The 71,378-nt window shown below is 40.5% G+C and overlaps 1 protein-coding gene and 1 long non-coding RNA gene across 2 annotated transcripts; one reads left to right on the top strand and one right to left on the bottom strand.

The window, feature by feature from the left end:
* The first annotated feature begins 14,201 nt into the window (after positions 1-14,201).
* Positions 14,202-56,243, top strand: gypc (glycophorin C (Gerbich blood group)). The gene is made up of 4 exons (XM_084083605.1): positions 14,202-14,210; positions 45,339-45,371; positions 50,266-50,307; positions 53,048-56,243. Exons 3-4 carry the CDS (start codon positions 50,274-50,276, stop codon positions 53,242-53,244), a joined length of 231 nt encoding a protein of 76 aa, XP_083939731.1. The 5' UTR covers positions 14,202-14,210; positions 45,339-45,371; positions 50,266-50,273; the 3' UTR covers positions 53,245-56,243.
* On the bottom strand, positions 26,898-28,295 carry LOC311064692. Its single transcript, XR_014602741.1, has 4 exons — positions 28,171-28,295; positions 27,781-27,827; positions 27,634-27,683; positions 26,898-27,315 (listed from the first exon to the last, which is right to left on the bottom strand). It is a non-coding gene; the product is annotated as an uncharacterized lncRNA (long non-coding RNA).
* Positions 56,244-71,378: the final 15,135 nt, after the last annotated feature.

The following is a 71,378-nucleotide window of genomic DNA, read 5'->3' as shown; positions in this document are numbered from 1 at the left end:
AGCAGTATGGACTTAAAAAAACACATTCATGTTTTTTTTAAGTGAGTCATGTTGTGATGACCACACACCGCCCACTTCACACTGGGTGTGATTTTTCAAATATATCAAATATTGTGAGCTTGTAGATCTGCTATTTTCCAATATCAAAGATATCAAAGATCTGCTATATTTCAAATATCTGATGCTCACGTGGCCTATAGTCTCTTCTTTTTGGGCTTGTTTTAATAGACCTAGTTGCTTATTTCTCGTGCAAAATCTGGCAACGTTGGAGTGTGCTGTGGTGGAAAAAGTACTCAAATTCTTTACTTAAGTAAAAGTACCAATACTGCAATATAAAAATACTCTGTTACAAGTAAAAGGCCAGAATTCAAAATTTACTTGAGTAAAAGTACAAAAGTATTGGCATCAAAATGTACTTAAAGTGCCAAAAGTAAAAGTACTAAATATTTGAAAATAGCAGATCTCCAAGCTCACAACGCGTCGCTATGCGACGCGTTGTGAGCTTGTAGATCGGCTATTTTCAAATAGCCTATAGGTATAAAATAGGGCTAAAGTGGTTAATGTATGTTTCATTATATCATAATTTACATCTGAAAAGTAACTAGGAACTAAAGTTTTCAAATAATTGTAGTGGAGTAAAAGTACAATATTTGCCTCTGAGATGTAGTGGAGTAGAAGTCAAAGTATTGGAAATTGGAAATACACAAGTAAAGTACAAATACCTCAAAATTGTACTTAAGTAAATGTACTTATTTTCTTTCCACCACTGGTGGGGTGGGGGGAGGGGGTAACAGTTAACTGTCCACTGAGCTCTCTGTGTTCCCTCTGGGCTGGGCGGCTCGCTGACAATAGGAGCAGGTGATGAATGGATTTGTTGGGTGCGATAAGGTGACGGCGTGTTGATAACGGCGCCGGGAAAAAAAAAACACGACAGTGCAGTAATGATATTTTCCATGATGGCCGCTCTGCTCTGCGCACACTAAACCGCTGCTTCCTGGTGGTTCTCAAAGTCTGGTTCAGGGGCCCACAAGCGGTCCAAATGGAACCTTTAATGGAGTGTGAAAATGTGCACACTCGCTAAAATTAGCACTGAGGGTTTTACAGTGGGCGATTGAGGTTCCAGTATCGTTTGGGTCAGTAATCTACAATGTCAAATTCAATGACATTTTTCATTCATTCAAGATTTATTTATTCTCGAAATTACACTGAGTAATTAAACTCATTTGCAGTGTCGTTGAGTAATACAATACAGTGCAAATTCAACAACATCACAGTTTAAAAATACATTACATCTGGGAATTGGAAAAGAAAAAGACATACAGTACATGTGAGATATAAAAAGTTACAAAAATAAATCAAGACAGCATTTTTCAGAGTTCTAAAAACAATTACGCATTGTGGTGACCTGTTTGGTCACCAGAGTTCTAAAACGACTGAAGGGTACTAGAGTGGTTAATTTCAATGTAGTCTGCAGGTCATTCCATGTGGTAGGACCAAGGGGCAAGTCTTGGATATTTACGATGAGCCCAACACGGAAGCTTATGAATGGCCAGAGTGGCGCTGTTTTACCCTGCGCCGACCTGCGGTGTCAGAAATAATTTATTTTATTTTTAAGTGAATGGGTTTTTTGACAAACTTTAGACTAGATTTTCTTACTGTAATAAAAATTGGCATAAATTCTATATGCTTCCAGTCGCTAGTTTAAAGTCTCCTTTCAATCATCAGGATATGCGTTTTGCTAAATTATGGTCCCATTTATTTTAAAATTGACGATAAAGTAGGCTATTCTCTAGGAGGGGTGGGATGATTTGATTGACAAGCTACACAACCAATAGCATTCATTCCCCGCCCCCGCTCTTGATTGACAAGCTACCCAACCAATAATGGTCTGGTCTCATTCTGCAGGATATGACGTGATATTGAAAGATGGCGGACCTACAGTCTTGGAACAATCGGCTTCATTTTCGGTCTGTAGAAAGCAGCGGAGTGGCTTTGTCCATCTCATTTATACAGTCTATGGTTCAATGTCAACTGCAAGTGTATGCAAATAGAACCAAATGGATCACTTATCTATCGGCTAAAGGTCCATTTGGTTCCATTTGTGTACACTCAGAGTCACAGACCCAGTACAGAGCCTTGTCCAGTGAAGGCACAGTCTTAATTGTATCAGCTGACCATTGTGGGAGCATGGGGACTCTTTTTACCCTCTATCACTAACGTTGGGTGAAATTCACCCGAAGACCTGCCTGTAGAAAAACACAGGGATGGGGGGCAGGGAAACAAACCTACCTAAATGTAACGTCATGGAACGTTTCTGGAGAAACGTTCATTGACTACGTTTTCCTCTGGCGATAAGGTTGTTCTGGGGGGGGGGCTTAAGTCAAAACAAAAATTCTCTCCAGTGAAATCTGCCATTTATTGTAAAAGGGCCCTGTTTGTTTGTTTGTTTGCTCGTATCTTTTTACCCTCTAATTCGGTGCATCTCTCTATACGCTCATGTCCGCTGTAGTTAGTGCAAGACGAGAACAAGGCCTCCCTTTTTCTCTTTTTTGCTCTCAGGCCCTATAGGCAGCGAGCGAGCGGAGCGGGAAGCACGAGACACCGCGACCATCTGTCCCCAATCAGCCTCGGCCATGATGCCTGAAGCCAGTCATCTGATCCTGTCACACCATTTCACAGCCATTAACCCATTGAGACCGGGAACGCATCTGTGTGTCATTTTTTAGATTTCTTTGGCTATTCAAAAATAGAAGATATACAAGCTCATAGCGCGGCACCGAGTGCCGCGCTATGAGCTTGTATATCTGCTATTTTTTGAGAAATCGTGGAAATGTGTGCAAATCTTTGAATATATATATTTTAAAGCAAACATTTGTAACTCAAATCTTTGCTTCTGGGGGATTCTACAAATGTCTTCTACAGTTTTTTTGAAAAAACGTATGTTTCTATATCAGTGATTCTGAAACGTTTTCATGTCAAGGACCACCCAAAATGACATGTATATGACCGTGGACCCCCATCTCAAAATATGTTGTTCCAGGAACCCCCCAGAAGCAAAGATTTTAGTTAAAAATGTTCGCTTTAAAAGCATATTTATTCAAAGATTTGCACACATTTTCAAGATTTTTCAAAAATAGCAGATCTACAAGCTTGCGCTGTGAGCTTGTATATCTGCTATTTGTCAATAGCCAAAGTATAAAATAATGGTTAAAGTGGTTTCCACAGATGTGTTCCCGGTCTTAAAGGGTTAACAAGCTGGCTCCGGCTCTGCTCTGCTCTGCTCCGGCCCTGCGTTTCTTCCGCTGCTGTGGGCCGGACCGGGTCAGCCCCGCGGCCCCTGCATGCATGCTGCACTTTTGCAATGAAAAAAATATATATATGGCAATAAGAATGATGTCAGAGGGAGATGTGAACTGAAGAAAGCAGTGATGGAAGAATAAGTATACTCAGATGTTTTACTTAACCACTTAACACCAGCAAAGTAATTGTGAAGGAGAAGGCTTTCGTAGAAAATAGTAGACTGACAAGCTCACAACGCGGAGCTTGACGATCTGCTAGTAGTTAAGTAAAAGTAGCATTGCCTCAATGTAAAAAAAAAAACACTGTTTGTGCTTGTGCTTTATAATAATTTTCTTTACTTGTTTTTATTTGTTCATGTTTAGAGTGTCTTTTTCTTAGGTTTTTGTTGAATTCATTGTTCCTGAGTTAAATTGTCCCAATTTAAATCAAATCCATACTGGCATTTATATCTGAAAGAATAAAACAGAGAGAGCGGGGAAGAAAAGAGGAGACTCATGTACATTTAGTAGGGTACTGGATAGCTGCTGCTGCTGTTGTTTTGTCCGACAGGGTGGAACAAAGACGAGAGGGTAGTCCTCCCTGCACTTCTCAGATATGAATTATAGCTTGTCAGTCAAAGCATGCCATTTTATGGCACCTTTCCCTTTGCCGCTGACATCAATCATATCCGTGTCACACGGTGCAAAGTGAACAATACGCGTCGATTCTACCTTTCTTTATGAACTCCTTTTCCTCGCTCCATCGTTTCGCTAAATGAAGTTTTCCGTTTCGGCAACTTTGGGCAAATCTACCGCAGACTATCTGCGTTACAACTTCAGTAGGCATACAGTAGGCCCTTGGTTCTCAAAGTGGGGTCCGGGGACCCCCAGGGGTACTTGAGGGGGTTCCAGGGGGTACCCAGCAAAATGTGTAAATATAGCATCAGAATAATTTTAACCTTTTATACTTTGGGCTATTCAAAAATAGCAGATATACAAGCTCATAGCGCGGCACCGAGTGCCGCGCTATGAGCTTGTAGATCTGCTATTTTTGAAAAATCTTGAACATTTGTGCAAATCTTTGAATATATGTTTGTTTTAAAGCGAACATTTGTAACTCAAATCTTTGCTTCTGGGGGTCCCTGGAACAAAATATTTTTAGATGGGGGTCCGCGGCCAAATACATATAATTTTGGGGGTCCTTGACATGAAAAAGTTTGAGAACCACTGCAGTAGGCTACTTGGCGTCAGTTTCAGTTTCGACCCGGCATCCACATAAACAAGTTGTGGGAGGACGGAGGAGTCTGTAGTGAGTGTGAGTGTGACTGTTGCCAGCCACAAATGCACATAGCTGCCAGCTGTTATTCTAATCTATACCAATGAAACGGGAGATTTACACCGAGATATGTAAATATAAACCAAATAACACATACACTGTAATCACTCTGTCAAAAGCCGGACAATTATGCGTCCGGCCAGAGGGTGCGCCGCCCATGACGGAGGACGGTTGGGTAAAAAAAACTGTTTTGGCCAAAACCTGGACGAACGGCCATCCTATAGTTTAACCCATTATGACCTGGAACGCATCTCTGTCACTTTTTCATTTGAGCTAAAAAAAAACATTATTTTACCCTTTTGGCTATTAAAAAATAGCAGATCTACAAGCTCATAGCGCGGCACCGAGTGCCGCGCTATGAGCTTGTAGATCTGCTATTTTTTGAGAAAACGTGCGCAAATGTGTGCAAAAAAGGAATATATATTGTTTTAAAGGGAACATTTGTAACTCAAATCTTTGCTTCTGGGGGGTCCCTGGAACAAAATATTTTGAAATGGGGGTCCGTGGCCAAATACAAGAGCCACTGGCAGCAACATAGGTTTTTTTTCAAAAAACTGTTTTAGGATTTAGAAAACATTTTGTAGAATCGGAACCTCAAGCCTTAATTGGTTAAACTTGAGTAAATGTACTTAGTTACTCTCCATCGCTGGCGGTCAGCCGGCGGCCCATGATGCACTTGTGCAAAAAGAAACATGGGGGAAAAAGGGCGAGGCGTTGGGGGAGATGTTCAGAAAGTCATGTCCTCCAGTGATTCACACACAGACATGTGGCTGGTAGAGATATGAGGCCAGTACCTCTGTTCCACTGCTCCCAGCCTCCTGCATCTGGACACTGTGGGGGCAGGCAGCGTTGCCATGTCAGCCTGCTCATTATAAGCGACTTTGGGCATGTTTTTTTCTGTAAAGTTGTTTGTAAATATTGGCGGTTGCGGTTGTTTTGGGCTTGTTTCTAAAGTGTAGTTGCTTATTTGGGCTTGTTTCTAATGTGTAGTTGCTTATTTGGACTTGTTTCTAAAGTGTAGTTGTTTATTTGGGGCTTGTTTCTAAAGTGTAGTTGCTTATTTGGGCCTGTTTCTAAAGTGTAGTTGTTTATTTGGGCTTGTTTCTAAAGTGTAGTTGTTTATTTGGGCTTGTTTCTAAAGTGTAGTTGTTTATTTGGGCTTGTTTCTAAAGTGTAGTTGTTTATTTGGGCTTGTTTCTAATGTGTAGTTGCTTATTTGGGCTTGTTTCTAAAGTGTAGTTGTTTATTTGGGGCTTGTTTCTAAAGTGTAGTTGTTTATTTGGTCTTGTTTCTAAAGTGTAGTTGTTTATTTGGGCTTGTTTCTAAAGTGTAGTTGTTTATTTGGTCTTGTTTCTAAAGTGTAGTTGTTTATTTGGGCTTGTTTCTAAAGTGTAGTTGTTTATTTGGGCTTGTTTCTAAAGTGTAGTTGCTTATTTGGGCTTGTTTCTAAAGTGTAGTTGTTTATTTGGGCTTGTTTCTAAAGTGTCGTTGTTTATTTGGGCTTGTTTCTAAAGTGTAGTTGCTTATTTGGGCTTGTTTCTAAAGTGTAGTTGTTTATTTGGGCTTGTTTCTAAAGTGTAGTTGTTTATTTGGGCTTGTTTCTAAAGTGTAGTTGCTTATTTGGGCTTGTTTCTAAAGTGTAGTTGTTTATTTGGGCTTGTTTCTAAAGTGTAGTTGCTTATTTGGGCTTGTTTCTAAAGTGTAGTTGCTTATTTTGGCTTGTTTCTAAAGTGTAGTTGCTTATTTTGGCTTGTTTCTAAAGTGTAGTTGCTTATTTTGGCTTGTTTCTAAAGTGTAGTTGCATATTTGGGCTTGTTTCTAAAGTGTAGTTGCTTATTTGGGCTTGTTTTTAAAGTGTAGTTGCTTATTTTGGCTTGTTTCTAAAGTGTAGTTGCTTATTTGGGCTTGTTTCTAAAGTGTAGTTGTTGTTTTGGGCTTGTTTCTAAAGTGTAGTTGTTTATTTGGGCTTGTTTCTAAAGTGTAGTTGTTGTTTTGGGCTTGTTTCTAAAGTGTAGTTGTTTATTTGGGCTTGTTTCTAAAGTGTAGTTGTTGTTTTGGGCTTGTTTCTAAAGTGTAGTTGTTTATTTGGGCTTGTTTCTAAAGTGTAGTTGTTTATTTGGGCTTGTTTCTAAAGTGTAGTTGTTTATATGGGCTTGTTTCTAAAGTGTAGTTGTTTATTTGGGATTGTTTCTAAAGTGTAGTTGTTTATTTGGGATTGTTTCTAAAGTGTAGTTGTTTATTTGGGATTGTTTATAAAGTGTAGTTGTTTATATGGGCTTGTTTCTAAAGTGTAGTTGTTTATATGGGCTTGTTTCTAAAGTGTAGTTGTTTATTTGGGATTGTTTCTAAAGTGTAGTTGTTTATTTGGGCTTGTTTCTAAAGTGTAGTTGTTTATTTGGGCTTGTTTCTAAAGTGTAGTTGTTTATTTGGGCTTGTTTCTAAAGTGTAGTTGTTTATTTGGGCTTGTTTCTAAAGTGTAGTTGTTTATTTGGGCTTGTTTCTAAAGTGTAGTTGTTTATTTGGGATTGTTTCTAAAGTGTAGTTGTTTATTTGGGATTGTTTCTAAAGTGTAGTTGTTTATTTGGGCTTGTTTCTAAAGTGTAGTTGTTTATTTGGGCTTGTTTCTAAAGTGTAGTTGTTTATTTGGGATTGTTTCTAAAGTGTAGTTGTTTATTTGGGCTTGTTTCTAAAGTGTAGTTGTTTATTTGGGCTTGTTTCTAAAGTGTAGTTGTTTATTTGGGCTTGTTTCTAAAGTGTAGTTGTTTATTTGGGCTTGTTTCTAAAGTGTAGTTGTTTATTTGGTATACAGACATATGAGGTTTCCACCCGACAGAGACGTCTTAATACTTTTCATTGGTTGGAATATTTATAAAAAATCCACCGGCACACTTGACCACTTTCAAAATGTTTTAAAAGCTCTGACAATTTTGTACAATTTACAAGCCGATCGGCTATTTTTGCTACTTTTTACAAGACTCTCTTTTATGACTTGATGATTTAAAAATCCTCTTAAGTTGATTCTACATGTCTCCTAAACAGTTTTCTGAAAAACGTATGTTTCTATATCAGTGGTGCTCAATCTTTTTCATGTCAAGGACCCCCAAAATTATATTTATTTGGCCGCGGACCCCCATCAAAATATGTTGTTCCAGGGACCCCCAGAAGCAAAGATTTGAGTTAAAAATGTTCGCTTAAAAAATATATATTCAAAGACACACATTTTCACGATTTTTCAAAAATAGCTGATCTACAAGCTCGTAGCGCGGCACTCGGTGCCGCGCTATGAGCATGTAGATCTGCTGTTTTTGAATAGCCCAAAGTGTAAAATAATGCTTTTTTAGCTCAAATCTAAAAATGACAAAGTTCCAGGTCTTAGCAGACCTTGTATTGAACTGTACTTCCCTGTGCTCGTCTTTGCAAACTGTTAATAAAGAATTCAAACAACGGCAAAGTAGGCGTTACTTTACGAAGAAAAAAAAAAAAGAAGGAAAAAAAACATACAAAGTAGAAATATGGAGAGGTTTCTGCCCGGCGACAGCGATGATAATGTACAGTTTGTACGCGTGTGAGCAGGGCCGTCGTCCACATACAGCACACACACACAGCGCTATGAGCTGGTTGTGAACTACTAAGGACTGTGTGTGAGTCTTAACCAGTCTGACAACACATTCCCCCTGAGGATATCCTGCCCTGGAGAGGAAGTCTATAACGCAAGTAGCCTGATACTATTGTTCAGCTTTCATTAGCTAACAACCCCGCGGAGCGCACACACACACACACACACACACACACACACACACACACACACACACACACACACAGCCGAACAACCCTGTAGATAACAGCCAACAGAACCCGGGCGAGCTGAGATAAAGTTGAGGATGATGTCAGGATTACATAGCGCCGCTGTCCGCACGCCTCCTTAATCCATTAAGACCGGGAACAACGGCATCCGTGTCACTTTTTTTTAAAGATTTCTTTGGGCTATTCAAAAAATAGCAGATCTACAAGCTCATAGCGCGGCACCGAGTGCCGCGCTATGAGCTTGTAGATCTGCTATTTTTTTGGAAAAACAATCGTGAAACTGTGTGCGAATCTTTGAATATGTATATTATTTTAAAGCGAACATTTGTAACTCAAATCTTTGCTTCTGGGGGATTCTATAAATGTATTTTTTTTAAACTTATGTTGCTATAATATCAGTAGTTCTCAAACTTGTCAATATCATTGTCAATGACCCCCAAAAGTATATGTATTTGTCCCCCCGTCTCAAAATATTTTGTTCCAGGGACCCCCCCAGAAGCAAAGATTTGAGTTAAAAATGTGTGTATATAAATATAAAAAGTCCTTGCGGTCTTGTTTCCATTGAATACAAGGACCTCAATGGAAACAAGACCGCAAGGACTTCTTTGGACGGACCTTTTAGACAAAGTGTTTTAACTGTACTTGTGCTGTTTTTCATTTTTGCCTGAAATATTCAATCAATCAATCAATCAATCAATTCAAAGATTTGCACAATTTTTCACGATTTTTCTAAAATGGCAGATCTACAAGCTCGTAGCGCGGCACTCGGTGCCACGCGCTCTGAGCTTGTAGATCTGCTATTTTTGAATAGCCCAAATAAATGTTAAAATGACACAGATGCGTTCCCGGTCTTAAAGGGTTAAATAATGGCCCTCCGATTTCTCTCTCTATCATCTTGTTTGCGCTTAGATTCATCTCTGCGATGCCTCGAGCGTTTTCTCTCCTCCGAAACGCAGGGCACGGGGGGGTTTAACGGCTCATTATTGCTTTGAAAGACCCCCTGACTCGCTGTGTTATTCACCTATAATGCGAAACCAAAGCTTCCATCATCGCGAATGATATAGAAAAGATTCAACAACCGCGACCTCTTTGCTCTCAAATTATTTCTCCTCTTGTCTGATTTCATAACGTGATTAATGAGACCCTTGGCTTTTTTTCCCTTTTGAACGCGCTCGACGGTTTCGTGCGTATCCGGTTAATTGAACCGAGCTCAAATAAATCCGCTGAGATTTGCCCCCTTCTATACGCTGTAATTTTCACAATATCTTATTTTCTGTCTAGTTTGTGGGGGTGGGGGGGGGGTTGTTTGATTGTGGTGAATAATGGCTTTTACATTAGATAAATTATGAGTTAGAGCCACCCCTGCAAACAGTCTTCAGTGTTTTGGTTTGGTTTTGGTTATAGCCTTCTATTTATTTCTCTAAATCAGTGGTTCTCAAACTTTTTCCTGTCAAGGACCCCCAAATTGACACTTACTAGCCCACGGACCCCCATTTGTAAAGTTATGCCAGGGACCCCCATAAGAGAAGATTTTTCGGCTCTAGCAGTGATTCTCAACCATTTTAATTTCAAGGACTCCCAGTTTGACATGCATTAGGGCTACGGACCCCCATTTAATGGCATTTATTTCTCTGGGACCCCACTTTGATAGTGTACAAATGGAACCAAATGGACCCGTTAGGGTCCATTTGGTTCCATTTGTACGCTATCAGAGTTACAGACCCATAAGGGTCCATTTGGTTCCTAACTATCCATCATTTAGCTGGGGACCCCCTGGAACTCCCTCAAGGACCCCTGGGGGTCCCCGGACCCCACTTTGAGAACCAATGCTCTAAATCATGTTTTGTTTAGATTCAGTGGCATGTCTTGGCAGCCATCCATCTTTTAAAGGTAGGATTGATTTATTATTAGACATGCCAGTGGAATGGGAGGCCATAACAACATGTAAACATGCTATGTTTATTATAGAACAATTCTATAGGCTCGAGCACGCTGGTGTTCTTGTAGCCAAGACATAAAGACAGTATATCTTTATGTCTTGGCTACAGTTAATTGCCATCAACATCCACAGAAAATTATTTCATTAAAACATAACAATTACAACTAAACAATTAGCAAAGCTATCAAACCTTTCCTGCTTTTTAATTTCCCCAGACCAAATAGTATTAGAACCAGTGGCGTGCACAGACATTTTGAGGGGCAGGTGCTCAAGTAAATTATACTTTTTTTTTGTTTACTTGGTCTGCTCTTTTTTCCCTCTACACCTATACCTCTTTGCCAAAAATAGCCGATCTACAAGCCCACAACGCCTCGCAGCGCGAGGCGTTGTGGGCTTGTAGATCTGCTATTTTTGGCTAAAGTTCTCCTCAGAAAAGGGATGCTAGGTTTCGAGTGGTTATGGTAAAAAGAAAAATCATATCACATAAAGATTTGGCGGACCCCCTGTAGTAACTCTGAGGACCCCCTGTAGAAGACCCCTGCAGTGCCCTTTTTTCAAAAGGGCACTTCTGGTCAAGAGGGCAAAGGGCAGGTGCTCTAGCACCACCTAGAGTATATCTGTGCACGTCCCTGATTAGAACGATACAAATGTAGAACAAATCCTTCCTGGTGTATTTCCCAGCATTCCCTCTGTGTTCCTGAATCATGGTGTTCTTCTGAGTTCACTAAATAACTACAGTATGTGGCCTTATAGGTTATATGCAATTTCCCAGATGTCGCCTCACCTCTCTCAATATTTCATAATCCATCTATCTTACACTATATTACTACTTCCTAGAATATAAGATATGTCTCACTTTTCTTCCCCCCAAGTTCACCTTGACTAGGAAACTCCATATTTTGTTATTTGGTTTTATTCAACCCTGAACAACTGTGTTATCATTGTATTTCTATAATAATGTTTACATTAGAGTGTGTGCCTGTGTCGTCATGCACAACGCCACCAGGGGTCACTAAGTGCTGCGTATTGAAAACAAACACGAGGGTTTACAGGAAACAGATGTAGGCCTAACCTCCAATTCCTCTCTTTTCAAGCCTAAAAAAACATCACTGATGTATTGAGTATGGTAAGGCTGCAATTATCAATCATCTTTAGCGTGATTATTTTAGCTAATAACTTTTTTGATTAATCGAATGAGCGTGTTTTTTTATATTTTAGTATGTAGTATTTATTTTTATATATTAACGATTCGATCAACTGCTTAAGCGTTATTTTAGAATTGGTCGCACAATGGTGTTGTGCAAAATAAATTCGAAAATTGCCGATCTCGCAACACTTTGCGCTGCGACACTTTGTGAGCTCGTAGATCGGCTATTTTTTGGCGAAGAGGGGAAAAAGAGCAGACCAAGTACAGATCAAAAGGTCAAGTATACATGGCCATATGACATTGAGGGTTTAAGTGCTTAAATGTCGGAAAAATACAAACAAACACAACTTACACAACAGCGATTGACAGTGCTGTCAAACAAGTCTATGACGCTATCTATGAAATGTGTGTATATATATATTTTGTTAACGTTTAATCTGCAACACAATTTTATACAATATCTAGTGGGGGGGTCCCTGCTTCATCTGGGGGTCCTATGCCAGAAAAACATTGAAGACCCCTAATCTATGGTAATGCCTCTTAACCCAGAGACCTGAAGCCGATTCTACATGTCTCCTAAATCCCAACAGTATTCTGAAAAACGTATGTTTCTATATCAGTGGTGCTCTATAGTTTTTTATGTCAAGGACCCCCAAAATGATATGTATTTGGCCGCGGACCCCCATCAAAATATCTTGTTCCAGGGACCCCCAGAAGCAAAGATTTGAGTTAAAAATGTTCGCTTTAAAAATATATATATTCAAAGATTTGCACACATTTTCACGATTTTTCAAAAATAGCCCAAAGTGTAAAATAATGCTTTTTAGCTCAAATCTAAAAATGACACAGTTCCAGGTCTTAATGAGTTAATAATTGTCCAACCGTTTTCCTTCGTATCACAATGAAGGTCACTTGGCTCGGCTGCCAGGATCTGGATCTTGGGCGTGGGGGGATTTGGGGACCGCCATCGTTCTGACAGCTGACAGTTGTGGGAGTGTTAATAAGTGAAAGCTACAAGCCAGGAAGAAAGAGAATTTGTTTTGCCTAATCAGAGCTGGGACACTGCGCGGAGCTAATGTTTTATTAACCTTTGAGACCGGGAACGCATTTGTGTGTCATTTTTTAGATTTCTTTGGGCTATTCAAAAATAGCAGATATACAAGCTCATAGCGCGGCACCGAGTGCCGCACTATGAGCTTGTAGATCTGCTATTTTTTTGAGAAATTGTGAAAATGTGTGCAAATCTTTGAATATTCTTTAAAGCAAACATATGTAACTAAAAACTTTGCTTCTGTGGGGTCCCTGGAACAACATATTTTGAGATGGGGGGTCCGTCGCCAAATACAAAAGTTTGAGAACCACTGATTGTAGTCACATACGTTTAAAAAAAATAACTGTTGGGATTTAGAAGAAAGTTTGTAGAATCCCCTGAAGCAAAATATTTTTTTTACGATTCTTAAAAAAAATAGCAGATCTACAAGCTCATAGCGCGGCACTCGGTGCCGCGCTATGTAGATCTGCTATTTTTGAATAGCTCAAAGAAATCTAAAATGACACTCACAGATGTGTTCCAGGTCTTAATGGGTTAAGTCATCCTTGTGGCGGCGTCTTAAATTATTAGATTTATCATATGCCAATCTCTGTGTTTTTTTTTCTTCTTTTTTTTTCTCCCCAGTAATTACCCTCGCCAGTATTCTGCAGCGGTCTGATGATAATGGCGTGTCATACGGGAAGTGTTTTGATTTTGTACCAGAGCGAGCCGAGGGAGGCGAGCTCGGGGAGGAGGCCGTGCAAAGCATTTTGAGAGAGAGAGAGAGAGAGAGGGGGAGAGAGAGAGTTAATCCGTTAAGATCGGGAACGCATCTGTGTCATTTTAACATTTCTTTGGCTATTCAAAAAGAGAAATGTTTTGAAAAATCGTGGAGAATTTGTGGCAAATCTTTGAATATATATGTTTTAAAGCGAACTCCGATCTGTGCTTCTGGGGGTCCCTGGAACAACATATTTTGAGATGGGGGGGTCCGTGGGCAAATACATATCATTTTGGGGGGGTCCTTGACATGGAAAAGTTGGCGCACCACTGATATAGCAACATAAACTGTTAGGATTTTGAAAACATTTTTTTTAAATGTTCGCTATAAAATATATATTCAAAGACTTGCACAAATGTTCAAGATTTTTCAAAAAATAGCAGATCTACAAGCTCATAGCGCGGCACTCGGTGCCGCGCTATGAGCTTGTAGATCTGCTATTTTTTAATAGCCCAAAGAAATCTTAAAGGAGGAGTTCACCCAAAAAAATATTTATTTTCTATCAATTGCACACCCCATGAAGCCTTGAATACATGGATTTATTTTGTTGTTTTTTTCGCATTCCTAAGCCAATAATTTGATGCCCGGGTGTATTTCCGGAAGGAGACACAAAGAATCTACTTTGTGTCTCCTACCGGATACATTAGCCGGTAGGAGACAGGAATCAAATTATTAGCTTAGGAATGCGACAAAAACACAAATAAATCCATGGATTCAAGGCTTCATGGGGTCTGCAATTGATAGAAAATAAGTCATTTTTTGGGTGAACTACTCCTTTAAAATGACACAGATGTGTTCCTGGATTGAATGGGTTAACAGCTTAGCACATTCAGACGGGGGAACAAAGCCTGGGAAGAATGCATGCATGGAGGGAGAAGTAGATAAAGTGAAAAAGGTGAAGGACTGCCAAATATTTGAGAGGCAGTGTAATGGTGCCGTATATTCATGGTCCATTTGCGGATAAACAAAAGGGCTCTGCTTGAGGTGTGGGACACTTTCAAGGGGCTAGCATCCGGCTTGTAAATTGAGGCTATAGAAGAAGTGTGACGGTTCATATGAATGGCCTGTATAGTCTCACTGTTACACCGCTGTTTCACCCCTGCTGGTTGCAGAAACAATTAGGCTCTATTCAAGCGGATGGGTTTTTGAACGATGGGTTTCCGAACTTTACACTTGATTTTATTACCTTAATAAACATTGTCATGAATATTATATGCTTCCAGTCGTTGGTTTAAAGTCTTCTTTCAATCACCATGATATGTATTTTGGTAAATTATGGTCCCATTTATATTAAAATTCATGATTAAGTAGACTATGTTTCTACGGCCTCTACTGGTTCTACCGAGTGAAGACCCGCCCTCGATGCGGTTGCAGCCAATAGCATTAATCTCTGTCAGCATTTCTAAACCGGATATAGAAAGATGGCGGATTTGAAATGGCTGATAAATAGGCTTCATTTATACGGTCTGTAGAAACCAGGGGCATGACGTGACACTGTCCATATACCTCGTCTCCTCACACTCCTCATTCCTTTCATCTACCCTCCACTTCACCTGCGGGCGCAGTGGTGGACAGTTTGGCTATTCAAAAATTGCAGATTTACAAGCTTAAAGTGCAGCACAGATTGCCGCGCTGTGAGCTTGTAGATCTGCTATTTTTGTTTTCATAATGAAAACTTTGAATATATATATATATATATATATTTATTTATTTTTTTCAAATTACATATCTTTTTTTGAAACAGAACTCAAATCATTGCTTCTGGGGGTCCCTGGCACAACACATTTTGAGATGGGGGGGGGGGGGGGGTATCGCCGGACAAATACATATAATTTTGGGATTTTTTTTTGTTCCAGGGACCTCCACAGAAGCAAAGATTTGAGTTAAAAATGTTGTTTCAAAAAAATATATTGTATTCAAAGATTTGCACAAATTCTCCACGATTTAAAAAGAAAATAGCAGATCTACAAGCTCATAGTGCGGCACTCGGTGCCGCGTTATGAGCTTGTAGATCTGCTATTTTTTGAATAACCCAAAGAAATCCGTAAAATTATACAGATTTCCCGAGTTCCCGGTCTTAAAGGGTTAAGTGCATTCTTTGAGTATATCATTTTTTTGTTGTGCCCTATACGCAGAAAGGATAATTTAAACACACATATATTATAGCTTAATTATTGGCAACAAGATTGTTAGGACTCCAGATATCGGTGCCGTGGAATGAGAGGCCGTTCCAAAAAAATGGTGATTTGTCCATGATGTCACCCAGCCCTAATGTCTAAGGTCTGTCAGGCCAACACTCTGGTTCCCAAACAAGATATGATGAAAACTGCTGGCTGGATTGTTTTCGGCGACCCTGTGAACTTTTCCTCTGGTGCCACCCTTCCCTTAGGTCCACATTTCCACACAAGATATCGTCTCTGTCAGGGTGGAACAACCTCATATGTCCACAACGCTTACTTATCAGCAGTGGTGGGAAAAGTACTCAAATGTTTTACTTAAGTATAAGTATCAATACTGCATACTGTAGAAATACTCTGTTACAAGTAAAAGTCCGGAATTCAAAATTGACTTGAGTACAAGTATAAAAGTATTGGTATCAAAATGTACTTAAAGTACTAAAAGTAGAAAGTAGTCATTATGCAGAATGTCCCATTTCACAGGTTTTCACATGTATAAAATGTATAAAAATCTTTAGAAAATATTAGATCTACAAGCTCACAGTGTGTCGCTATGCAACACTTGTAGAGCTTGTAGATATATTCAAAGTAGCAGAATGTCCCATTCCACAGGTTTTCTTAATGTATAAAAATCTTTAGAAAATAGCAGATCTACAAGCTCACAATGCGTCGCTATGCGACGCATTGTGAGCTTGTAGATCGGCTATTTTCAAATTACCGAAATGTATATAGGGATGAAGTGGGTAATGTATGTTTTGTAATAATAATTCAAATCTATAAAGTAACTAGTAACTAAAGCTTTCAAATAATAGTAGTGGAGTAAAAGTACAATATTTGCCTCTGAGATGTAGTGGAGTAGAAGTAAAACTAATGAAAACTGGAAATACTCCAGTGAAGTAAAAAAAGAAAATACCTCAACATTGTACTTAAGTACAGTAATCAGGGTTGAGCTGTAGGGGGTACGGGGGGGTACGGCGTACCCTTAGTTCTGACACTGTGGGAGCTGGGGGCGCGCGTGCACGCACCGTCAGCGGCGGTCTTTAACGCCTTAAAGTTTAAAAACAATAGCCTCTCAAGGTTCGCGCCGTCAGTGGCGAGCCGTTCTCAATAGCGTCTACCTGGCTGCTTTGCATAACATTAGGCTACTCGAGAAAAGACACGGACTTGAATTGAATGTGTTACATTCCTCTCACAATGACAGACAACATCTCTGCACTGCAAGGTGTGAAGGGGATCGCTTAGCAGAGGACCCAGTTCTCTGAGACAAGACAAAGACAAGTTGTCTGATTATTTTAAGTAGGCCTACTTATGTGTGGGTGAGTCTATGTAAAGGGCTTTTATATAAAATTAAAAGGAAAATAAAATAATTAATTTGAAACAAAAATAAAAACAACAAATTAACAATGCAACAATACAACAAAAATAATAATACATATGATTACATTAATAATCACATGTTGAATACAGTATTTCAACTAGCACTGAGCTGAGTGGCTATGTGCGCGCGCGTGACGTCATAAAATACAGTACCCTTAGTTCAAAAATCCACAGCTCACCACTGACAGTAATTGAGTAAATATACTTTGCACCACTGCTTTTCAGGATTCAAATTCAAAAGTATAGCAATAGTAGCAGATCTACAAGCTCAAAACACGTGGCTTTGCACCGCGTTTCAAGCTTGCAGATTTGCTACTTTTGCTGATTTTTAGTACGATCAAGTAGGGCATTCATTTACCAAAAAAACAAAAAAGTTTAAATATGGAGATAAGAGGTTTCTGCCTGGCAACAACGATACGTGGAAACTTGCAGAGCATGTTCATGTTCCCCAGAGGAATGAAATCCGACCGTTTGACCCCCTGGCCTTTCCTCTAGCACCATCACCCTCGGATCAAAATATCAACTTTCCACACAATATACTCTGTCATAATCTAATAGACAGATTGCGTGGATGATTGACACTGATGTTGTTGATCCCCTGTCTTTCCTTTGGTACAGGGTGTCTTTAACAGGGGGTCCGGGACCCCTAAGGCATTGGTTCTCAAAGTGGGGTCCGGGGACCCCCAGGGGTCTTTGGGGGGGGGTTCCAGGGGGTCCCCAGCTAAATTCCAAAAATGTTTAAACCAATAATACGTTGGCTATACTCAAAAAATAGCAGATGTATACAAGCTCACACCGCACTGTGAGCTTGTACATCTGTTATGTTTGAACATTTCTGAAAAATCTTGAAAGTATTGTGAAACATTTGGAATATTTTAACACAAATCTTCTCTTCTGGGGGTCTCTGGCACAATATTTTCAGATGGGGGTTTGGGGCCAAATATGTCTTCCTTTTCAGTTTCTTGCTTTAGAATTCTGATATTTACGAAAGAGTGTGTGTGTGTGTGTGTGTGTGTGTGTGTGTGTGTGTGTGTGTGTGTGTGTGTGTGTGTGTGTGTGTGTGTGTGTGTGTGTGTGTGTGTGTGTGTGTGTGTGTGTGTGTGTGTGTGTGTGTGTGTGCGCGTGCGTGCATGGTGACATTGTTTTAGACATTGTGTGTGCATTTATTAACAGGCACACATGTGCAAACGGTTTGAAAGGCTATATGATAAAGGATGCTGTTCGTTAATGCCTCGTGTCAATCATGTTTGTACGAGAGCAGACTGGGAACAACATACAATCAGGGCAGGAATAATGTAAGTGACAGCGGCCACCATGTCTGTCTAAATTGACATGAAAATATAATCATGTAGTTATAGAGCTATAGGCAGCCAGAGCATGGCAACCAGCTGATCCAGTCAGTCCGCTTTGCAAAGTGCGCGTTGCAAACCATCAATACCCAATGCGTCTGTCGGGGGGGAAATAGTGATTGTACGACATACGGTTCAACGTTTAGCATTTGTCGTGCATGCATGGTGCCCCGTATGGTCAGAAGGGAAAGCACTTCAATTATGATCTTAACCCATTATCACCTGAGGCCGATTCTAATGTCTTCTAAAACAGATTTCTGAAAAACATTATGTTGCTATGTCAGTGGTGTTCAAACTTTCTCATGGCAAGGACCCCCAACATTATATGTATTTGGTCGCAGACCCCCATCTCAACATATGTTGTTCCAGGGACCCCCAGAAGCAAAGATTTGAGTAAAAAATGTTCCCTTTAAGAATATATATATTCAAATATTTGCACAAATGTTTGAGATTTTTCAAAAATAGCAGATCTACAAGCTCATAGCGCGGCACTCGGTGCCGCGCTATGAGCTTGTAGATCTGCTATTTTTGAATAGCCAAAGTATAAAATAATGGTTAAAGTGGTTACACAGATGCGTTCCCGGTTTGAATGGGTTAAATTAATTATGGAAAGGCCTTTCAATAAAAGTACATTTTAAGAAGTGATTTAGAAGAAGACAGTGATTCAGGCAGGTTGTTCCAGAGTCCATGACAGCAAAGGCACGGTCACTGTCTTTGTCTTCAGACTGGACTATACACACAGCCTCATGAGTGGGTTTATAACTCCAAAAAGTAATTAGGGGCCCAGGCCATGAAGGGCCTTAAAAAAGCCATCAGTAAAATGAATGACAAGACAGGCAGCCAGTGTAGCAAAGTTACAGGAGTAAAATGATGTTCTGTTCTCTGGTCGTAGTTAAAAGCATAGTATATCCGTATGTATCTCCGTATTTCATTACTTCACCACTATACAGAGTAAGAGTGTCACACAAAAGTATTGAACATAGCAGATCTACAAGCCCACAAGCGGTGTGAGCTTATACAGTAGATCGGCTATTTATTTTTAACCCATTGAGACCTGAGGCGATTCTTAAAAATCTAAATCCTACGTTTTTTGAAAAAAAAAAAAATGTTTTCAACATTTTTCAAAAATAGCAGATCTATAAATCTGCTATTTTTGAATAGCCAGAGAAATCTAAAGTGACACAGATGCGTTCCAGGTGTTAATGGGTTAAAATGTAAAAGGAAAAAATAACGCCCGGACCGTTGGCCTAGCGATCCGGGCGGGCACTTAGGCTCTAAGTGCATCGCGGGTTCGAGTCCCGTTCCCGACGATCTTTGCTGCATGCATGTCTCTCCCCATCTCTCTCTCTCTCTCTCTCTCTCTCTCTCTCTCTGTTTCCTGTCCATCTCCACTATATACACTATAAATAAAGGCAGAAAAGACCCCAAAAAATATAATTTAAACGTTTAAATGTTTTTAAATATAATTTAACTCTGTGAGTGTTACTGTTAAACACTGACGGTTTGCTGAGTGGAAGCCATGTTAGGGGAGGTTCTGAGAGGAATGAATTGTAGAGCAGCTGGTAGCACAGATTGGATCATTAACCAGTAGACCATCTCTGGCTGGCTGTTTGCTGTCATATCTCCTGCATGTGTGTCTGTGTGGCGTGTGCCCAGACCAAGAGGACAGCACTGAAGAGCACTTCATTAAAACATTCTCAACTGGTGTCCGTATTTTGGCCATGTCATTATAGTCAACAGCTTTTTAATCTAGAATTATGCAGCGTCATTCCAAATGAAGCCTTTGGCGCAGTTTATTTGAGCGGGGACCAGCATGCTGCTCCGTGCAAAAAAGACCAAAACAAAAACAACAATGAAAGAAAAACTCAATGTTTTGACCACTGTTTGGACCACTCAATGTTTTGACCACTGTTTGGACCACTCAATGTTTTGACCACTGTTTGGACCACTCAATGTTTTGACCACTCACAGTTAACCCATTCAATCAGAGGATGCATCTGTGGCTTTTTAGGACAGCTCAAGCGAAGCGAGCTGTCCTCTATGGAGAGAGATGAAAGGCAACTGAGGTATGTGGGATGTAACCTCTGCAGGCTTATAAAGAGAGGAGGTGGCTTAGGCGAAAAAGGGGCGTAACGGGGCGTGATTTGGTCAGGGACTCTCTGTTTGTGGGAAAAAGTGGGCCGGCTTGCTAAAAAAGGGTCTGGTTGCCACCGATTGGTTGCTGCAACTTGGATTCATGCAGGGAGACGCCCCCTCTTTGCTCCAAACACCGATTGGTTGCTGCAACTTGGATTCATGCAGGGAGACGCCCCCTCTTTGCTCCGAAAAATTTGGAACGGCTGCCTGTTGTCACAGGCACTCAGGCACTGCAGAGAAGTAGACACAGTGGTGGAAAAAGTACTCAAATTCTTTACTTAAGTAAAAGTACCAATACTGCAATATAAAAATACTCCGTTACAAGTAAAAGTCCAGAATTAAAAATGTACTTGAGTAAAAGTACAAAAGTATTGGCATCAAAATGTACTTAAAGTACCAAAAGTAAAAGTACTAAATATTTGAAAATAGCCGATCTACAAATATTTGAAAATAGCCGATCTACAAGCTCACAAGGCGTCGCGATGCGACGCGTTGTGAGCTTGTAGATCTGCTATTTTCAAATAGCCTATAGGTATGAAATAGGGCTAAAGTGGTTAATGTATATTTCATTATATCATAGTTTATATCTGAAAAGTAACTAGTAACTAAAGTTTTCAACTAAATGTAGAGTAAAAGTGCAATATTTGCCTCTGAGATGTAGTGGAGTAGAAGTAAAAGTATTGTAAATTGGAAATACTCAAGTAAAGTACAAATACCTCAAAACTGTACTCAAGTACAGTACTTTAGTAAATGTACTTAGTTACTTTCCACCACTGAGTAGACATGTAGACTATAGACTATGGAGGCATCAGAATTTTGTATTAAATTATAGAATGCACCAAAACATTAATAAGTGTTGACTTGAATCTATTTAAGCCACAATAAAGCCCCGCTTTTATTTTTGATTTTTATTTGGGGTTTATTTAGCATAGTTTTAGATGATTTTCTGTGCACATTTCTTCATTTAAGCATCGCGAGCTGCGAACGGCCTTTTTGCATGTAGTTGAAGCGCAAGGGGCGGCGGGGGGGAGAGAGTCGCAGATAGACAGCTGGAGAGTTGAATAACCTCCTCTTCAAATAACCAGATTTATTTACCAAAGTAGCCTATGTAGGCGACCTACATGTTTATGTTTTAGCTTAGACACGGGTCCGTGACAACGACTCAAAGACTTTTATTTTGTACTTTCTTGAACCACAAGCATATCGCTGCACCAGTAGGCTACATGAGAGAGAAAAAGGGGGGGGGACCACTTGATACACAAAAACAAAGCTGGCAATGTATTGCTAATATCCAGGGATGCTTTGTTAGGCTACAGAGTGCAAAGCACTACATTTAGCCAGTGAGAATTGCAGTGTACATAAAGTGCGCTCGGAAAGGTTTATTTTAGGAGCGCTTTGTGATGCACCGTGCAGTCAAATCCGCGGTGTCAATAAATTCCACTGCCCGCTCTTTGATGAGTCCTCCATCCTCCATGAATCGAATACAAACTGCAACTAGTTCCCGTTTGGAAAGCGGGAAATCTTTATACGCGAGTAGGCCTATTGCAAAATATTGTCCAATGTCCACTGAGTTCAGCCTTTATTTTACCAAGCAGGACTGATGCTGCAGCCTGAAGCAGCTTGCCCTGAAAGTGGTTTAGGCGACCGTTCGTTTAGGCGTCCTCGCGTCGCTGAGTTTGCTCTGGACAAACTTTTTTTTTTACGCTGGTGCCATTGCTGCCTCTCTGCTGTCTCAAGAATCAAACATGAAGAGAACGAGGCCACTCAGGCCAGGACATGTGTGTGGTGTTTATATTGTGCGCTTATGTCAATAAACCGGTTCTGTGAATGAGGGACACAGACAGACACATTTCACACTCGAGTGTGAAATGGGATTCTGAGAATACACATTGGCTCAATTGCTCAAAAGACCCAACATCCTCCAGACACGCAGGACGTAGAGAGAGAATGGATGTGTATTACGTTATTTGTCAGCCTTAAGTATAGGGGCGATATTCATAGTAAATACACAAAAAGCTGTCTGGCGGAGTTAAGGCACAGTGGCCCTCATTTATCAACGCGGTGTAGCCCGAATAATGAACGTACGGCGATATCACCGCACCTTTCGGCATTTATCAATATATCCTGACGTGGGCTTCATCCTACTTTACGCTGAGATCTCACGTCTGGTCGAGACCAATTGTTGACGTTGGCTGCGCCCGTTTATTCCATTCTAGACCTGCGGAGCAGACGGTCTGACAGGCATCTGGACACATATATCCACTCCAAAATGTATATCTACACTAATAAATAATCCCTGTGAAAATATAACATTTTATAAAGTAATTTAAACAAACTGCTTTAACAGTCATTCGGTTAGGCTTGCAGATCTGCATGGCTGCGTTGGCTATTTGAAAATAGCAGATCTACAAGCTCACAACAGGTCCCATCACTACGCGTTGTGAGCTTGTAGATCTGCTATTTTCAGCGCAGCAGCGATTCTGCGAGATAATTTTCGGGAGCCCCGAGTCCCCGACATTCTTTTCATGGACAGTGAGGTCCAGAGAGAGAGAGAGAGAGAGAGAGAGAGAGAGAGAGAGAGAGAGATAACCACGATAACGCAATGGTGATTATGAACCACGTACCCAAACCCGTTAAAGGCTGCTTTTCCCAAGCTGAACTATACTATTGTTCAATGAAAAGCATTGTAATCCGATTAGTGGCCATTTTTTCATAATGTATTCGAGTGCAATACACCTACCAACCGATAGGGTCACTCTGTTAAAAGCATATGGCCACCGATCAGATTAAAATGCTTTTTATTGAACAATACGGATGATACAGGTACTTTTGAGAGCCCATATATACATGTAACCTCCGTCGCCATGGGATAAGCACTTTATCTTTGAAATATGAACGTTTATGTAGATGTACGGGTCATAAATGGAGAAAGTGCAAACACTAGGTTGAAGTTCATCCATGACGGTCGTGACAGTCGACCGTCGTGTATCCGTGGCTATTACTCCCTCTAACATTTCCCATGTTTTTAGCAGTGGTGGAAAAAGTACTCAAATTCTTTACTTAAGTAAAAGTACCAATACTGCAATATAGAAATACTCTTGCTACAAGTAAAAGTCCAGAATTCAAAATTTACTTGAGTAAAAGTACAAAAGTATTGGCATCAAAATGCACTTAAAGTACCAAAAGTAAAAGTACTAAATATTTGAAAATAGCAGATCTTCAAGCTCACAACGGGTCGCGATGCGACGCGTTGTGAGCTTGTAGACCGGCTAGGTATAAAATAGGGTTAAAGTGGTTAATGTATGTTTCATTATATCATAATTTATATCTGAAAAGTAACTAGTAACTAAAGTTTTCAAATACATGTAGTGGAGTAAAAGTACAATAGTTGCCTCTGAGATGTAGTGGAGTAGTAGTAAAAGTATTGGAAATTGGAAATACTCAAGTAAAGTACAGATACCTCAAAATTGTACTTATAAGTACAGTACTTGAGTAAATGTACTTAGTTACTTTCCACCACTGGTTTTTAGTGTATTGAAATAATGTCATGCATATTTGTCCAGTGCATAGCCTACTGCAGGCCTTGTTGACTAGATTTAGAATAGATTTTTAAGCTCTTGCTCCTGAAATGATCGATTATTTTTTAAGGGGAAACGCCATCATTTAACATGCAAGTCAATGGGTGAGAAGGACATTGCCAGGCACAAGTGTAGGTAATTAATGTATTTGTGCAAGATGACCCTGCTACTGTATATAAAATGTGTATATTACTCGTTCATCATGGTTCATGTTCAAATAGCTCAATCCAAAATATAATGCTGTAGGCCTAAGTGTTAGGCTGTATTTACGCACCTGCTTAATTGTAATTAATGCTTAAATATAGTTATGACCGGTATTTTTTATCAGATGTCTGATACATTTGATTCATTCCGGACATTGGGACCAGCAGGTTACAATCCTATATCGTAACCCCTGGTATTGACCACATTGCTTAGCAGAGTTCAGTGATGCAAATGCATGTCAAGTTGATCAACAGATTGTATTATTCTCCAATGCAATAACAGTACTGAAATGAAGGCTATAAGGGCAATAATGGGAGCCCTTTCTTTTTTAAAGTAACTTCAAAGTTACTTTTCACAGTAACGCATTACTTTTTGGTGTAAGTAACTAGTAAAGTAACTGAGTTACTTTTACATGACAAGTAACTAGTAATGGTAACTAGTCACTGGTTTTCAGTAACTAGCACACCACTAGCACAACACTACAACGGTGTCTAACCGAGAGTTATACTTCTCCAGTACAACGGTGTCTAACCGAGAGTTATACTTCTCCAGTACAACGGTGTCTAACCGAGAGTTATACTTCTCCAGTACAACGGTGTCTAACCGAGAGTTATACTTCTCCAGTACAACGGTGTCTAACTGAGAGTCCATGCAGATCACAGTTGACAAATATTATATATTATCGGAGCTATTATTAATGTTATCGGTTTTATCGTGATGACGTCATAATTCCTGATATCGAACCGATAATTATCGGGCCGATACTTATCGTGCACTAATAATTTTATCGCAAATTATTGTCTCCGCCAGGCCGAAGGCATGGCGAGAGAGTATGTTTTACCCCCTGTCCGTCCGTGTGTCTGTGTGTGTGTGTGTCCGTGTGTCTGTGAACAGCTAATCTCTGGCACCGTTGGCTTGATCGCAGTGAAACTGTGCACACACACTCCCTGGATGCCAGAGCAGAACCTCTGCCCCAAATTTTTCACATGGGCCTTTTATAGCGCCACCAGGAGGCTGATTTGTGCAAAAGACATTTTTGGACAGTACTCCTACAGATTTTATCCAAACATCACGCAAATCGGTGCACAGTATCTCTATAGTCATGTGATCAACACAGATCTGCCTGCTTTTCCATATTCCATCCTGATTGGCTAAGGTTGGCTTCCAAAGTTTGCAGGATTGGTCCATTTTGAACTAAATGCCTCAAATCATGAACGCAGCTTGTGATTTATGTGAAATTTAACACGCATGTTCCCACTAGGCCGAGGAAGAAATGCCATTTGAAAATGTTCAAATCAGCCTCATGGTGGCGCTATAAAAGGCAGATTTGTGTTTTTAACTATCTGCACCGATCTGCGTGAAACTTTGCACACATACTCCCTAGAGGCCAAGGAAAAATATCTGCCCTGCATTTTTCATATTAGCCTTTTATAGCGCCACCAGGAGGCCGACTTATGTAAAACTTTTTTTTTTTTAGATTAAGCCTTCACATTTTTTCCAAATTTCACGCAAATCGGTACACATGATCTCTATAGTCATGTGATCAAGATGCATCTGTTTGATATTTCATATTCCATCGTGATTGGCTAACATTGACATCTAAAGTTTGCAGGAGTGGCCCGCTTTGAACAAAATGCCGCAAATCATGAACACAGCGTCCAATTGTGGTGGAACTTTGCACGCACATTTGCACTACGTTGAAGAACAAACGCCACCCTTTTAACATTGCCCTATTATAGCGCCACCAGGAGGCAGATGTTTCTTTTTTATATTACTTTTAATTTTGTCCAAACATGCACTGGGTGAAAAGCAATGATTTTGGGAGGGTATCCCTCAGGCATACCCCTGATACTTAAGGGAGTATGTGTGTGTATGCTGCCCTCATTCATTAATGTACCACCTCCCACATACCTCCCACATATTCAGGTGTATGTACCATTTCTGAGACCTTCATTTGCATGTCTGCCAGCAAGGACCTCACACACCCACCCCTCCCACCCCTCTCACCCTTCCACCCCAACCACTTCTGAGCATGTGCAGAAAACTACATTTGATTGGAAGCTGTGGCTTATAACCCCACCCACCCACCCCACATTCTGCATGCTAATTCTTGTATAAACCCCCTAGTTTATACCCCCCCCCCCCCCCCCCCCTCAGTGGGAAGGGTGGTTTAAAGCCCCCCCCCCCCCAGGGGCTGTGGCTTGCCCCCCCCCCCCCCACCCCCAATGGGAGGGGTGGTTTATAGTTCCCCCCCACCACCTGCACTAATTTATATATATATATATATATATATATATATATATATATATATATATATATATATATATATATATATATATATATATATATATATATATATCCACACACACAAACAATATAGAAAAACACATAGGCAGAACTCATGTAATTATGTTTATTGATCAAGAAAAATAAATGTATACAAAACAATGGAACAGGAGCACACAGATAAGGTAAACTGTTTCAAAGAAAAGTATTTTGTTCCAGGGACCCAGAAGCAAAGATTTGAGTTAAAAATGTTCACTCTAAAAAATATATATTCAAATATTCTGAATCAGAATCAGGTTTATTGTCACATCACAGGTTTAATTAAAAAAAGTGGGTGAAATTTGTGTCTATATACTCACACTAGTACCTGGGATAAGATATGTGCATGAACATAGCAGCAATGTATACTGTGCATGATATACTTATGGACGTTAGTGACATATAGTCAGCAAGTAGTGACATGAAGAAGAGCAAAGAAAAATAGCGGGAAAAGGAAAACAAAGTCACTTGTAGGCTACTCATGTAATCCACGGTGGCTGGGTCCAAGGAAGAGCTAAATCCAAGTCATGTGTCCCTGGTATAATCCACAGGAAGAAATACAGAAAATAAAGAAATATATTTTGTTCCAGGGACCCCAGAAGCAAAGATTTGAGTTAAAATGTTTGCACTAAAAACATAGTCCTCAAGCTCTTTGTCGTCAAGCATTGGGTCCTGGAGAACACAGCGTTTGGTACAAGGTCCTGGAGATGATCTTGTGAACTTCTTCCTGCTGGAGGGCTGAAGATCCAAAATGGAAGTCCATCTTTGGAGTTGCTCTGTGTCCTTTTTGGAGATGATCTCCTGAACTTTGGACTGCTGGAGGGCTGAAGATCCAAAATGGCAGTCCTTGAAGCCTTGAAGAAAAACAGAAGAAGAAAAAAAGAATTACAATTAAACCACAAAACCACTGAAACCGGAACACAACAATGTTAATACAATTACCACACTCTACCACACTACTGTGTGTGTGTGTGTGTGTGTGTGTGTGTGTGTGTGTGTGTGTGTGTGTGTGTGTGTGTGTGTGTGTGTGTGTGTGTGTGTGTGTGTGTGTGTGTGTGTGTGTGTGTGTGTGTGTGTGTGTGTGTGTGTGTATTGCCTGCTGACTGTCTGCTGAATCTTCTGCTGAAAACCAAGCCATTGTCCTGCAAATTGCAATTTATTCTGGAGATTACCTGTTAAAACTCCGAAAGGTCCTCACACATGTACCGCTGGGTGCCAACAACTGTAAAATAATATAACAGCAATTACAACTCAGAAAACTTCAACTGAAACAGGAGTGCACAAAAAAAAGTTAAATGAAGAGTGTGGGTGTGTAGTACCTTATAAAACTTCCTCGTCAACAGTGGGGAAATCAATGGAATTCTCCCTGCAAATATCATTTTAGGGGTTAGTGGGATGAAGCAATGCTTTGCCATTGTATTCAATATAGCCACAGTAAAGACAAACTACAAAGCAATCCAACTTTAGTTACTAAAATGTATAAAGTCTGTGTATTTTACTATACTGCATTATGCTGACAAATTAAATCATGGCATATGAATTGACTAGCTACTTGACTAGGCCACATGTTTTAAAACAATCTGAACTCATACAGGTAAAGGAACACTAGCCTACAACTGATCAAACAGACTGTAGAGAACTGATCAAAGTAAATACAATAAACAGTATAACCTACTAATGATTTACAATTAGATAAAATAGCAGCTTACCATTTACAAAGCTAGTCCAAAAACACCAACAGGCCAGCAGTACATGGTTGAGAAGAATGAATTCACCCAACCGCCCAAACAGTTCAAATGTTTGAAAACTCTGTTTGGACACATCTGATTGGATAGACACAAATGTTCCCCTCCCCACCATTTGAATGTGCATGTTAAATGTTGGCAGTCAGAGAGAGAGAGAGAGAGAGAGAGAGAGAGAGAGAGAAAGATTGGAAATAAACTATTTACTTAGTTTAGTTAGTTTTAACAAGTTAAACGTTACTATGTAGAGGTACTAATGCTTTGCACTAAACAACAAGCACAAAAAAAGAACTGACATTTTATACTTAAGTAAAAGTATCAATAGTGTAATGTAGAAATGCTCTTACTTGTTACAAGAAAAGTCCATTACATTTTGTTCTTTTGAGCACTACTGGGCCTAGACTAGAAAACAAACTAAATAGTTTATTAACCACATGACTGGTGGTAACCTGTATTTTTGGCAGTGATGGCAGAAGTACTCAGTTATTTTACTTAAATAAAAGTAGCAATACCACAATATAAAAATACAAACAAAATATAAACATAATAAAACAAGTAAAAGGCCTGTGTTCAAAATGTTACTTGAGTAAAAGTTTAAAAAAAGTATTGGCATCAAAATATACTTAAAGTACCAAAAGTGAAAGTATTAAAATGTTTGAAAATGGCAGATCTACAAGCTTGTAGATTGGCTATTTTCAAATAGCCTATGTATAAAATAGGGCTAAAGTGGTTAATATGGTGATAGAGGTGGAGCTCCTATTGTCTGAGAGACCTGAGACAATAGGGCCACTGAACCCATCAACACCTTTCATGCAAATGTTGTGCCTGCATGTAAATCTCTACCCCCCAAAATACACACGAAAACACACATAAAGTAAGCCTTGTTTGTGATATAATTTTAACCATTTAATGACCCTTAAACGTACTTGGTAAAAGTACAAAAGTATTGGTATCAAAATGTGTTCAAGTACTAAAATGTTTGAAAATAGCCGATCTACAAGCTCACAACACGACGCGTTGTGAGCTTGTAGATCGGCTATTTTCAAATAGCCTAGGTATAAAATAAGGCTAAAGTGGTTAATGTATGTTTTATAATGTAATCATTTATATCTGCAAAGTAACTAGTAGCTAAAGTTTTCAAATAATTGTAGTGGAGTAAAAGTACAATATTTGCCCCAAGACTGCACTCTGATCTCTCTGTGTGTGTGTGTGTGTGTGTGTGTGTGTGTGTGTGTGTGTGTGTGTGTGTGTGTGTGTGTGTGTGTGTGTGTGTGTGTGTGTGTGTGTGTGTGTGTGTGTTTGTGTCATGCTTTATTAGTATGTCCTTTCTGTAAACTAACACTGCTCACCTATGCAAGACCTAAGAACACATTTTTTTTTTTTAAATATTTGTATTAGCTTTTCCTTGAATGTCACAATGCAACTTTGGTACACTGTTTCTCTCTCTCTCTCTCTCTCTCTCTCTCTCTCTCTCTCTCTCTCTCTCTCTCTCTCTCTCTCTCTCTCTCTCTCTCTCTCTCTCTCTCTCTCTCTCTCTCTCTCTCTCTCTCTCTCTCTCTCTCTCTCTCTCTCTCTCTCTCTCTCTCTCTCTCTCTCTCTCTCTCTCTGAGCCCCCCCCCCACTCTGAACCCCACACCTCCCATTGTTTGAACAAACCTCTAATTTACATATGTAAGGGAGATTCCTAGCAGAGAAAAGAGAGACGCATATCCAGGTATCTTAAAGGCATTTTTAGGTAAACAGTCCTCTCCCGCATTCATTGAAATACTTCCACCAATCATTTATGTTTGGTGGGTGTATGCCTTGCCCACGTATCCAGGTATATCACCTTTTTCACCCAGTGATGCAAATCAGTACACATGATCTCTATAGTCAAGTGATCAAGATGGATCTGTCAAATTTTTTATATCCATCCTGATTGGCGAATTCCGAAAATTGCTGGCCCACATAACCTACCTGACCTGGCGGAGACCTGTGCTCCGAGGAGCACTTTTTCTGGTTTTTATATTTTTCTCTGTTGTTGGTGACAACTCTAGTGCGACGCCACGACGGCACGACGGTGTCATGAATGCGTCTTCACAATATTGTGCGTCAGCGACGCAGGACGCAGGCCTATGAGCATCTCTGCTCAGTGCGGCTGCAGAGTTCATGTGCAACATCGCATGGCTGTGGCTTTACAGTTTTCCTTCGCCGTGTCTGTAGGTCACCCCCAGGGACCCCAAGGGTCTCCAGGGACCCTAAGGGGGGGGACGACCGCGGACCTCCTTTTTTTTTTTTTTTTTTTTTTTCATCCCATGCATTTGTACCCCCAAAACTATTTTCTTTTTTTGGGGGTGGGGGGGTCCTGCGCTGTCCATCATGACATCTATGTCATTCTTTCTTGTTTTCAGATTTCTACAAGCCCACATCGCTATTTTTGAAAAATCGTGAAAATGTTAAGAAAATCTTTGAATATAATTTATTTTTAAAGGGCACGTTTTTGACTCAAATCTTTGCTTCTTGGGGGAGGGGGGAGGTCCCTATCACAAAATATTTTGAGATGGGGGTCCGCGGCCAAATACATATAATTTTGGGGGTCCTTGACATGAAAAAGTTTGAGAACCACTGGTATAGAAACATATGTTTAAAAAAAAAAAAAAAAGGACGATTTTGAAGACATTGGTAGAATCCCCCAGAAGCAAAGATTTGAGAAAAAAAAAATAGCGGATCTACAAGCTCGTAGCGCGGTACCGAATGCCGCGCTATCTTACTTAAGTACAGTACTTGAGTATATGTACTTAGTTACTTTACACCACTGTAACTATTTTTTGGGGCATGTCCTGTCTCACATGCATATACTCTACGTACACACTACACAGTGGTGCATGCAGTGCAGAGACAGATCACGACCAAGTTCATTAGCTTAAATACCGCTTCCTAATGACTTCATTACATGCTTCCTCCGTACCGTTCTTAGTCGTTTTTAGCAATCCACGCATGCAGGGCTGTTGCTCGGGGACAACGGGCTGCTGCTGCGGAGAGAGAGAGAGCAGCGGGCAGGAAACGGGCAAAGCAAACTAAACTGGTCTTTGGGGGGGGGGGGGGGGTGTAAGGCATTGGCGGTCATGCATGCATGTTGCATGAGTGTGTGTGCCAATGGGCCGGGCGCCAGCCAGCGCGGTGATGTTGATATGTGTTACATCAGCGCTGATACAGGTTGATCATCGTCATCTCCTGAGAGGTTAACCCTTTAAGACCGGGAACGCATCTGTGTCTTTTTTAAGATTTCTTTGGCTATTTTAGGGGAAAAAATCGTGGAAAATGTGTGCAAATCTTTGAATATATATATATATATATATATATATATATATACATTTTAACTCAAATCTTTGCCTCTGGGGGGGTCCCTAGAACAAAATATTTTGAGATGAGGGTCCACGGCCAAATACATATGATTTCGGAGCTATAAAACTCAAAAAAGTTTGAGTTTTATAGCAACATAAGTTTTGTCAAAAAAATGATTTAGAAGACATTTGTAGAATCCCCCGAAGCAAAGATTTGAGTTAAAAATGTTGCTTGGCTTCAAAAACATATATATTCAAAGATTTGCACACATTTTCACGATTTTTCAAAAATAGCAGATATACAAGCGCATAGCGCGGCACCGAGTGCCGCGCTATGCGCTTGTATATCTGCTATTTTTGAATAGCCAAAGACATCTTAAAATGACACAGATGCGTTCCCGGTCTTAAAGGGTTAATGAAACTAAATGATCGCCTGAGGGATGCCGAATGGCCTCAGATTTTAATAAAGTCCTCCCTCTCTCTCTCTCTCTCTCCCTCTGTCTCTGTCTCTCTCTCTCCACTCACTCACACACTTGCACACACTATATCTGAAAATGGGCCTGCCAGGCATAACTAATCAACCCGTTTTTAATGAGCTCCGCTCCTTGTGCTATTTCAGACACTGATGATCAGGGGGGGGGGGGGGGGGGGGGTCGCTCAATATTGCAATCTTCCTCAATAGCAATATATGCTTTGATGAAATGCAAGTGAGTCCCGTCAAAGTCATAATGCTTTGCCAGGGTAATTTGGCAGTATGATAACATTGCCATGAATAATGATAATAATGACATTTTTTTTTAAGGGGGGGGGGGTCTTGCGGATTGCCCGCGAGCAGACCGCTGCCACGGCGTCATTCCCAATGACGCCTTTTTGGCTCATCTTTGTTTTGAAGTGGGGAGCTATGCCCATGCACTAAATATTGGCCAGTAGAGTCCTACAATAATTCTCCAACTGTTTGGAGCGGATCGAGTGTCCACTTCTGCTTCACATCTGCTGAAGCTACAGATGAAGCCAGTGTCCATTAACCCATTAAGACCTGGGACTTTGTCATTTTTAGATTTTAGCTAAAAAAGCATTATTTTACACTTTGGGCTATTCAAACAAATAGCAGATATACAAGCTCATAGCGCGGCACCGAGTGCCGCGCTACGAGCTTGTAGATCTGCTATTTTTGAAAAATCGTGAAAATGTGTGCAAATCTTTGAATATATATATATTTTCAAAGCGAACATTTCAAATCTTTGCTTCTGGGGGGTCCCTGGAACAACATATTTTGATGGGGGTCCGCGGTCAAATACATATCATTCTGGGGGTCCTTGACATGAAAAAGATTGAGCACCACTGATATAGAAACATAAGTTTTTCAGAAAACTGTTGAGATTTAGGAGACATGCAGAATCGGCTTCAGGTCTCAATGGGTTAAAAGAAATGTCATTCAAAATGCACGCTGATGAAAAAAAAACTACTACATATCAGAATATATACCAGGTGATACTAATGGAAATTAATGGTGCATCAGCTAACCGGTATGTGTCCAGTATGTGTCCAGTACATAGTATGTGTCCAGTACTCTACAGTATGTGTCCAGTACTCTACAGTATGTGTCCAGTACTCTACAGTATGTGTCCAGTACTCTACAGTATGTGTCCAGTACTCTACAGTATGTGTCCAGTACTCTACAGTATGTGTCCAGTACTCTACAGTATGTGTCCAGTACAGTACAGTATGTGTCCACTGGAAGCTAACAAGCCTCCAGTGGACATTTCTCAGGAACTGTACTGTCGACTGAACATTTTCCCCATACAAGATTTGTGAGCTTGTAGATCAGCTATTTTCAAATAGCCAATGTACAGTACATAGGGGGTTTCAACTATTTGACCTGTACATAGGGAAGTGTAAAATCAAACTTACTGTAAATATCTTTTTAGCGGCGCTAGCCGCTCTATACCTTTAGCTCTATACCTTTAGGTATAGAGCGGATCCTGCCAACGTTCTGATTGGTCAGACCCGTCAACGTTCTGATTGGTCAGACCCGTCAACGTTCTGATTGGTCAGACCCGTCAACAAAGTGATTGGTCAAGCTTCACGTGACACATGGCTATAAACACATTATAAACACATATCGATGACATAATGTATCAAAGGCGCCGCTACCTTCACACAGGGTGTGATTTGTTCTTTAAATGGAACTAACTATCCCTTTAACACCCCAAGGGTTATTATGGGTTATGTACTGTTTGTTGCATTTTGTTACACTACATTTACTTCATGGAGAATGTACAGCAGTTATAGTAATTTATTTTCATCTCATACTATTCTCTACATCGTTTGAATTCATGCTGTGACCAAATAATTTGTACCCAAATATGAAGCTTAAGGCTATACTACACTATTTCAGCCCAGACTTGCAGAATTTAAAACTTTAACCCATTGAGACCTGAAGACGATTCTACATGTCTCCTAAATCTCAACAGTTTTCTGAAAAACGTATGTTTCTGTATCAGTGGTGCTCAATCTTTTTCATGTCAAGGACCCCCAAAATGATATGTATTTGGCCGCGGACCCCCATCAAAATATTGTGTTCCAGGGACCCCCAGAAGCAAAGATTTGAGTTAAAAATGTTCGCTTTAGAAATATATATATTCAAAGATTTGCACACATTTTCACGATTTTTCAAAAATAGCAGATCTACAAGTTCATAGCGCGGCACTCGGTGCCGCGCTATGAGCTTGTATATCTGCTATTTTTGAATAGCCTTAAGTGTAAAATAATGCTTTTTAGCTCAAATCTAAAAATGACACAGTTCCAGGTCTTAATGGGTTAAGACCACAGTAAACCTCCACAGGTTTTTACCAGCCTGTATTTCTGGTGTCAGACACTGTATTATCAGGCCCTCATATCAAACCTTGTGAAAAGTGGACTGTATTTCTTTCTGGCTATAGTGGCATGATTGCATGAAAAGATGCTATCAAAAAATTGGTCCTTGAGGAGATGCTTCCGGGCACTCGGGTTTGTTTGGTAAAATGTCATGTGTTTCCCGGCCCTTCTTCTCACGTGGAAACTTAGATAAATGCCTGAGATCCCCGAGGTGCTCCGTGTTGTATGTGTAGGGATGAGCTAACCAGGTGGAACACTGGCTCTTGCACACCTAAGTGCCATACTTGAGTCCCTGATTGCCTTCCCGTTCCCACTGTTATTTTCTGCTGCCTTTGCCATCCTAACCTCTTGTACGATTTTTTCCTGTAGGTTTGGTTGCAGACGTCTCAGTTGTAGTTGGATTTTGAAGCAACTTAAAGGAGTAGTTCACCCCAAAAAAAAACTTTCTATCAATTACACACCCCATGAGGCGTATTTTTTAAAGCCGATGATTTGATGACCAGCGGAAAGATGCTAATGTCTCCGGTAGGAGTCTCCATTGAGTCTCTTATTGAACAATGACCCAGTCATCAAATCATTGGCTCAGGAATCTTACTTAATTGATATTCATTTAATCAGACATGCCATAATCCCATTCAACTTCAAATGTCATGTTAACCATGGTGTTGATTTTGACAGCAAATTTTGATTCAGTTTTAGTCATAGTCTTCAGAATCAAATTCCATTTAGTTTTAGTCATATTTCAGTCATCCGAAATGTTTTACTGTTAGTCTAGTTTTAGTCGACTAAATATCATAAGATTACAGTTGACTAAATCCACAGTCGATTTAGATGACTAAAATGTATTTTGGCGGTGCCTTGATGGCGTCGTAATGGCTGATTTTACACTTGGTTGCCTGCTGAAAATAGCCGATCTACAAGCTCACAACGTGTCGCAGCGCGATGCGTTGTGAGCTTGTAGATCTTCTATTTTCAGAGGGGAACACCCGAGCGCTTTAGTTCAACTGGATCTCTTCTCCACTTGTCCCTCGCTCACATTAAAGTCTAGTTTTTATTTGTTGACGAAATTGTCAATATATTTAGTCTTAGTTTTAGTCATCATAGCCTAGTTTTATTTAGTTTTTATTTCGTTTTTTGTCAGTGAAAAAAGGTAGTCGACGAACATTTTTCGTCAGTCGACAAAATCAACACTGGTTAACCATACATTTCTCAGTAGAAGAGCAGGTGGACTGAACTACATTCAGTGCAGTTGCGTTAGTCGTATTAACAATATAACTTGGATTGCAGCACAGGGATTGTATTGTGTAGTTGGGAGTGGGAGGAAAGGACGCCACGGTCAGCACAAAATACATTTATGTTGGAGGAAAAAAAAGCAGTAATTTCTGCTATTTGATAGCACAACAGGGAGAGAGGATGGTGGTGGTGGTGTGGGGGAGTGGCGTGTGGCACGACCCCAATGACCATTACATGGTCTGTTGGATAGCCAGGGAACTCAAAACTTTACAGGGAAAAAGGATCCAATGTTTATTTTTTTGTTTTTATTTGAGTTTTTTTCATGGACAATTTTGGAAACTACTGGGACAAAACAACAAATCCTGTTGTCAGCCCCATGCGGTGCTGGAGGACCTTATATCGTCACTATCGGGCAGAAACCTCATATCTCCATATTTCATGTTTTATTCGTCACTTTAACGGCCTACCTCGTCGTGTCAAGCAAAAGTTGCGAAAATAGATCTACAGGCTTACGATGTGTCGTGATGCGATGCGTTTTGAGCTTGTAGATATGCTATTTTCTCTTTGAAAAAATGTTCCTACGATATAGTCTTATATTTAAGTGTGACACAGCATTGGAAAACGTAAGCTTGCAGGTCTGTGTATACTCTAAAGCTGAATGACTATGGGTTAAAAGCAGCGTTGCCAGATTTTGCGAGAGAAATATGCAACCAGGGCTATGAAAACAAGCCGAAAAGAAGCGACGAGGCCAAATGAGCACTGCTGGCTATTTGAAAATAGCCAGCAATAGCTCTCAACGTGTCGCGATTGTGAGCTTGTAGATCTGCTATTTTCCACACAAAAAAAAGAGAGAAAGAATCTCGGGAGGAAAAGGGACAATGTGGAATACAAATCTTATATGGGGGGTCCTTGGCATCAAATACATATTAATTTGAGGCCTTGACTTAAAAATGTTTGAGGTCTAAACAACTTTAGCAACCCCCGGACTACCAATATTTACAGGCGACTTTACAGAAAAACAAGCCCAAAGTCGCTTATAATAAGCAGACATGGCAACACTGGTTAAGCGCCAACAGTGTTAAGAGGTTCAATCAAATGTATTTTTCTCGCGGAGTGGAACATGGAATGGCCACCTATTGAGCGGCTCATTTAAATATGACTTTTATGAATGGCCTGTCTCTCAAAGCGGTGCCTTTTGTTGCACGGCATCCGTAAGAAAAGGAGAACGAAAGAGAAAAATGTTATTTTGAACTCGACGTGAAAATTACGAGTAAGATGGATGATGGAGTCAAAGGGATTTTCTTAGTACCTGTGGTGTGACGAGAGACACATGCCTATGAATTATAGATCCATGTTTAAAAAAAAGGAATAAAGTCACAAAGTCAAATATCGTTGCTGTGGGACAGAAACCTCTTATCTCCATATTTTAATAACTTTTTGTGTTTTTTTCCCGTAAATTATAGCCTACTTGATCATACTACAGCAGTGGTTTTCAACCCTTTTCATGCCAGGGACCCCTAAATTGATATACATTTGTCAGCTGACCCCCCATCTGAAAATGTTTTGTGCCAGGGACCCCCCAGAAGCAAAGATTTGAGTTAACATAGATATATTCAAAGATATGCACACATTTTCAAGATTTTTCAAAAATAGCAGATCTACAGTACAAGCTCATAGCGCGGCACTCGGTGCCGCGCTATGAGCTTGTGAAATGATTGTGACGCTATGTTAACTCATTTTGTTGGGGACCCCCTGGTACCCCCCCAAGGACCACTTGGTGGTCCCCGGACCACTGGTTGAGAACCACTGTACTACAGTGTCACACAAAAGCATCAAAAGTAGCAGATCTACAAGCTCGAAACGCGCCGCGAAGCGGCGCGTTTCGAGCTTGTAGATCTGCTACTTTTGATGCTTTTAAATTGGAATCCTGAAAAGTAACAGTTTTGGTTGTATGAGGTTTTCGCCCGACAGAGACGTTATATGCTTGGAGATGAAGCTGAGATATTGAGGGGGAAGGAGTAAGAGAAAACTGACAAGAGTATCTCTCCAAAGTATCATTGCTTTATGAAGTGAATTGTTTATTGATGAAGATCAGGCATTATGGACTTTTGCCTTTTGAATGATTTAGTACTGAGCTAACTATTAATTAGTAAACGTGTCATGAGAAAAAAAGTACTCTTCGATAAATCACATGAAGTTCAGAATTCACTGCTGCGGGTTTCCCCGCAATATCATTGCAAACAAAATGTGGCTGACCTCGTTGACACACTCTTTTAACAATTCATGAACCTTAGCATCTCCATTCTGGACATGTGATAGTAGGCTAACGTTTTGCGGGAATAGGCGCATATTAGGCACAAAAATAGCAGATCTATAAGCTCACACTGCAGTGCTACGCAACGCATTGTGAGCTTGTAGATCTTTTGGCGAAGGTATTTGGTGTAGAGGGGGATCGCGGTCGGTGAAGTATATCATCTCTGTCGGGTGGTAACCTCATAATATCCAAAACTGTTACCTTTCGGTATTCAAATTCAAAAATAGCAGATCCACAAGCTCAAAAAGCGTCGCTTCGCGCAGCGTTTCGAGCTTGTGGATGTGTCATTTTGTACACGTTTGTGTGACGCTGTAGTATGATCAAGTAGGGCATTAATTTACGAAAAAATACAACAGGTTCAAATATGGAGATATGAGGTTTCTACCTGACAGCAACGATATGAGGTTTAAGTGTTTTTAACTGCTGTGGTGGGATACATTTCAATATAAAAGCTTTCCTTTTATTTCATAGGAATGCTGCATGAGTGGTTTTTACGCGTATTAAATAATAAAAGACCCGCATCCATGTCTGAGAAGGGCATCAATAATGGACCGAGAATAATGGATAGAGAGAAGTTTGAGTTTTCTTCTACGTTAAAGGGGTTGTTTCTCCTGGCCAGAGTTCGTTGTCCAAGTGTTTGCTCATGGGGTGATTGTTGGGTCTCTGTTAGTTAATTAACCACTTAAGCCTATGTATAATTTTGTTCTCATGTTTTTAGGTTTGTTTTTCTTTCATTTAGATTCATTGTTTGCCTGGTATATCCTTTAGTTTCAATGTACAGGTTACTATTTTGATCAGGGTTCTTCAACAGGGGGTCCGGGACCCCTACGGGGTCCTCAGAGCTACTATAGGGGGTCCGCCAAATCTTTCTGTGATAGGATTTCGTTTTTTTTACATTAACCAGTGCCACTTGAACCCTAGAATTCCTTCTCTGAGGGGAACATTAGCCGAAAATATTTTTGGCAACGAGGCTATACTGTAGGTGTAGAGGGAAAAAAGAGCAGACTAAGTAAAAAAAAAACTTTAATCTGAAACACAATTTTATAGAGGGGGTCCCTGCTTCATCTCTCTCTCAGCTAGGGGGTCCTTGGCCTGAAAACGTTGAAGACCCCTGATTTTGATAGTATTTTCGGTGTGTGACACCGTTGTGCGCCGGTGCATAACTGAAGCTTTAGCCATGCAGGCGTTTAGTGTGTATTTTCACTCTCAGTTAGAGACACAGAATATGAGCTGCTGCTTGATGGGAAGGGGGAATATTGTCTGTCTGGCAGAGTCGCCGCACGATGACAGGTGGGGAAATGAAAGTCTCTCTCAACCCCCCTCTCAGATATTGAGACTTATTTTTTTTTTAATACTCCAAAAACTGTCATCTCAACAGTCCCACCTGTGGAGTACTTGGAATTTTAACCCATTAAGACAGGGAGAAGCATCTGTGTCATTTTTAGATTTGAGCTAAAAAGCATTGTTTTACACTTTGGCTATTCAAAAATAGCAGATCTACAAGCTCATAGCGCGGCACCGAGTGCCGCGCTATGAGCTTGTAGATCTGCTATTTTTGAAAAATCAAGAAAATGTGTGCAAATTAATATATTTATATTCTTTTAAAGCAAACATTTTAAACTCAAATCTTTGCTTCTGGGTGGTCGCTGGAACAAAATATTTTGAGATGGGGGTCCGCGGCCAAATACATATCATTTTGGGGGTCCTTGACATGAAAAAGTTTGAGCACCACTGATATAGAAACATACGTTTTAAAGGAAACTGTTAGGATTTAGAAGACATCAGTAAGAATCAGCCTCAGGTCTTAATGGGTTAATGTAGCATTGACTTCATGGCGTTCATAGTCACATTCACATAAATCCAAAATGTCAGCGACAGAGTTCTGTCCTGTGCTGTGTGTGTGAGTGCCACTTGGAATCACCCCCCCCCCCCCAAAAAAAAAGCGTACCATTTCACTCAAGCTGTTTGCTCTTCTAGCTCTCGGCGGTGAGTACACTATACCAGGCCCTTAAATACCTAATCTCATTCGGCCATTTCCCATCGAATGGATTCAGTGCGGCGCCAGCACCACATTAACCCATTAAGACCGGGGAACGCATCTATGTCATTTTAGATTTCTACTTGAGCTTGTAGATCTGCTATTTTTGAAAAAAATCTCGAACATTTTTGCAAATCTTTGAATATGTTTTTTAAGTGAACAAAATATTTTTTAGATGGGGGGTCTGCGGCCAAATACATCTCATTTTTGGGGTCCTTGATATGAAAAAAGTTAGAAAACTACTGATATTATAGCAACATACGTTTTTTTTGTTTTACTGTTAGGATTTAGAAGACATTTGTAGAATCCCCCAGAAGCAAAGATTTGAGTCACAAATGTTTGCTTAAAAATATATATATATTCAAAGATTTGCACAGATGTTCACGATTTTCCAAAAATAGCAGATCTATCGAGCTTGTAGATCTGCTATTTTTGAATAGCCCAAAGACATCTAAAAATTACACGGATTCTTTCCCCGGGTTTAAATGAGTTAAGACACTGCTAGCTCCTATACCATTAAAAGTCGACAAGCAAACTTCTAACACCCAGCCTGCAACCGATAAAAAGACATGATGGCAATTGATTGTAGTTCTTTTGTTCTTGGACAGAACGATTGGCCCCGGAGCCCCCCACACACACACACCCCGCACAGCCAAGTCCAAGGGATATTTTTGTCACGGTTGCTGATGCTGACTTACATTCAACTCTCAGACTTATCGCAAACTCCATTGAATGCACAACTCATCCCCCCCCAGTCCACCCTGAGAGGGCTCTGGAAATTTGACTAGTGGCCAAACTGTGGCAAACGTACTCTAGCACTGGGGGAGAAGGAGAAAAAAAACCTCTGCAAAGAGCTCTAAGTCTATCTGCGCCGAGTGATAACATTCTTGTTTAGATTGTGCATGTGAGAGAGAGAGGCAAGATGGCAACCCAATCTCTACGTGCAATGTGTGTTATTTATTTCCCCCTCTCCAAAGCCAAATCCATAGTGTTAATTTAACCCCGAGAAGTGTTAAGACGGACCCGCCGGAGTCACACTCTCGGTTAAACGATCACTCCCGAGTTTTAATGTGCAGTGACATAGTCACAAGTTAAGCCATTTAGACCGGGAACGCATATGTGTCATTTTAGATTTCTTTGACTATATTCAAAAAATAGCAGATCTACAAGCTCGTAGCGCGGCACCGAGTGCCGCGCTACGAGCTTGAAGATCTGCTATTTTTTTTTTAAATCGTAAATGTGTGCAAATCTTTGAATATTATATTTTTTTTTTAAAGCGAACATTTGTAACTTAAATCGTATTGCTTCTGGGGGATTCTACAAATGTCTTCTAAATCCTAACAGTTTTTTTGAAAAAAACGTATGTTGCTATAATATCAGTGGTGCTCAAACTTTTTAATGTCAAAGACCACGCAATATGATAATGTATTACGCCGCGGACCCCCATCTGAAAATATGTTGTTCCAGGGACCCCCTAGAAGCAAAGATTTAAGTTACAAATGTTCACTTAAAAAAATATATATATATATATATATATATATATATATATATATATACAAAGATTTGCACAAATTTTCACGATAAAAAAAAATTGCAGATCTACAAGCTCGTAGCGCGGCACTCGGTGCTGCGCTATGAGCTTGTATATCTGCTATTTTTGAATAGCCCAAAGTGTAAAATAATTATTTTCAGCTCAAATCAAAAAGTGACACAGATGCGTTCCAGGTCTGAACGGGTTAAATTGCAGCCAGGCTTTTGCATATATTTATTCCTTGAGAATATCATATCAGCACAGTGTCAGCCACAGTGCTACAGGGTGGAATTAATTTGTCTTCCAGTTTCTCCACCCTCCGCCTCTCTCTCTCTCCTACTGCTACCGAGAGACACTTACACAGGCCCTCCTGCTTCAGAACCCCGGCTTTGGGCCAGATTAACGCCACTTCTGGGAACGCGATGAAAGGCGGCGCATGTCGCTCCCGGGGCCAAAGCCATTCTGCCTCTGACTTGTCTGCGAAATGTGTTGAGAGCCAGAAGAGAGAGAAGTCAGGGAGTCCATTGTGTGTGCCTCTAATTCTCTGTGGCATCCAATAGTTCTCTCCTTTAACCCATGAAGACCGGGAAAGAATCTGGCGTCATTTTTGGGGATTTCTTTGGCTATTCAAAAAAATAGCCAAAGATATATATTCAAAGATGTTCTAAAATTTTCAATAGTGCTGCGCTAAGAGCTTGTCGATCTGCTATTTTCTTTTTTTTTATTGAACATATTTGAAAATCTTTGAATTTATATATATATATTTTTAAAGCAAACATTTGTAACTCAAATCTTTGCTTCTTCTAAATCCTAAAGGTTATTACACACCGGGGCGTTTTTTTCGTGCGAATAATGCGTTTTTTTTTAAACCTTATAAAGTCAATGGCTCCGTACATGGAGCGAAAAAGCGAAAAAGCGAAGCGAAAAAGCGTCTTTTAATTATTCGGAACGAGTCCGAATTTTGCGTATATTCGCATATTCGCCCGGTGTGTAACCACCTTAACAGTTTTCTGAAAAACATACGTCGAGTCGTTCTCAAACCTTTCCATGTCAAGGACCACCCAAAATGATGTATTTGGCAGCGGACCCCCATCTCAAAATATGTTGTTCCAGGGACCCCCCCCCCCAGAATCACAGATCGGAGTTAAAACTCTATGTTTAAACTCCGTATTAAAACATATATTCAAAGATTTGCACACATTTTCCACAGGGTTTTTCCAAAAATAGCAGATCCACAAGCTCATAGCGCGGCACTCGGTGCCGCGCTATGAGCTTGTAGATCTGCTATTTTTGAATAACCAAATAAATCTTATAAAAATGACACACAGATGCGTTCCCCGGTCTTAATGGGTTAACCTCCGCGGCCCTTTGAGCACGCCGGCGTGTCGGGTCCCTCTGGGGGGGTTTCTGGTGACAGGAAGAGGAATCTGCCCTTAGAAGTGGCTTTTACTGGTCCCCCCCCAGTCCCCGCCGGAGCCGAGCAGATGTCCCACTCTCCATGTCGTAAAAAAAAAAAAAAGGCGAGCGGCAGATCTCGCTAACGAGGCTAACGAGGAGACACCTTCAGGCGAGACAGGCCCCTCGTGTTTGCTTGGCAAATTTATGTGGGATTTGGTGCTCTCTCTCTCTCTCTCTCTCTCTGTCTCTCTACCCCGCTTTGTGATACTCTTCTCCACACTGCCCCGATTGAGATGGGACCGCTATTATGCAGCGGTGCAGTCCTGCCCGAAGCCCAGAAGCCCAAACATCTGCTTTAACCCATTAAGACCTGGAAACGCATCTGTGTCACTTTTTGATTTGAGCAAAAAAAAAGCATTATTTTACACTTCATATATCTGCTTTTTCAAAAATAGCAGATATACAAGCTCATAGCGCGGCACTCGGTGCCGCGCTATGAGCTTGTATATCTGCTATTTTTTTTTAAATCTTGAGAATGTGTGCAAATCTTGGAATATATATATTGTTTTAAAGCGAACATTTTTAACTCAAATCTTTGCTTCTGGGGGGTCCCTGGAACAAACTGTTTTGAGATGGGGGTCGGCGACCAAATACATATAATTTTGGGGGTCCTTGAGATGAAAATGTTTGAGCAGCACTGATATAGAAACATACAGTACGTTTTTTTCAGAAAACTGTTGGGATTTAGAAGACATTTTGTAGAATCGGAACCTCAGGCCTTATTAGGTTAATCCGGCCAAGTATAGGTGTTTGGTTTTCCCCCCCATGCTAGAGGGAGCCCGGGGGTTCACATCGAAGGGGTGTAACACATACTGTACTGTACACTAGAGTAGAAATTGTCTCTCCCTCCTGTGAATTATAGATATTCTTTTGGAAAAGAAAAAAAAAAAATACATCTCTGAATTTCTCTGGCCTGGAAGGAGAAGCTTAAACTATTGATCTGCATCATGTATGATGATAAATCTTTGCCCAGAGCAGATATTTCTTTCCCCCGGAAAGGTAACTGTGAACTTCTGCACTCGCTGATAAATGAATTTATTGGATTACTGGGAACTCGCTCTCGCTCTCTGTCTCAATCTCCCCCCTCTCATGGGGGAACTGTGTTGGGTCTATGGGTGGGTAGAGCTGAATCTTGACCTGCTGTATAATAAATATAATGCGCTTGAGGCCTTGAGACAACTTGTGAATCTGCTGAACATTCATTCACTGAGTGGGTTGGTGTGGACCAGTCGATTGGTCCACTATAACCACATGCTCCTTATGTGAGTCACAAGGGGAGGTTTGAATCCAACTCCCGTGCCTTTGGTGTCTTTCTAGCATGTGATGTCTTCTTCTTCTCTCTCTGACCTTGGCTTCCTTACCTAACCACGCTTTTGTCTACACTCTGTCAATAAAAAAAGGAATGGCAACAAAAAGAAATTGCCCTCAACAAATCAATACCGCACGCTGTGTGTGTGTGTAGAGAGAGGGTTTGTGTGCTAAAACAATCGTCTCTCACACACACACACACACAGCCTTTTTTTGGATCACGATCTGAAGCGCTGCATGACGATGTTGTCGACATCAGGGAACGTTGTCCTCATGTAGCACGGGGGCAGATGATATCGTCTCTGTCGGGTGGAAACCTCATATGTCCAAAACTGTTACTTTTCAGGATTCAAATTCAAAAATCACACCCAGTGTGAAGTGAGCGGTGTTTATGAGTTATTAATTTCATCATGCATCTCGGTAGCCAATCACAGCACGTCCTGCGAAGTGACGTGCTTACATTTTTTACATTATTATTAATTTCATCATGCGTCTCGCTAGCCAATCACAGCGCGTCTGCGAAGTTTGAAGTTAATTTCATCATGTCTCGCTAGCCAATCACAGCACCTCCTGCAAAGCTTAGCCTATGGGCGTGTTTTCCACAGCATGGCGTCACAGCGGAAGACAAATTTTCACGACGGAAAGAAAAACTTTCGCCACGGATGGGTCCTAAACCCTCTTATAGGAGCGGTTGCACCGCTCAAAAATAGCGAAATGTAGCAGATCAACAAGCTCGAAACGTGGCGCGAAGCGACGCGTTTCGAGCTTGTAGATCTGCTACTTTTGATGCTTTTGTGTGACGCTGTGGTACGATCCAAGTAGGGTGTTAATTTACGAGAAAAACTAAAAGTAAAAAGTTCAAATATGGAGATAGGAGGTTTCTTCCCTGACGGCAGTGATATCATAGGACTGTCAGAAAGAACCTGATTCATACTGTAGGTCCTATAATAACCTCCATAGCCGCCCGCCCGCCCACAGTAAGCTTCTACAGGGAATAGAATGATTTTCTTCTTTTGCCCATTTGACTAAGCCATGTGTTCTGTATCTCCACAGGTCTCAGTGAAACGGCCACAGTAGCTCCTGTTGGTAAGTTTTACACCCTATATATGGATTAAAGTTCTCAGTCGACCTCGACTGACTGACTTCAGACATTTGGATTCCACAGAAGTCTCCGCTGGAATCCTGTCGTTGGACCGAAAATAGACGATCTACAAGCTCACGTTATTTTTTTAAGTTGAAAGAGTAATTGAAGTGTTCAAACTAGCAATAGAATAGATTAGATTTAAGAGTGTTTGAATTGGTCACACTACTTGGTCACAGAACATTGGTTCTCAAAGTGGGGTCCGGGGACCCCCAGGGGTCCTTGAGCTAAATGATAAGTAGTTAGGAACCAAATTGCCCCTTATGGGTCTGTAACTCAGAGAGTGTACAAATGGAACCAAATGGACCCTAACGGGTCCATTTGGTTCCATTTGTACACTCTCAGAGTTAAATTAACATTGATTTTACAATAGAAATTGGGATCCCAGAGATAGAAATGACATTAAATGGGGTCCGTAGCCCTAATGCATGTCAAACTGGGGGTCCTTGAAATTAGTTGAGAATCACTGCTAGAGCCGTAAAAATCTTCTCTTATGGGGGTCCTTGGCATATCTTTTCAAATGGGGGTCCGCGGGCTAATTTGGGGGTCCTTGACATGAAAAAGTTTGAGAACCACTGCTATAGAACGCATGTTTGGAAGCATCTTCAGAAGCATCTTTTTTAAAAAAAACCTAATGGTCTCGGATATTTCATAAAAAGCACAGGTTAAAGCTTCAATCTGTGATTTCTTCAACTGGTATGTAGAACATGGGTTTAGAAAAAAATGTGAACAAAACATCATAATTCTACATATTGTGCTAATTGTTTAGGAAACATTCACACACACATCATAGATCAGGACTTGGGCCCAACAGAAGTATTTTTGCTTTAACCCATTAAGACCTGGAACTGTGTTATTTTTAGATTTGAGCTAAAAAGCATTATGTTACACTTTGGGCTATTCAAAAATAGCAGATATACAAGCTCATAGCTATTTTTGAAAAATTGTGAAAATGTGTGCAAATCTATATATATATATATATAGATATATATAGATATATATATTTTTAAAGCGAACATTTTTAACTCAAATCTTTGCTTCTGGGGGTCCCTGGAACAAAATATTTTGATGGGGGTCCGCGGCCAAAAACATATAATTCTGGGGGTCCTTGACATGAAAAAGTTTGAGCACCACTGATATAGTTTTTCAGAATACTGTTGAGATTTAGGAGACATGTAGAATCGGCTTCAGGTCTCAATGGGTTAAACCTTGTACACCCCCCCCCCCCCCCCCCCCCCCAACCTGTTTCTTTCATCACCTCAGAAGAGATATTTGTATTTTGCAAACGTGCAATGTGTTTATTCTAAGGTTCCTGTGAGCTGCTTCACCGGCAACAAACAGGAAATTGTGCCGAGATATTCTATCCTTCCGAAAGGACAATTTAGTGAGGTATTTTTTTACTGTCTGATGAACAGGAAGCTGCACCATAACACTGTTATATTGCCAGCGTATCTATTTAAGCCAAAGATGTATAGGTTCTAGCACCACAGACCATATACATTGCTACTGTTTGTTGACTGTAATATAAATACTAATGCATTTTCTTTGATCACGTCTGTAAAAAAAAAGAAAAAGAAAAAATGAAGAGGGTCTGTGAGTGTGCATCAAAAATAGCTTTGCCACATTTGTAGCGAATGCTAATGAGGTTTGAACTGTGGTTTCACAATTGGCCGTGTGAGGTGGAGTGACCCTGAGTTACCTTGGCACCAGTGTTGTTGCCATGTCTGCTTATTATAAGCGACTTTGGGGCTTGTTTTCTGAAAAGTTGCTTGTAAATATTGGTTAGTTTGGAGTTGCGTTTTTTGGGGGTTTGTTTCTAAAGTGTAGTTGTTTATTTGGGCTTGCTAAATGTTGTTTAAACCAGTGGTTCTCAAACGGTTTCATGTCAAGGAACCCCCTAAATTAAAGGTAGGGTAAGTGATTTTCTTTGGTTAAAATAAGTGTTAAATAGTTCTATATTCTGAGTACTCATTGCTATAGAGTGTTTGTTCAGTAAAAGGAGTCTCCTTGTCTCTCCAGCTCTTTATAAAACAGAAAATGCATTTTCGTTTCAGTTTCAGTTTCATTTCAGATTTTATCCAATCAGGATAGAGAACTCAATCAGGATATTGATTAAACAAATGAAATTGGAAGTGATGACACTAAGAAATGAGCAGACAAAATTGGAACTGGAACACTAAAAAAATGAAGCTTAAAAATGGGTACTTTCTCCTGATTGGCTGAGATTTTGACACCTACCGAAAAATGTACTTACTCACTTACTCACTTACCCTATACCTTTAATATGTATTTGTCCATGGACCCCATCTGAAAACCGGTTTTGTGCCAGGGACCCCCATACGTACAAGATTTGTGTTGTTAAAATGTTATTTTTTTTTCCTTATACCGGTATTAAACAATTTTAACTTTCTCCAAAGATTTTTTTTGAAAATAGCAGCTCTAAGCTCACTACGCGTCGCATCACGACGCGTCGTGAGCCTGTAGATCGGCTGTTTTCAAATATCCGATAGACATACTGTAGGTTTAAAGTGCTCATGTGGCCTTATAGTCTCTTTTTTTTGGGGACTTCTTTTCATAGACCTGGTTGATTATTTCTCTCGCTAAATCTGGCAACACTGCTTGGTACCCAGGGACACGCTCAAAGCTTTCATCATCAGGCACCAGCGGAGCAATGTGTTGTTTACAGTGATATTAAACCACTAATTTGGTTTGTTTTATTGAAAGACCACCCCACCCCCCACCCCACCCACCCACGGTGATGATTAGCGCTATCACCCCATCGCATCCTAAAGCCACGGATGAGACCGAACAGCATAGCCAGATTTTGCAAGAGAAACAAGCTAACAAGCTGCTATTTGGAGAAAAAAAATAACGACACATTTGTTATATTTTGGAAACATTTTAAATGCACAGTTGCACACATCTTGGATGGGGGGGTCCGTGGACAATTATATATTAATTTGGGGATTTCCTTGCCATGAAAATGTTTGAGAACCACTGGTTTAAACAACGTTTAGGAGACAAGCCCAAATAAACAACTGCACTTTAGAAACAAGCCCAAAAAAAAAAAACACGCAACTAACCAATTTTAACAAGCGACTTTGCAGAAAAACAAGCCCAAAGTCGCTTAACGATAAGCACAACATGGCAACAACGCCGGATGCCACGTGTTGCAAGCTTGTCGGTTGGCTATTTCCATTAGCTATAGGCTTATAGCTCGTTCACTTTTAATAGTCGGCCGTTTCCCACAACTCAACTGCGTTCACAAACGCTGTAGTTAACCCCCCCCCCCCCCCACCACCACCACCACCACCACACTCCCTCATCCCAAATGAACAAGTCATGTAATTCTCCTTTAATCGCACAGAATGTGTTGCACATGGCAAACAATGCGGTCTGCGATGAGGTTTTAATGAGTGGGCGAGCACCTTTAGATGTTTCAGGTGATTAGGCATTAATGAGCCTGCCTTTTAATTGCACACACCGGAGTCTCCATTAACAATGTCTTGTTTTTTTCCTTTGCTTTATTCTTTTTGCCCCCCCCCCCCCCCCCCTTATCTCTCCTCCTCTTTAAAGCTTTATTCCATGGCAACAGATCAATCCCCGTTTTAGATCCCCACCCCCCCATGTTGCAAGTAAAAATTCCTGTGTTCAAAATAAAAGTCAAAACTGCAAAGGCATTAGCATCAAAACGTACTTAAAGTACCAAAGTAAAAGTACTCAATCTTTCGAAAATAGCTGATCTACAAGCTTGCCTCCCGACACGTTGTGAGCTTGTAGATCGGCTATGTTTGAATAGCCTAAGTGTAAAATAGGGCTTAAGTGGTTAATGTATGTTTTGTAATAATACTCTAAATCTGAAAAGTAACGTGTAACTATAAAGCTGTCAAACAGTCGTAGTGGGGTAAAAAGTACAATATTTGCCTCTGATATTTAGTGGAGTACAAATATATAGTAAAAAAAAACAACAACAGAAATACTTGAGTAAAGTAAAAGTTCCTTAACATTATACTCCAGTGCAGTACTTGAGTAAATGTACTCGGTTTACATTCCAACCTCTGCCGTCCTTCAGAGAAAGTCGAGTTGAGGCGGACAGCTGTTGCCTGCGCAATAATTCATGATTACCTTTAATCACTTTTGTGTAATGAGCATTTTGTCCCCTGATGCCGCGGAGACAAAGAATGTGTCCCCCACACACGGGACAGCTGTCTGTAAACACAAAGCCTGATGACAAATTAACCTTTTGGTTTAAAAATAACAAAAGTGACAAAAATTCAAAATGAATGTACATTGTACTAGGGTTGCATTTTCAGTAGTGATGTGTCGTTCATGATCGATTCGTTCAACAGAACTAGTTCATTTGCCGTGAACGAGCTCGTTCACTTTCTGAAACTGTTAGGTTCACTCGCGACATAAATAAAATGCTCCCGCGATGGTGTTTTACACACATTATAAAACATACATTAACCACTTTAGTCCTATTTTATACCTAGGCTATTTGAAAATAGCAGATCTACAAGCTCACAACGCGTCGCATCGCGACGCGTTGTGAGCTTGTAGATCGGCTATTTTCTAATGTGTTAGTACTTTTACTTTTGGTACTTTAAGTGTATATTTCGATGCCAATACTTTTGTACTTTTACTCGAGTACATTTTGAAAACTAGAAGTGCGTGATATACTGTACTATGGACGTGTAGTTAAGGTGCTATAGAAAACACACAAAAAAGAAATCCAGATTTTGGGGGTCCTTGGCAGGAAAAAAGGTTGAGAAAAGACTGTACTAGACACAGTTGTGAGCACATCATCTAAAATGCTCCCTCTTGTCTCCCTCCCAACAGATTATGACATGGACGATGGATACTTTGATGCCATTCTGGGAGGTGAGTTCAAAAAACATTCTGCAACATTCAAACATCGCCGCTGCCGCTGTCCCCCCGTCCCCGTCCCCCCCGTCCCTGTCACCCCCCCTTCCTTCTGCAAACCTCATTTATGTCAATATGGAGAAGGAATGCATCCGCCAGCCAGCGGCAGTTATCAGCCGCACTTCAGTAAAAAAAAAAAAAGGAAATCAAAGACGCGTTTCTTTTGCAGAAAGGCAAGCAGGGCTGTCTGTTAATCCATTACGACCGGGAACGCATCTGTGTGTCATTTTAAGATTTCTTTGGCTGTTCAAAAATAGCAGATCTACAAGCTCATGGCACGACACCGAGTGCCGCGCCATGAGCTTGTAGATCTGCTATTTCTGAAAAATCACGAACATTTCTGCAAATATTTTCTTTTTGTTTTTCTTAAGCGGACATTTGTAACTCAAATCTCAGCTTCTGGGGGGTCCCTGGAACTAAATATTTTACAAATGTTCGCTTAACAAATTACCTACCAACAACGGTTATACTCGTTGTTGGAAAAATACCCCGTTATCTGCCAATCAACGAGTATAACCGCTTTTCAAAATATATATATATTATTTTTTTTTCAATTTATCCACACAGAACCAGAGATATCGTGATCCAAAGATTTCTTGCTCCATTCACTCCTTGGTTAACTTATTACTTTAAAATCCTGTATCTCGGCTCCTGTGTACTTTTTTTTTTACCATGTTATTTTGGGTGAAACATGCTATTTTCAATTGGCTGCAATTATGGAACGGATTACCGAAATCGGATTATTTTTTTCCACGATTCTACGAGACTCCTGTGTGTGTGTAATGAGGGGATCACCGTGAGGACGGTGATCACGGAAAATATTTTGTGACTACTTAAAAAATGTTTTTTTAACATTGAATGTAATGCTGGCAGTGGGGGAAGTAAAACAAAAAAAAAACTCTGGCAGGGAATGTGTTAAGAAATATGTATTCCAAGATTTGCACAAATGTTCACGATTTTTCAAAAATAGCCCAAAGAAATCTTAAAATGACAGAGATGATGGTTTCCCGGTCTTAAAGAGTTAAATGTATCGGAACAAAGCTTTTTTTTTTTTAAGCCATTCTGAAATAAGCCAGTTCCTCCTGGAGAAGAACGAACACACACAGAAGGCCTACAGATGTTACTGTAAGCCCAAGCCAATGCTATTTATTTATTTCATTATTTTATAACCATAAATATTGGCTGAATGCGTCAACTCCCATTGACACAAACACTTGCTTGCCCGTGGCGTGTTCATATTAGATTTGGCATGAAAAGGAATGTAATATTTTTTCTCTTTCCCTTCGGTGATGAGCTCAGAATTTTTGATGGGTTAAAAATGAGTTGTTTTATGATCTGGAACGAAGCCATCTCCCAAGCTTTGCGTCATATAAAGCTGGAGAAATGAACTAGAGGTCAAGCACTGTGTGCAGTATTTTTAACAGGAACATTTTTCCATGTTTATACACCACATGACATTGTTTGCCTTTAGAGTGTTGCTTGTACAGAACAAAGAATATCAATCATTTATGTGTTGCTGTCGCCGGGCAGAAACCGCCATCTCCATATTTCAACTTCGTTTCTTTTTTTTCCCCGTAAATTAATGCCCTACTTCGTCAAACTACAGTGTCAAACGAAAGTAGCAAAAAATAGCTGAACCACAAGCTGTGAGCTATTTTTGAATTGTTTTTTTAAAGTGAAAGTCAGAGTGGGTTTTTATTAATATTTAACCGATGAAAAGTATTACCAAGAGCTTGTGAATAAATCATAACTACATTGGATCCATTGGAACACAGGTTAATTTTTTTGTCCACTTCCTGAAAAGTAACCGTTTTGATCATACAAGGTTTCCACCTGACTGCTTGTACATAATTGTCATCGTCGTCGGGCAGAAACCTCTGATCTCCATATTCAAACTTTTTGTAAATTAACACCCTATACTTGATCATATTACAGCGTCACACAAAAGCATCAAAAGTAGCAGATCTACAAGCTTGAAGCACGTCGCGTAGATCTGCTACTGCAGATCTATGCGACGCGACTGCTACTTGCTATATGAATTTAACAGTGGACATATGAGTTTTCCACCCGACTGAGACGGTATAATAGTTGCCAGTGGTGTAAAGTAACTAAGTACATTTACTTAAGTACACTTTTGAGGATTTTTTACTTTACTGGAGTATTTCCCATTTTCAATACTTTTACTTCTACATCTCATCAGGCAAATATTGTACTTTTACTCCACTACAATTATTTGACAGCTTTAGTTACTTTGCAGATTTAGATTATTATCGCAAAACACACATTAACCACTTCAGCCCTATATATGTTTCGGCCATTTGAAAATAGCAGATCTACAAGCTCACAATGCGTCGCAACGCGACGCATTGTGAGCTTGTAGATCTGCTATTTTCAAAAGATGTGTATACATTTTGAACTTGTGAAATGGGACATTCTGCACAATGAGTACCTTCTACTTTTGGTACTCTAAGTACATGTTGATACCATTACTAAAGTAAAACATTTGAGTACTTTCTCCATCACTGATATAGTTGCTCTGGGTACGTGACAAAAGTTTTTCTCCACACAGTGAAGTGCAAACTGTGTCCGTCCGGCCCCTTTTTGGCACGGTACGGACAGTGTCACAGCGTATATAGCGTGTGACCGCCGGGGTCTTTGCAGCAAAAGTAACGCCTTCATTTATCTCCATTTGCACTAGCTGTCATCGCCGCCGTGGTCCTGGTGCTCATCTGCCTGGCCGTGGTGCTGATTCGCTACATGTACCGGCACAAGGGCAGCTACCACACCAACGAGGCCAAGGGCACCGAGTTCGCCGAAACGGCCGACGCCGCTCTCCGCGGCGACCCCGCCCTTCAGGAGTCCATGGACGAGAGCAAGAAGGAGTACTTCATCTAAAGCATGCAGCGCGATGGGGTGGGCTTCCCCCCTCCTCTCTCTCTCGAAAATAACTGATCTACAAGCATATGTTCAGGGGGGGGGGGGGCAGGGGGAGACCAGGCGACAAGCCATGTCGTCTTATAAACGAAGCCGATGAGGAAGTCGATTGAAACGCTGCAGTTCTCATTGACGGCCCCAGAAGGTGTCGCTGGTTCCCACTCCTGCCGCTGCTGCATGGCTGCAGGAGATTTACTAATTGCCACGTCATCGATTACACAATGGGGGGGATTTGACCCGGACTTTACACACTCGATTTTATTACAGTAGTAAACATTCTCATGGATACTTTTATCAGTGGCGTGCACAGACATTTTGAGGGGCAGGTGCTCAAGTAAATTATACTTTTTTTTCGTTTACTTGGTCTGCTCTTTTTTCCCTCTACACCTATACCTCTTTGCCAAAAACAGCCGATCTACAAGCCCCGCTTGTAGATCGGCTATTTTTGGCTAAAGTTCTCCTCAGAAAAAGGGATGCTAGGTTTCGAGTGGTTATGGTAAAAAGAAAAATCATATGACATAAAGATTTGGCTGACCCCCTGTAGTAACTCTGAGGAACCCCCTAGGGGTCCCGGACCCCTGTTGAAGACCCCTGCTGTAAACTGAAAAAATATATATTTTTTTTTTCTTTTTTTTTAAAGGGCTCGTTGTGGGCTTGTAGATCGGCTATTTTTGGCTAAAGTTCTCCTCAGAAAAAGGGATGCTAGGTTTCGAGTGGTTATGGTAAAAAGAAAAATCATATGACATAAAGATTTGGCTGACCCCCTGTAGTAACTCTGAGGAACCCCCTAGGGGTCCCGGACCCCTGTTGAAGACCCCTGCTGTAAACTGAAAAAATATATATATTTTTTTTCTTTTTTTTTAAAGGGCACTTCTGGTCAAGAGGGCAAAGGGAAGGTGCTCTAGCACCACCTAGAGTCTATCTGTGCACGTCCCTGACTTTTATGTTTTCAACAGCTAGTTTAAAGTCTTCTTTCAATTAACATGTGCTTTTTGTCAATTATGGTCCCATACATTTTAAAGTTGATGATAATGCTTCTAGGGCTTACTACAGTTTTTTTTTTTTCTGAGTGAAGACCCAACTCCTCGCTGCCCTTCCAGCCAATAGCCTTCGTTTGCGGTTTCTTTTCGGGACCCGGAAATGCCAAAGATGGTGGAATTTGAATTCGCTGAAAAACTGTCTTCAAAACGGGTTCGGAAGAAACCAATGGGTGAAGTCACCGTTCCACTGTGTACAATCTTTTTTTTTTGTTGCAAAAATGCACCCCCACAGGTCTGTAACTCTGCGAGCGTACAAATGACACCAAATGGACCCGTTTACAGGTACGCTTGGTTCCATTTGGCACACTCTCAGGGCCCTATTTTGCGCGTCTTAACCCTTTAAGACCTGAGGCGATTCTTAAAAATGTTTTCAAATCCTAACAGTTTAAAAAAAGAAATCCAAAGAAATCTAAAGTGACACAGATGCGTTCCAGGTATTAATGGGTTAAATACCACGTTTGGCCACTCAAAATGGCTAAATAGCTTACTCCTATTTAAGACGCGCAACATAGGGACCTCAGAGTTTAAATGACCACTGCACATTTTTACCACCCACACCGACGACTCCTCCAGTTAACGTTTTTTTTGTGCTTTATTGGACTTGAACTTGGAGGATGAAAAGCCAACAGAGGATGATGCTCTGGGCCGTACAGTAAGGATGAATGTCTCTCATACCGCTGCTGTCATTCCCATTTGAACGCACTGGAACTGATCTGACAGCAACATGCCAAAGAAACATCAGAAACAGGGAAGCATGATGCAGATGACGGCTTCTGGCGTCGGTGTCCTCCTGTCCGCCCTGGTTCTTCTCACTGTGATGGTGGTGTGCTACAGATCAATGTGTGATGGTGTACTACAGATCAAAGTTATGGATGAGATGTATACATTATACAGTAGCGTTGCCATGGAGTGTATACCTTATTGCATACAAGCTCCACCAGATGTTAAGCCTTTAAGACCGGGAACGCATCTGTGTCATTTTAAGATTTCTTTGGCTATATAAAAATAGCAGATATACAAGATCATAGCACGGCACCGAGTGCCGCGCTATGAGCTTGTAGATCTGCTATTTTTTCGTGAAAATGTGTGCTAATCTTTAGTTTGAATGTATATATACTTTTTTAAAGCGAAAGTTTTTAACTCAAATCTTTTTACAAATTCACTCAAAAAAAAACTCAAAATTGTACAAATGTCTTGTAAATCCTAACATATTTTTTTTCCTAAAGTTTTTTTTTTTTTTTTTTTAACTTATGTTGCTCATTATTATTATCAATGGTTTTCAAACTTTTTGTGTCAAGGACCTCCAAAATAATATGTATTTGTCCACGGACCCCCTCCCATCTAAAAATATTTTGTTCAGGGACACGATTTCTCTAAGAATAGCAGATCTACAAGCTCATAGCACGGCACTCGGTGCCGCACTATGCCACACTAGCTTGTATATCTGCTATTTTTGAATAGCCAAAGAAACCTTAAAATGACACACATGCATTTCCTTCCCGGCCTTAAAGGGTTAAGCCCCGGCAGATGTAGAAACTAGGGGATATGCTAATCAGACAGTAATTACCGGATTGTATGTTGCGATGGAAGAAGTACGCAGGTTTTATTATGTAAAAGCAACAATACCACTATATATAAATACTCTGTTGCAGTACAAGAAAGCAAAACAAAAACCTGTATTCAAAACTTGACTTGATTAGTAAAAAAAAAAAGTATCAAAATCATTGTAATCATGTATTCAATTTCACGTTTTTCAAAATGTGTCAAAGAAAACGCTTTCATGCAAAATAGCAGATCTAAAAGCTCACAACGCGCCGTGAGCTTTTAGATCTACTATTTTCAAATAGCCAAAATATAAAGCAGGGCATAAGTGATTCATGTACTGTATGTTTTGTAATAATCATCTAAATCTGCAAAGTACTGTAAACTAAAGCATATTTTCGACAAAGCGATTTGGTGGTGTAGAGGGAAAATTAATGCCTCTTTTCATGCAGTGCAGAGCGCTGGGAGACACCGGTCAATGAAGAATATGGTTCAAAGTGGTTATGGGTTCTTTGTTGAACCATTCAAATCAATATTTCTTTTTAAGAACCTTGCTATGAAATAATAATGATAGTCTTTATTGTCCCCTCAGGGATATTCATCTTCACAGTCTGTTCCAACAGAAAAAACACATAACCCATAAAACACAAAACAACATAGTACATAACATAACACCAAGATGATACATGAAGTCCCACCCAGTATACACAGAACCATCATATCAGCGAGGCAGTTTGTTGAGTGCAGCAATGGCTGAAGGATTAAAACTCCTAAAATGAACTGTTTTTCCATTTCAAAGCTCTGTATCTTCGTCCAGATGGCATTGGACAATGTAGGGGATGATCAGTGTCATTTGCTATTGTGAGTGCTAAGCATGTGATGGCTTTGTTTTTCATATCAGAAAGTGTGTGTGTGGGAAGGCCGATGATCTTAGCGGCAATGCGGGTAATACTGAAAATATATTTTTTTGAGTGGTGCCAGCCACTTCTATACACTTGCCAGCCACTCCTACACTTGACCGTGTGTGTGGGTCCGTCCGTCCGTCCGTCCGTCCTTCCGTCCGTTTGAGCACGGCCTCGACAGCTGCAGCTGATTGCAACACAAGGATGCAACCAGTTACGCAAATTCAAAGGCACCACTCTCTTCACATAACATGAAAGGTTGTTTTCTGGAACCAAAACGTGTTCTTCTATGGCATATCAATCCGAAGAACCAGTTTCGGTTCCATTTGGCACCTTTATTGTTATGTGTGTGTATACCCGATTAGACAAATGGCTCTTTTTGAATACAAGAACTAAGTGAACTGTGCCGTGCCTGTAACCTATTTTCACGGGTCCTTGATTTGTTTCCAGGTGCTACTTGGTTGCAGATAAGGTTGGTTCTCGGAACCAAATTCTCGGCCCTGCTCAGGAGCTAGTCCAGATCTCTTTTACTTTTAACCCATGAAGACCTGAAGCCGATTCTAACAATGTCTTCTAAATTCCAACAGTATTCGGAAAAACGTATGTTTCTATATCAGTCAGTGGTGCTCAAACTTTTTCATGTCAACGACCCCCAAAATGATATGCATTTGGCCACGGACCCCCATCTCAAAATGTTTTGTTCCAGCGACCGCCAGAAGCAAAGAATAGAGTTTAAAATGTTCGCTTTAAACAATATATATTCAAAGATTTGCACATATTTCCTCGATTTTTCAAAAATAGCAGATCTACAAGCTCATAGCGCGGCACTCGGTGCCGCGCTATGAGCTTGTATATCTGCTATTTTTGAATAGCCAAAGTGTAAAATAATGCTTTTTTTAGCTCAAATAAAAAGGTGACACAGATGCGTTCCAGGTCTCAAGCATATTTTCGAAAATAGCTGATCTGCGAGCTCAAAAGGCAGGTTTTTATTGTATTTTCTATGACGCAAACAAAAAAGAGAGTCACAACAAGTCAAACGACGAGAGTTATGTCATGTCTGTGCTGTAACAGCAGCATAGAAGGAGACCGTGCCAAAGCATGTTCATGTCAAAACTGCTCGCTCCTTTACAGCACGTTGCTTCCCTTATTTTGTGGTTTGAGTTCAGAAGGAGGGCAAAAAAACAACAACACAAGCACACAAACAAAACCCGAGGGCCTTTGGAAGCAAACCAAAGCGTTCCTGACATGTTATGGTGCGTCGCTGTATGACAAGGTTTCTCAACAGTAGTTTTTTTTTTTCATTGTCCGATGTGTTTATCGTTGCTGTCTTATGTACATATTTTAACTTTTTATGTTTTTTCGTAAATGAACGCCCTGCTGTATGTGTGTGTATATATATATATATATATATATATATATATATATATATATACACACACATGCATATATGTATATATACACACACACACACACACACACACACACACACACACACACACACACATATATATGCATATACACACAGACACACACACACACGCTTGTTTCTCTGTCTATCGCGTCTGGTCTCTGACTCTGTGCAGTGAGTAAAAGGGGGAGGGGCTACTGGCAGCAGATCTGCAAGGCAACAACGCGTCGACACGTGAGACGTTGCTAGCTTGTAGGTCTGTTGTCGAAATGATTTTTACGTTGCACTACCTGCAGAAGTGATTTGCATAAGTATTGGGTCATAATGCGTTTTCATATTAATTGGAGAAATTGTATCGTGCAAGTACAGTAAGGGTATGGAAAGCAGCTGGTGTTACAGGTGGAATATTGAGGATTCTTTGTGGAAAGTTTGGAGTTAGTTGGGCCATGTGGCTGCTTTGAGACTGTCCCAATACACTCATGTACACTCCATGAGTGTGCTTGTCAATTCATGTGGCAAGATTGACAGGAGAGATGATCAGAGGAGCAGAGTTTGTACCATTATTGTTAAAACATGGACTGAAGTATGGGTAGAGTTTCTCAGTGAAGGTGCAGCCAGTGAAAGAGTAGATATGAACTCTGGCCTCCACATCATAAAAGGAGACCAGACCCTCCTCATAATCCACAAACACTCCAACTTTCTGGACCTTCTTACTTACAGGGAGGCGGACAACAGGGGCAGTAAAAGCCAGGTACATATTTCCATTCATCAACCATATATTCCAGTAACCATAGTTGGGACCCAGATAGAAAAATAGGTCCTTCCTGTCGATGGACTCTCTGGCCACTCCTAAACTCCAGTCAGTCCTCCCTCCAACCTGAACCTCATAGTAAAAACTTCCTGAGGAGAAGCTTTGTTTTCCTAAGACAGACGCTGTGGAGAATCTCTCTTTGTTCTCTGGGAGATTCTTCCATACATTTCCATGACTCACTTGTTTTCCATCCTCAGACAGGACGAGTCCACAGTATGCTGTATCAGGGTCCAGAGTCACATCCACCTCATATTGCTGGATCCTCCTCATCTCAGCATCACACAGCGTGTTCTCCATCTTTTGACTGAGTGTCTTCTCCAGCTGTCTAGTCCCAGTGATGTCTAAGAACCCAAACAGTGACGTCTCAAGTTACGATCCAGGAACGGTCAGTTTTGACTTCCACTTGGTGCTCTACTGGTTTCAACAAGAGGATGTAAAGTCTGCTTCTCTTTCACTGATGTCCTCACACTGTGTGGAATCAGCCTTTAAATGCAGCTCCTCAAATCTCCACTCATCAAATATGATGTCATTTCCCCCAAAATGGAGTTCCACGTGACTCCAGTACTGTGATTGGACACATCAGGTAACCATGGCAACATGGGCGGCCAGCTGAATTGTTAGAGAGCCCGCCTGGGAAGAAGGCAAAGGTCCCAGGTTTGATTCCAGGCCTCAGCAATGTGTCAAAGACACTTAAAGCCCTGACTGCTCCCCGAGCCGCTAAAACCAACAGCTGATCACTGCTTCTTCTTCTGTACTTGATCACACTGCAGCGTTACACAAAAACCTCAGTTAGTAGCAGATCGTCACCTTATTAAACTAATGGCCTATGTCAGTTTTTGAGGAAAATTATATTTTTGCCTAAGTCAGCTCCTCATGACACTGGCCACCTCTGGTAAAATCGCCCATCTCCTAATTGAAAAGGATCATGCTGTTCACTCCCCTTTTAGTATAATGGCCTCCCTAGTGTGACTTAGGCCAAAAAAGGCCCTTTTTTTTGCCTAAGTCACATGGTTTTGTGACTTAGGCCAAATTATTTAGGCCCTGATTTAGGCCTTTTTTGGGGGGGCCTAAGTCAGATTTAATCCTATTTAAACCTATTTAAATCTCTTATGTTACATAACTGACAGACAGTGTTATTTCTATTTGAATAGTCATAATTTGTTATAAACATTTTGGCTGAAATGATTAAGAAATATCATAAAGTTTTGTTTTGGATAAAAAAAAATATTTTTCCTGAAACACTTTTAAAACATGACATAGGCCATTAGTTTAGCAAGGCGACGAGATGCTATATTGGAATATGAATCCTGAACAGTAACAGTTTTGGACATATGAGGTTTCCACACGACAGAGACGACATGCGCTGTATAATGATCCTCTCTGTCTCAATGGTTTGCCGAATGTAAACCTTAGCAGCCCTTAAAAACAGGAATGGCTGGCGTAGAACTTCATTGCGAAATCAATAAAAGATTTCAAACTCTGGCTCTGAGGAATTACACAAGGTTTGTTGTTTTGGTGATATGTAGGTGGAATGACAATGAGACTTGACCTCTTTTTGTTCAAAATGCTCCCGTCACACAGTCTGGAGCAACGGAAGCCCCGACAATGATCAGCGGAATAAAGCGGAATAAAGCAGTGTGACGCCTCCTCCCCGCTTCCGTTTGTCATTTTACATGTCTTTGGCTATAGAGCGTCGCAGTTCCCGCCCACTTCCAGTTGCCGGAAGTAAATACTCAATGCATTTTTCCCATTGACTTTTCCGAAAATATTTATATAAATTAATTTAAGCCTAGAATCAAGCTATCCAGGATCCTGGTGAATCATGACCATAAAACGTTTGATGCTGTGAAAAAAAAAAATGAAAACGGCAAAACAAAGGGTATTTATTAAACATAGTATATCATATCATTAAATATAAAATTTAAAAAATCACAGAAAAAAAGGTTTTATGGTCATGATTCACCAGAATCCTGGATGGCTTGATTCTAGGCTTAAATTCATTGATATAAATATTTTTGGAAAAGTCAATGGGAAAAATGCATTGAGTATTTACTTCCGGCACCCGGATTCTGCGCAACTGCGATGCTCTATTCCAAAATAGCAGGTCTACAAGCTCATAGCTCAGAGCTTGTAGATCTGCATTTTTTTTTTAATCATAAAAATGTGTGGAAATATTAGAATTTTTTTTTCTAAGCGGACATTTGTAACTCAAATCTTTGCTTCTGGGGGTCCCTGGAACAAAATATTTTACAAATGTTCGCTTTAAAAAATATGTATATATATTCAAAGATTTGCACACATTTTCATGATTTTTCATAAATAGCAGATCTTTTTTTATTTTTATTTTTTTTATTTAACCTTTATTTAACCAGTAAAAACACATTGACACACAGTCTCTTTTTCAAATGGGAACTAGCCAAGATGCAGCGTTAAAATTACACAGTCTAAGCTTAACATACGAATACAAAAACAAACATCAAAATAGTCATCCAAGATACATCACAAATACATAAGATAACTCCAAGTGATACACTTTACACAATAGAAAAAAGCCAATAATCAAACAAGAAATAGTAATACACACAGTGTACAACCAATACAAATAACCAAAAACCTACCGCTAGGCTAGTAAACCTCCGGACAGGTGCAGTTGTTTGTGAATAAAACTAAGGTGATTCTTTTGAAGCTTCTCAAGGGAATTAGAGCAGCCAATTTGAGTTTAGTCTGGAGATCATTCCACGACCAAGGGCCAAAGATCTACAAGCGCCGCGCTACAAGCTTGTAGATCTGCTATTTTTGAATAGGCAAAGAAATCAAAAAAATTACACAGATGGGTTCCCGGTCTTAATGGGTTAAATAAATTTGTCCTAATATATATCAAAGTAACCGAAGTATGTATAGCTTGCTGCTTATCAGAAATTGAAATTCTAATATAAAATGTCAAGATATTTTCAAAATATATTTCTGTGAACGGAAATGACGAACAGATGCCAGCTTACGTTCTCGGCTTTCGGGAGGTGTATTTCCAGACTGTATATGACATTGGGAGATGGTGGAATAGTTGTCTGGCTATATGCGAGACTACAGGTCCAAATGGACTCTTACAGGTCTGTAACTACGGGTCAATTTGGTTCACTTGTGTACACCATTTGTACACTCTCAGTGTAAAATGAATACTGCAGATTTCACTGCAGATTTTACACTGTCGACACTGTCCCAGAGATAACCCATTGCACACTCTCAAAACTATCAAAAATGTTTAAAAAAAAAGATGTGTTGCCAGCAGCCTTGAGTCAGATAATGATATTAGTTAGAATGTTTTGAAAATCAAGCTAAACCAGACGTTTTCTCGATCAGGGCCCACTTTAAAATCTGGAAGGCATTCGCGGTCCACCCATCCGACCAAGTATAGCGGTTAACACAGCAGCATATCGGAGAAGAGCATGTTTATTTTAATGTTATATTATCATTCAAATCTTTGTATTTTGACAATTATTTGGGGGCCCCACTTGCAACACGTTCACGGCCCACCAAGTGGGCCCCGGGCCGCAGGTTGGGAACCACAGAGCCAAACGATATGAGCAATGCTGAGTTTCTCTTTCTTCATCTTTCATTAATTTTATTGCTGTTGCAAGAGCAAGCTGAGTATAAGCCCCCAAGCCAAAGAGAAAAAAATCTCATTTTATGCCGCTAACCCCCCCCGCCCCCCCAAACCCTGTGCTTTCAATAGCCAGTGATAAATATGAAAGCTTGGTATAGAACACTTGCTTTATGCAGCTGATAAGCCAGGTTTTGAAAGCAACCATCTGAATGCACAGGAGGAGATGTTTTCATTCAAATTGCAGCTTCTAACAGGAGGGAAATATGGTCGATTTTCTCAGCCTGCATAACCTGAGCCACTGACTGCAGCCATGAATGACTGCATCTCTGCAAACAACCGTGAGTCAAGATGCATGTATCATTACCACTGGCCCCGTATGGGCACGCATGCACAGTGGCATGCACAGACTGCGAGGCGTTGTGGGCTTGTAGATCGGCTATTTTTGGCTAAAGTTCTCCTCAGAAAAGGGATGCTACTGTAGGTTTCGAGTGGTTATGGTAAAAAGAAAAATCATATCACATAAAGTATTGGCGGACCCCCTGTAGTAACTCTGAGGACCCCCTAGGGGTCCCGGACCCCCTGTTGAAGACCCCTGCTGTAAAAAGGGCACTTCTGGTCAAGAGGGCAAAGGGCAGGTGCTCTAGAACCACCTAGAGTCTATCTGTGCACGTGTGTGCGCACACACACACACACACACACACACACACACACACGTTTGTATTACTGCAGTATACTCGTGAGGACTTAGGATATATTTTAGGATGGTGATTTTATGAATGCCGTTAAAAAAATGTTTTTATCCTAATCCTATTCACAAGCTCACAACGCGTCCCACGTTGTGAGCTTGCAGATCTGCTATTTTTGGGGTGCGACACAAGCGTGCAACTACAGTAAGTGTATAAATCAGGCATACTGCAACTCTAAACCTAACCTCTAAATGTCTAATCCTAAAACTACTGTTTTCTTTTTCCTTTAAGTTACCTACAGTAGCTCAAAATACATATTTTTTAACCCTAAAACAACTATTTCTCAGGAAAATTGGCATCACATAATATCTTTCGCAAATTCTACCATACTTGTGGGGGCATTTGGCCCTTAAATACAGGCACACACGCGCGCGTGCGCACACACACACACGCACGCGCGCACACACACAGAGTTAAAAGCCCGGTTTGTACTTCATTGCACGACGGTGCATAAATTGAGCATTACTGTGTGCAGTCGTTTCCCATTCCATTACACATTGGACTAGACATCAGTACTACTTTTATCTCCCAACTATTATTCTGCAGCTCCATCTCGTTGGCAATTCACTCTGAAAGCAAAGCAAGTGTGTTGGGCTTATATGTGCTAATGTTCCCCAGAAACACCCCCAGCACAGCACAGCCTTCTTCTTGGAAGTATTGACCTCAAAGTCCCAAACTTTCTTCTTTCTTTTCTTCTGTCTGTAGCAGTGGTGGGATCAATTTAGGAGATTATCTTGTACTTAAGTAAAAGTAGCAATACCACATTGTAAAAAAAAAGTCTCTGTTACAAGTAAAAGGCCTGTATTCAAAGAGTAAAAGTGCAAATGTATTTACGATTCTGTCTAGAGTTCTCAACAGGCCTGAAAATGAAAGCCCGGCTCGAACAGTGCCCGGCCCGAACAATTACCATCATTTTAGGCCGAAAACCCCCAAAAAATATAATCATAATGTACTCACCAGTGCCAGCGTTTTATTGTTGTTTTTTTGTTTTTTTCACGTCGCCACAGACCTTGCTAAATCCGTTAAAATCACGCGTTCAACTTTTTGTAAACACACAGGGGATCTGTGTGAGACGAGCAGCGCAGACGGTTTCGATCTGCGATCCGCCATCTTGAAGCTACAGCGGTTTATACTAAACAGCGATCAGCGATGAGAAAAGCAACAACCGAGAAAATCGAGTTTTAGTTTCCACTTTAGAGTGGAAGCGGATGAGAACGAAAATATCCGGATATGTATAATTCCGTTTCCGGTGGTGCTACAATGAAATGTGTCGTGACGAACGAGACATTTCACGTAGATCTACGCGACTGGCATGCTGCGCAATTAAGTAGGTTCGCGTAGATCTACGCGATTGGCACTCAATGTGTTAATGTCCTCATCCTCGTCCTCAAAAGTTACGCATCCTACAAGCTTTGAACTGAGCAGATTGGACCTTCCGTTCCAGAGATGATGCCCAAAACATCTTGAAAACGATGGGCTAGGAAGGTTGGACGGCGATGAACTAGATACCACTTTGAGCTGCATCCAACGCATTCACTGCCATTTCCGTCTGTCTTACCGTTCGGCCGCTAGGGGCAGCTGAAAGTTCTTTTTGGTGGGTAATAGTTTTCTTTTCTTTTTTACGGAGACTTGAATTCATGGATATTCTGCGACAAAAATATCCACAAATTTAAGTCTCCATGCGGTGACTAATGGATAGAAAAGCTTTTTTTGGGTGAACTATTCCACAGTAAACATACTTACAGTAGTTACTTTCCACCCCTGCTTTCTTCTTTCTTTTCTCTCATTGGTTTTCACAACAGTGTTTAAGAAGGAAGGGAGGGAAAAGTGTGATGGAAGGAGCAGACCCCCCCTCGGGACCAGAACTTTTGTTTCAACCGGCAACCGACAGCTACCACCAAGACAAACAGAGCGGAACGAGAGGCTATGTGGTCTCTCCTCCGCACTACCAAACAAAACCATTTCTCTCTGTTTCCCCCACCCCGTCCTCTGCAGCCAGGGAGAAACCGCAATGGAATAGTAGAAATTCACTCTTATAACGGATTATTTTCCCTGTGAATGTTTTCTTTACTAATTAAATATTAATGCTTGTGCATTATTTTGATGCTCCGATGTTTTATTCATCGCACCGCGAGGTGAAACCAACTAAAAGCAAATAAAAAGGCATTTCCCCTGTCGAACAAGTACTATTTCCAGGTTTTAAAAAAATGACATATACATTTATTAATAAGTGAAAAGTGCCACTCAAGGAAGTTTATTTCTCTTTTTTCGATGCTGTTGTTGTTGACCATGGTCTTCTGTGTTTTCCCCAGAGACTGAGGTGGACACAGCTATTGATTTTCCAACTTTGGCTCAGGGTGTCGTCCATACTTGTGTTTTTTATCAATGCCGGGGATGAGCCCAGCTCTCTGCAGACAGCCTGTCTGAGTTTGGAAACATTTCAAGTATGTCTGCTTTCATGAAAATATGTCAGTTTTGAGTCGTGCAGTTTTGTTGGGCCACTTCCATTTGTAAGCATGCCCACTTACGGAAGAGTCTCTTTTCCCGGTGTTTCGCCCAGGTGGACAGGGTTTTGAGGTTAGGTTTAGGCCGAATTTTCGGTGAGGTTAAGGTTAGGTTTAGGCATTTAGTTTTAGTGAAGTTAAATGCAGTGGTGTAAAGTACATTTACTCAAGTACTGTACTTAAGTACATTTTTTAGATAGTTTTACTTTAGTGGAGTATTGCCAATTTTCAATACTTTTACTTCTACTCCACTACATCTCTGAGGAAAATATTGTACTTTTACTCCACTACAATTATTTGAAAAGATTAGTTACTAGTTACTTTGCAGATATAAATTATTATATTATAAAACATACATTAACCACTTTAACCCCATTGTATATATAGGCTATTTGAAAATAGCCGATCTGCAAGCTCACAACGTGTCGAATCGCGACACGTAGTGAGCTCGTAGATCTGCTATTTTCAAACATTTTTGTACTTTTACTTTTGGTATAGTATATTTTGATGCCAATACTTTTGTACTTTTACTCAAGTAGCATTTTGAACACAGGCCTTTTACTTGTAACAGAGTATTTCTACATTGCGGTATTGATACTTTTGCTCGAGTAATTTTTTCCACCACTGGTTAAATGTTAAGGTTTAGACGCAATCAAGGCGAAACACCAATGAAAGAGGGAGTCCCGTCCACTTACAACCTCATGTTTGAGTTAATTTGTCCCAATGGGCAGTCTGCGCTTCAGCCAGTATAAAAACACAAAAATGTGTAGCAAAATGTAAAAACATACAAACTAACTGTACCAGGACATACAACGGCATATAAGATGAGTGTAACTCACCCCCAATCAAACTACAATATAAGACAAACTAACAATATACAGTAAGGATTGCACCTTAATATGATCAGCATAATCACGTTAAAGTTTAGCCTATTCCAGCACGATTGAAGAAAAGTATCCAAAGTAATTGTTTATGCCTATATTGAATCACTCTGTCAACTGTCGGTCTTCAGTCACTACGGGAACTGAAATAATTACGTTTCAATTATAAACATTTGACGGAACATGCAATAAAGTGACTTGCTCAAATTAACCCACCTACAGTAGGCAAATTAAGAATTTGATTAAGAATGTATAGTGGGCAGTGTGTGCCAATAGTAAGCTCACGATCACCAGATTTGAAAGCAAAGCAAATTAAAAATACATTAATAATAATAATAATACATTTTATTCGTATAGCACTTTATTTTATTTGAAACAAATTTCAAAAATGTTAAAAACGAAAAAATAAAAATGATAAAACAGTGAAAAATAAAATAAATCAAAGGTCAACTAAACATAGAAAAAGTTTTACAAACACACATGGCATCACTGAGTCCATCTAGGCAAATGCCTTGTTAAGAATAAACGTTGTTTAGTACCCTTTTAAAGGCGTCAACGGACTGTGGTGCTCTCATATGGTCAGGGAGGGCATTCCACAGTCGAGGAGCACATTGATCCAAGCCGGAACACAAATGATCAATTAAAAACAAACAAACATTTTTCCCCTAAGATTTTCAAGTGGGTCCCGATCCAGAAAAGGTTGGGAACCACAGAGCTATGTCGTCGCTATGTCGGGTGGAAACCTCATACGTCCAAAACTGTCACTTTTCAGCATTCAACTCAAGTAATATTGGTCAAGGTAATATTTGACCAGGAATATGTCAACTTTGACTCGAGCGCTGCCTGGGGTTGAGTAATTTGTCCGCAACCACTGCACTGCGTGTCATCCAGATTATTCCTGGCCTGCTCTCTCATCTGGACTCTGGAGCTTCTGAAGCGGCAAAAAGTAAACGTTAACAGCCGAACAGGGGGCGCTCCCCTGGGGGCCGAGGAAGCCTAGCGACGAGGCTGTGTGTTTATGCTGCGAGCGTCTCAGCCTGATCCTTCCATGCCGGCACATGTGAAGCCAAGAAGACATTTAATTTTGATAAGAGACCAGCAGCGCTGCGGTTCCCATGGCACTCCTCCTTATGTTGGGATTTGCACAGACTCACTCTGCAGATAGGTTGAGTCCCCCCGGAGTGTGTATGTACGGTTGCTGCAGGGCAGAAACCCCTTATCTCCATATTTTAACTTTGTGTGTTTTTTCGTAAATTAACACGTTACTTAATCATACTACAGCATAGTGATGGGTCGTTCATGATCGATTTGTTCATAAGAACTAGTCCTTTGCCGCGAACTTGAACACTTCACTTCCTGAAACTGTTTTACATTCACGATCATTCCCACCACTACTACAGCGTCAGACAAATCAGAAGTAACAGATCCACAAGCTCGAAAGGCCGCATTTCTGGCTCGTGGATCTGCTACTTTTGCAGATTTTTTTATTTGAACTCTGAAAAGTAACCGTTTTGGACTTACTGTATGAGGTTTCCACCCCGACAGAGAAGATTATGTTGAAGTCAATTTGGTGATGCAAACAGACTTTTTCCTGGCCCCAAAACACAAATTGTTGTTTATCTATTGCTTTTCACATTCATTAAAAAAAAAAGTCATAATGGAGTGAGCGGGATAAGCAGCCAATAAGTAAAAGTTGAACACGGGTCGGTTCTGATAAAGAAAGGGTTCGATTTAGAATGTGCGGTTGTCCCTGCGGTGACGTGGTATGATGGAGGTTGTCAAAGTACAGCTCCGCAAGTAATTTCAGCGGTATTGTTTCTTCTTCAGGAGAATGAGTCGATAAGCAGCCTCAAAGATATGTAATAACACAGGGAGTTAACTTTCAGCATCGAGGAGTGTTAACCTCAGATCCCAGGCTGCTTGCCATCTCAGAAAGAAAGTATCTTGAAGTGAAAAGTGGATAGCATGGAGCCGGCAGGCCCGGATTGACGCGTGGGAGGGGTGAGACAACGTTTTTTTTTCCTCAGCGCAGTCAGACATAGGATAAACGCCTAGTTAGTTGGATTGGTCAAAAATGTCAGTAAATAAAGTGTTTTTTGGAAGGATCTAGAGTCAGACGTGAATGGTTTGTTTCGCTTGTTTCAGCCCTGCCCCCATCACCAGTGCCAGTGGCGTGCACAGACATTTTGAGGGGCAGGTGCTCAAGTAAATTATACTTTTTTTTGTTTACTTGGTCGGCTCTTTTTTCCCTCTACACCTATACCTCTTTGCCAAAAATAGCCGATCTACAAGCCCACAACGCCTCGCAGCGCGAGGCTGCGAGGCGTTGTGGGCTTGTAGATCTGCTATTTTTGGCTAAAGTTCTCCTCAGAAAAGGGATGCTAGGTTTCGAGTGGTTATGGTAAAAAGAAAAATCATATCACATGAAGATTTAGCGGACCCCCTGTAGTAACTCTGAGGACCCGAAGACCCCTGCTGTAAACTGAACTTTTTCTTTTTTTCAAAAGGGCACTTCTGGTCAAGAGGGCAAAGGGCAGGTGCTCTAGCACCACCTAGAGTCTATCTGTGCACGTCCCTGACCAGTGCAGTTGTAAACAGAACAGCAACGTGAGAGAGTAGAGAGTTGCTGAGACTCCTGAGAAGGAGAGATTAATTGACGTTTGCTTGAAGTAGATTATCAAATATGGACCCCAAGCCACCCTGACAAGCACTTGGACTTGACTTGAGGCATTATATTTAGTTTGACTCGGTTCCACAAATAAATGTTGTGGAAAATAGCAGATCTACAAGTTCACAACACACGCGCTGTGAGGCGTTGTGAACAGGCGTTGTGAACGACTGATATGCGAGGAAAAAAACATCTTCAAATGTACTTTTCTCAACAACATATTAGTTGAGAAACTAATCTGAGACATATTACATTTCAAACAGATTTTTTTTTTTAATTAATTATTGTTTCTTGTAGCTTGTAGCTTCCCCAGCAATAAACGTGTTCTACATTAAAAACCCCGAAAAGGAAGAAGAAATAGGCATCTAATATAATGAAGCATTACTTGATAATTATGAATAATTGAAATGTAATGAAACATTGTAATGAAACACACTTGTGGAGCTCACATATAATCAAAAGGAGACAGGACATCAGACATTAAGAGGGTCCTCTGGGAAGGCAGCCAAAATAGATGAAACGGCTGAACATCAATCAAGAGATTTTGCCATTCCACTCACAGCATTCTGGAGAAAAAACAGAACCACACAGTTTAGCCTCGTACATGCAGCAATTTGATTTTGTGACAACCACACATTATTGCAGCAATAATATACAAAAAGTTTTTGATTATTTTAATGTACTACATCCGTTGTGCACAGTCATTTCCCAATGCAATTTGTAATATTTTCACAATTTTTTTTCTTCTCTTTTCTTTTTATTCGAAGAATGTAAGAATTCTACAAGCTCCTGGTGCATTACCTTGTAGATGTATTTTACATATGGGTACAGGTGTGACCTTTATAGATGTATTTTCACTATGGGTATAGGTGTGCTTTGAGATTTTGACATGCCCGGGCCATTGGTGTATGTTGGGCAAAACCCCACTGTATTACATCATTTTTTTCTTCCCCTATCATTAATTGAAACAGGTTTTTACGCCATGACTCTGCAGGAGGCCAGTCCTCTATAAGAGGGTCTGTGTCTGTGTACTGTATCTGTGCCGATCAGTGGCAAATGTCTTGTGCACACTGCCAATGAAGTATCTCCAATATTTGTATTGTTTTTTTCCTCCCTCATAATATGTTTCATATTTTCAGATTTTTTTAAGGCAGCCGACTGACGTCACACACTGGCCACATGAAGTCCAACATCCAGATCTTGTTTTTGTTTTGTTTTTGTATTTTAACTGTAGGTGACTTGTGTCACCTTCACTAAACCATACCCATTGCGACAGTTTACAGGCTTGGAGTAGATGGCATTTTTAGACTTGTAGTCAAATCTTGACTCTACATTCTTGGCAAAGGTTGTCAGGTTTAGAAGTGGCTTGTTAGAGACACTCACTTCGTGCGGGTCACATGTGCTGCAAAGCCCCCACCCCACCCTGAAAATGTGACATCTGTCCTCGCAGTGGGGGGGGGGGGGGGGGGGTTTAGCACTTCTGCTCAGGTGCCTCTGGTATTTTTAGACATGGAGATAAGCTCGCAGCTCTCTCATGGTTCAACCAGCTCCAGAGTGTAGGCACACGGACATGGCAGCCGGAGACACATTTTCACACTTAAGTTATGGAGATGGACTGTTTCATATACTCTCTAACTGTGCCTAACTAACCGAAAGGTCAAAAATAAGTTATTACAACTACTCCTGGATATTTTCTTTTCATTATTTTCTTTTTTTCCCCTTTTCTGTTCTTTTTGAGGGGAAACCTTTCCAAAGTATTTTACCTCTTCACAAACTTGATTAATTTGAAAAAGTTTACTTCTTACACCCCATTTTCCTTGAAAAGACTTTCAACAACAGTCGCCATTGTGAATAATTAGCGTGCCTGTTGGCAGCCAGTGAGCACACTCACATTATCTTCACCTTTTATCTTTCTTATTCTCCCCAAAACTTTGGACCATTTCAACTCCTTCATACTTTAACCTAGAATTCAAACTTTAAAAAAAGAAGTTC

Source organism: Gymnoscopelus microlampas (genome assembly GCF_963454915.1).
Source record: "Gymnoscopelus microlampas genome assembly, chromosome: 17".
NCBI lineage: Eukaryota > Metazoa > Chordata > Actinopteri > Myctophiformes > Myctophidae > Gymnoscopelus > Gymnoscopelus microlampas.
This window is presented reverse-complemented; position numbering and strand designations above follow the sequence as displayed.

Bases quoted from the DNA above. Each gene is read 5' to 3' on its own strand.
- gypc (XM_084083605.1), top strand. From the start codon at position 50,274: ATGGACGATGGATACTTTGATGCCATTCTGGGAG. The intron at 50,308-53,047 runs GTGAGTTCAAAA...CATTTGCACTAG, and splicing joins CTTTGATGCCATTCTGGGAG to CTGTCATCGCCGCCGTGGTC.